The following is a 72,089-nucleotide window of genomic DNA, read 5'->3' as shown; positions in this document are numbered from 1 at the left end:
ACACCTTATCCATCCCTTTCATCAGTTACAATTATAGACTATACAAAACATTTCTTCCCAATAACTCTGTCAAGTACATAGTACAACCATTATTGTTCTCATTTTGCAGATGAGGGAGCTGAGGCAAAGGGAGAGCCAATAACTTGCTCAGGGTCACACAATGTTTAAAATCACCATTTCTTTTAAGGTATTTTTTCAGTGTACTGTGCTATATTTCACTAAAATAACATTAGAGAACCTCTGGTGTTATTCAATCTCTCCCTGAAAAAATATTTTAAAATGTGATTCTAATCATCCTACACTGTTAGAGTGCTTATGGATTAGGTAGTCCTTTTCCCTTGTAAAAAAAACCCCAGAAAATGCACTCTGCATCCTGGAGCATGTCAAAGAGAGAACAGGAGAGAAAGAGGTGCATGGGAGCAAGGGAAGGTATCTGACTATGGTACCAATGCCTGAGAAGACATTTTAATTGGATCTCAGATGTATCTCTGTGTTGGTAACCAAAAATGGGCTCCTTAGCACTTAGTCAACAAGTGCCCTTGAATAGTTTGGCTTTTTTCCCCTGAACTGAATGCTGTTTGTATGTTGGATTGGAGTAAGCTTGTCGGCCCCTTCACCTTGCTTCCCTTGCTTGAGCATATCGAAAGAACCTGTGCTTTCCCCGGCATACCTTACACCCCCACAGAAGCCGGATGGTTAAAAACAGCTTCCATTGGAGCCAGAGGCTGCTACAGCTACAGTCACAGCCAAAGCTGAAGCAGGAGCTGCTGGTAGCAGAGCTGACCTACGGGAGGAAGCTGAACAAGGACTTGAGGCCAGTGGGTAATCTTTTTACCATAGAGGGGAAGCATGTATATGATTTTGCTGTACACCATCATGCTTCTCTGTGGCCTCCTGGTTACTCTTGTGAGGCGGACTTATTGGGCCTGGAAGCTTTTGATCAATATATCAAAATGGGGATGCTGGTTCATGGGTTGGTTACTGTGGAGCCTAAATATATGCTTTGATTCTTCTGCCTCCTACTTTGAGAGTTTCTTATATCTGGCGGTTCCGAACCTTTCAGACATATATATGATCCTCTTTGAAATTATAAACTCTGCCCTCCTAATACAATCTCAGAAGAATCATTGAACACAGCAAACTAAACCAGCTCAGAAGCCAGGCACACAAGGCAGACAGATAGAATTTTTATTAAACCATTACTGTTTCTAGAAGCTTGCTATCAGCTGGTGGATACAATACGGGCAAATGAAACAGATTCTGCCCTCCAAGAGCTTATATTCCAGTGAGGGAAAGCAATACAAAAGGGGAAGTTTGAAAGGAGTTGTGGGATGTGCTCTGGGGCATGCTGGAGAATTAGTTATGAGAACAAACTTGAAAATATGAAAAAAAGTTTTAGAAAAAAAATTAGGTCACTTGGCAAAGGACAAAGCTAGAAAAAGTGCCATTCCATTCCAAGTCTTAGTGAGATTATATTATATGGAGTTCAGACAAGGGCATAAAGATATTCATTTGATTGGCCCCTTGTATGCAGTAGGTGGTATCCAGAGAAAGGCAGTTTGATATATCAGCAGATAAGTATAAACATTCAAATTTAAGGAGTGGCCACAAAGCACAAGGTTTGAGTGTACCCAAAAGAAGATATCGGTGGGATCTAAGCATTCCCTGCAGCCACCCAGCTTCCCAGGAACATCAGTGAGGACAGTCTAACCTCTATAGTAAGCTTTTGGTTAGATAATTTCTAGCCATGTAAAGCTAGGCTCAAACAATATCAGTAAAAGATAAATAATCAAATATTTTCCTCATAATTCCCTTCTTTTGGAGCTTTCTAAAGCCCAACATTCTCAGAAGCAGAGAACTGGTTTAAAGTCTCAAAGGAAGTTCATTAAAATAACTCAACTCATTGATGACATCCTCCTCACTTACCTATATTGTCTAGAGCTTGATAGAATACAAATGACCTGGGTGGGATCTAAGAATTCCCTGAAACCCTCTAGCTTCCCCTCAGTGCCTCTGAGACCTAACCTCTACTACAGTAAGCTTTTGGGTGGAAAGCATAAAGCTAAATTTAAAAATATTAATATAGGATGAATAACAAAATATTTTTTTTCTCACAGGAATGGTCCAAGAAGTTTTATGTAAGGTATGAAGTTCTGGCTTAGCAAGATAATACAAAAATTGACCTATCTAACCCAAGGAACTCAAGGGCCAGGGCCAAGTATCAGTAGAAAGGAAGTACAGGTAAAGTTCCTAGTGTCTTCAAGTGGAAAAGTCATACGTACCCACAGAAAACTATAATGTACAGTATTATATTTACATAAATATATATATATATAAATTTTATATAATATATAATAATTTACAAATTATATAAATATAATATATCATTTAAATACAACTAGGTGTTGCAGTGGATAGAGTACAGGACCTGGAGTCAGGAAAATTTGAATTCAAATTCTGGCTGCATGACCCTAGACAAGTCCTTCACTTCCTTTAGTCTCAGTTTCCTCATGTGTAAAATAAAGATAGTAATAGTACCAACTCCCAGGGTTTTTGTGAGGATCAAATGATGTAATATTTGTAAATCACTCTGGAGAATCTAAAGTACTTCTATAAATGTTAGTTATTTTACATGAGTATGTATATATGTGTATATATGCACACATATCATTAGTTATCATATATATTATATATGTGCCTATTTATATATTAATTATTTATATATGTATAAACATAAATATATGGGTATGTATACATATATTTATATGTGTGAATGTGTACATATTATATATACATATACATACATACATACATACATAGAGGTTTAGAGTGATCCAGGATGGAGTAGTCCAGGAATCATGTAGCCTTCTGGCCAGCTTACATCAACAGGCTATAAAACAAAGTGCTCTATGAAATCCAGAATGGGGGGAGGATTATCCCAAAAGAGGATCTATAACTTCTTGCAAATCTTTTTTCAATTTTAGCAAGTCTTCATTTTCTAAATTCCCAGATAATGCTGCCTCAACTTGTTGAAGCTGAGCCTTGTAGCTAGCCAGCTGCTTTGCTAGATCTTCAGACATCTTTTATAGGGCCGGGGCAATCTTTGAAAAGTTCAGAGATGGATAGTCTATTTGTTCCATTAGTAGCTACTCAATGGCAGGAGTTCTAAACATGTTGGGCAGACCCACTATGAAGAATTTGTAGGAGGAAATCGACAAGAGGTGGATAGAGTGAGGGAACACGGATCAATTAAAATCTACATAGTCGTAAAGAGTAATCATATTTGTGATATCAGAGGTGAATGAAAAATGAAAATGACAAAGTTTGTTGGAACAGATGACTTCTGCAAATTTGAGATTCTTAAATTCTGTGACTCTGTAATTTCCATAGAATTTGTCATCCTGAACTCCTCACTGTTGCTCATCACCCAATTTCGAACATGTCGTCAAGTACTGTCAATTTGAATTAATGTTGACAGTGGCACATGGCTTCAAGAAGTGAAGCTAAGCAGTTTAAACCCATGTTTCCCTTTGTTTGGAATTTAACTAGAGAACTATCTGGATAATGTCAGCATCTCCCCAGTCTTTCCCTTCAGGGATTTAAAAAGAATCTAGAAACATGATTCTTATTTCTCAAATATGAAAGCCAGAAGACCACGATCTCTCTTCTCCCAATTTCTCTCTTGCTTGCCTATTCATGCAGGCAGGGAATATTAATTTATCAATTGCCACCAATGATTCTTAAGCTCTCATCCTGCTGTTTTCCACATCAGCTGTTTTTGCTGTGTGGTATATTTTCTTCTATTTTTCAGTCTTTAGACATTGCTTTAATATTTCTTTTTTTTCTCATGGAGTTATTAGTTTCTATTTAGTCCATTATAATTTTCAGGAAGTTTTTTTCCCACTTCGACAAATTTTCCAATGTTCCAAGGTGTTAATTTTCTTTCTAGTTCTTCCTTGTATAACTCATTTCTTTTCCATTTTTCCTCACTCTCATCTGATTTTGAAAATTATTTTAAGCTCTTTGTAAAACTCTTACTTCATCTCTTCCAAGAATTCTAGTTGATTTGGTGTCCAAGGTGTATTTTACTTTGAAGTTTTGCTTATAGATGTTTTGTATTTATTCTCATCCTTTAGGATTGTGTCTTGAACATTTCTGTTACCATAATAGCTCTTTTTGGCGGGATTCTTTATTTGTTTACTCATTACTCCAGTCTGCTACATGCCCTTGGAATTTATGTTGAAGCTGACTTTGTGTACTTCTGGAGGGAAGGTTGGATTGTATCCTTTTGGGTTCTCCTACTGCTTTCTTGAATTATTGGGTATTGGTTTATTCCATGATTTCAGCAGGCTTGGAAACTATAAGCTTTTAGTGCTCCAAAAGTATACTCAACCTGAGCAATATCTGATCAGTGCCCTTCTAGTAAGTTCCTGACTTGAGTATGGGTCTGCTCAACATACTTGTGGGCTTGTTGCTGGTTGAAGTTCCAGTAGACTGTTACTGGAGTTAGCCACTATTAGCCAGCTGGAAAGCTCTGCAGATTCAGAATGACATTATTGCAGGCTCCCCTTTGATCTGGGATTTTTGCTTTGGTTATTGCACAGGAGGTTTCACATTGGATTGGAGATTGTAATGGAGTCCCTTCTCTTCTCCCAGGCTAAAGCCACAGCTATTATTTGCTTCTAAATTTGTTCTTTGCTCAGTACATAGCCTCAGGTCTATGAGCCCTCCTCACTCTGAAACTACAATTCTAGGCATAAGTCCACTTTGGTTCTGTGACCTGCAACCAGATAGAAAATGCAGAGCTACTTTTTGTGGTGGCAAAGAATTAGAAATTGAGGGGATGCCCATCAATTGGGTAATGGGTGAACAAGTTGTGGTACATGAATGTAATGGAATACTATTGTGCTGTAAGAAATGATGAGCAGGCAGATTTCAAAAAACCTGGAAAGATTTACATTGACTGATGCTGAGTGATGTGAGCAGACCCAGGAGAACATTGTACGTACACAGGAACAGCAACATTGTAAGGTGGATTTTAGTGTAAGGTGGATTTTTGTTATTATTTGTTATAGTTTAGTTCTCAAGATCCATAGCCATAACAACCACTTGTTCCCAGGTGTTAGATATGAGTTCTCATGATCATGGTTAAAAAATATCTCCAACACACTTATGCAGCATTATATAATGAAAAATAATGTAAACATTTGTGCTTAAATTGTAACATCCATTGTGACTGTGCAATAAGATACAGGGATGAGGTGATGTAAAGTTGTGAGGCTATTGCTAGCAATATGTCTTCTTTGTCTGTTGCCCCATAAAGCAGGTAGGCACTGGTCAAGGAGTGGGGAACCCTTAGGGTTGAATGCACAAGCTGGAATACTGTGTGTGCCTTGATTGGCCCCCATCAAGGCTTGGGGGGAATATGTGTTTGCTTCGGCCAGCCCCCATTGAGGCTTGAGGGGATTTAGTGGAGTGCACAAGCACACTTTACCTTATTGAGATGTAGGGGTAGTTGCCCCCCACTTCTCACCATCCCCTGCGAGAAGAGCGATTAGGGAATGCTGTAGGAGTTGGTGCTCCCATTATCAGTGACCCTTGTGAGAAGACCAGACTAGAATAAAGTAAGATTATTAGCCGCTTTGAAGCTGTCTTCCTATCTGACCAGATCAAGAGTGAACCTATCCTAACAGCCCTTCTGTGTGCTAGTATTGTCTGTCTTACAAACATTGTGTAATGATCAATTTTGATAGACTTAGCTCTTCTCAGAAATACAATGATTTACGACAATTCCAAAACTCATGACGGAAAATGCTATCCACATCCAGAGAAAGAACTATGGAGTCTGGATGCAGATCAAAGCATATATATTATTTCCACTTCTGTTGTTTTTCCTTTCTCATGTTTTTCCCCTTTTTTTCTGATTCTTCCTTCATAACATGACTAATGTGAAAATATGTTTACTATGATTGTACATGTGTAAACTATATCAGATTACTTGCTATCTTGGGAGGGGGGAAGGGAGGGAAGAGAAAAAATTGGAACACAAAATCTCATAAAAGTGAAAGTTGAAAGCTATGTTTATATGTAACTGGAAGAAATAAAATACTATTAAGTGGGGAAAGAAGAATGCAGAGTTATTAGTTGGCAAGTGTTACTGAGTCTTGTACAAGGTCAGGGCCCCCTTATATGAGTCTGGCAGCTTTTCTTGCTCTGGTGCACAGCTGAGCTGCATTTGGAACTCATTACCAGTATTCCCAATCCACAATATTCCTCTGGATTCCTGAGAAGATACTCCTTTTTTAATGCCTTTTCCCAGAGCTCTTTACCAGTAAATCTCAGAAAATACCATGTGACACAGATCTTATGTTGTCCCAAACTTAGAGAAAGAAAGTGGAATCAAGTGAAAATACAAAATTATGCAAATTCAACAACAGCCTGCAAAGCTTATAAAGGTTTGCTATTTGCCTACTACTTATAAAGTTCCTATCTTGTGCTAGAAAAGGCCTTCTCCAACACAAAGGAAATAAAGGGGAAAAAAGGAAAATAAAGTAAAGTTTTCTATATCATTAGGATCTCTCATCCCTATAGACCTTCACAGACCATGGCACTCTCCACAGGAACTAAGGACCTAGGACCAACTGGAAGCTAAATCCTTTACCCTTCAGGTACAAAATTTGACTTAACTTGATGCTTGTGTAACTAGATTGAACAATTGTCATGGGTCACTCACCTTTTTTCTTGCTCCCTCTTCTGAGGTCCTAATCAAGGTCGTAAGTCTCACTAACTGTGAGAAGGATGTTACCCTCAATGATAATAGGAAAGTTAAGAAAAGGGGAAGATTTGGGGGAAAAGACAATGAGTTAAGTTCTGTATGTATGTTGAGTTTAAGATGTCAAAATCATAGTTGGAGATTTGAGAGTGGAGGCCAGGAGAGAAGTTAGGGCTGGATAAATACATCTAAGAATCAGTTGCAAATTAGATGTTAATTGAATCCATGGGAGCTGATGAGAACTCCAAGTGAAACAATATCAAGGGAAGAAGGCCTGAGACAGGAAAGAAAACTGTCACAAAGATATGTCAAGAAGAGAATATCAAGAAGAGATGATTGACATAATCAAAGCCTGCAGAGAGGTCAGGAAGGTGAGGACTGAGAAAAGACCATTAGATCAGGCAATGAAGAAATCATTAGTACCTTTGAAAAGACTGATGAAATCTGAAGCCAAATTATAGAGTTTTTAGGAGTGAAAGGAGATGCAGTGAAGGCATTGGTTGAAGATGGCTTTTTCAAAAATTTTAGTCATGAGAGGAGAGATATATGATGATAATAGGTATGGGCAGATCAAGTGTGTAAATTTTTTAAGGATGAGAGAAACATGGGTATGTTTGGAAGCAGCAGGGAAACACCCAGTAAACAGGAAGAAATTGAAGATTACTGAGAGAGTAGGAATGATGGAGCGATCTGTTAGAGAAGACAAGATGGAATAGGATCAAGGGCATATAAAGTGATTTGCCTTGGCAAGGAGAAAGGCTGCCTTTTCATATAAGACAGGGGAAAGGAGGAGATAATGGCATAAGGCACCCTAGTGATGTGAGATGAGGAGAAGGGGAGAAGAGGGCGCTTTCAGTGAATGGCTTCATTTTTGTGAATGAAATATAAGGCAGAGAGGATAGGTGGAAAAGGTGCCATAGAATGCTTGAGGAGGGATAAAGAAGTTTGAAAAAAGTCATTATGGTGAATGGAACAGTGAGGAGATTAAGAGGGTGTAAAAGGAATGTCTTACTGCAATGAAGGCCCAAGTAAGACTGCATAATAAACTTCTAGTGGACCCAGTCAGCATGGTTTTGTAATGTTCTCCATCTCTATTTAGCAGCATATGGATAGGAGAAAAAGTGATGGATAATACGAGAATTCTAGGGCTTGGACTTAGCAAGACATGATCAGGATAAAGATAAGGGGAAATGGGACTCTAGGGTAGAGGCAAAGTTGAACTGGTTCACCAAGGGGAAGGACAGGGAAAGGAGAAGAGTAGTCAGTGCAGTGTGATGGCCTAGGAAAGAACTGAGAAGTGAAAAGATTAGATGGCAAGGTGAGGATGATGAATAGTCTTAAGGGTAATGGCAGGAGGTCAGTTAAAAGGCTTTTTAGTAGTCTAGGCAGATGCTAAATAGGAGATCTACTAGAATTGTGGCAATGAGAAAAGAGAGGATTATTCAGATATAAAAATATTTTAGAAGTAGACTTTAAAGGGATTTTAAAGATGAGGAGGAATTTTCAAAACAGATTATGAGCATGGGTAACTGATTGCCCACCAGAAGAAATGAAGAAGTTTTGTTGAACCAACTTTCTTTCTTTCTTTTTAAAATTTTTAACATTTTTCTTTTGAGTTTTAAATTCTCTCCATCCCTAGACACCCTCCCTCACCCATTAAGAAGGCAAACAATATGATACCCATTATACATGTGAAGTCATTTAAAATATATTTCTATAGGTATCAACAATCCATCTAGCAGCTACTGTGAGGGTGTAAAGCCAACAATAACCAGCTCACAGAAAGCTGCAAACCCAGGTCCTTTTGATCTGCTTTACTAAGAAAAGCAGCGTTAAGGGATTAACAATCTTACTTTAATCCAGCATACAAATATCATTTACTTAGTTCAGGGGAAAAAACCAGCACTCTGAATTACAGACCAAATACAATTCGTAATTATCAACATCTGGGTGTATAGCCAGGGAGCTCATTATAACGGCTGGCCCAGAGTCACGTGCCACTCCTGCTGTGGCTCAGAGCTCCGAGAGAGAACGCTGACCTCTGTGCTTATATATCCTGTTCAGGGCCACAACCTCACCCAGGCTGGGGGTGGAGAAGTTCCCCACCCCCAATATCACATCAGATACAAATCAATGGCTCCCAATTGTCTCAGTGCCGAGAAATACAAAAACATCCCACTTTATCTGCCCCATTGAAAAATAGGCCAGAATCATTAAAGGTCAACAGCAAAAAGTACCACCTTAATTACTATTACACTATATTAGCCATGTTGCTTTTTTTTAAAGCAAGAAAAATAAAGTAAAAATATGCTTCATCAGTTTTCTCTCTGAAGGTTTATAGAATTTTTCATTGTGAGTCCTTTGGAATTGTCATGGATCATTGTATTGATCAGACTAGCTAAGTCTTTCACAGTTGATTATCATTACAATATTATTGTTACTGTGTACAATGTTCTCCTAGTTTTATTCACGTCACATACATCTTTCTAGGTTTTTCTGAAATCGCTTTTGTCATTTCTTATAACCCGAGAGTATTCAATTGCAATCATGTCAGAACTTAAGGCATTTAAACAAAATTTCTCTAGCTGCCTTCATCTTTGACCCTCTGATGTTCAATTTTTTTCAGTGACAGTTTCTATTTAAGTGGTGGTCTTCCCAAAGGCTAACCTAACTACATTAATCCAATTCCCTTTTATCTTTTCCAACATTCTGATCCCACTATTATCGCCATTTTTTTTCTTAAGTCAATGGCACTTTATTAAAGAGTCCATGATTCCCTTTAATGAAATGGACCTCAGATCTTCCTCATGATATGAGAGCCCTTCTTCCAGGACCTTGTTTTTATCAGGTTTGATACCCAAATGTGCAAAAGAGCCATAGTAAAATACAGAATCTCATTGGTTGATAGACCTTGTTCTTGAGGGCCAAAAATGGCATATTAGCAAGGAGTCTTGGGTCAGGTGGAGCATAGGGCATCTCCACTAACTAAGTGGTCTTAAGATGGTCATAAGATGGTCACCAGCTCATGTTGGAGAAGTCTGGCTTTTTATCTAATCTTCAATCTTTTTCTATCTACTAGCTCCCTCTATACTTTCTATAGACACATATATGTTTCCAAATCTTAAAAATAAGAAAATGAAACCCTCACTACATACCTCTATTCCCCACTGGTTATTGACCTATATCTCTTCTCCCTTTTCATTGAAACTTATTTTGATGTATATTAGGTGCCTCTATTTCCTTTTATCTGACTCCCAAAGCCCCTACAAACTGTATCCAACCTTATTGTTCAACTAAAACTACCTGCTCTCTCCAAAGTAACCAATGATATCCTTTTCTTATTTTTTTAAATTAACAAGCATTTATTATCTTTCCCTCTCACCTCCTTACCGTGAAAAAAGAAGAAAAAGGCCTTGTAACAAATATATGTGTGTGTGTGTGTGAGTGTGTGTGTATATACATATATATACATATATACATATACATATATACATATATATATACACATATATACATATATATACACAGTCAAGGGAACAATGATCTCTTGGTTTAATTTTGATTGTCTTTCCACTCCAAATCCTTCTTGACATCTATACAGCTGTTGATAGTATAGATTTTATTGCCCAGATATTTATTCTTCTTTGGGTTTTGTTACAATATACTCTCTTGGTTCTCTCATCTTAAACTGGATGTCCAGTAGGTATTCTCATACTCAACATGTTCAAAATAGAACCATCATCTTTGCCCCCAAACCCTACCCCTTTCCAAACTTTCCAATTGCTGTTCATGGTTCCATCACCCTCTCAGTCATCCAGATTAGTGATCTTGATGTCATCTTTGACTCATCAATTTCACTTACACTACATATCCAATCAATTGCCAAAACCTTGTAATGACATGGACAAAGCAGTAGACCTGGAATCAGGAAAACTTGAGTTCAAATCTGACTTCAGACACTTACTAGCTTTGTGACCCTGGGTAAGTCACTGAACCTCCATCTACTTAAGTTTCCTAATCTATAAAAAGGGGACAATAATAGCACCTACCTATCAGAGTTGCTGTGACTGTAAAATGAGATAATATGTATAAGCTATTTGCAAGCCATAAAGAACTATATCAATACTTTCATCTGCATCCTTTTTTTCCATTCATACAGCCACTTCACCATTTCAGGACTTCATCACTGTCTTTGTATTACTGTTGTTCTGAATTTAAGGAACAAAAAAATAAAATGAGTATTTATATATACATATATATATATAGTATGCATAGTAGATAAGAGGATTATATAAGAGCCTAGTGCTTGCAGCTTTGTTTTCCTCTTGAGTGCACAATAGATTCAACATATAACTTAAAAAGCTGTCCTGCTTGCTTCTAGGCTTCCTTCTCTTTATGTACATATAATAGCTGTGAAGGTCTAGGGGAGAATACAGGTTTTGAAGAGGGATTTCTAATAAATAATGAGTTTCTCCAGATGTTTCCATCTGTAATGATATTGTGCTAGTTGAATCAAGCCCAAGAACATTTCAGAGGTCCATACAAGACATTGTTCATCACATGATAATGATAATAAGGATAATGATGATGATGATCTTAATGATGATGATAGTAATGACTGGTGTTTGTACCTCACTTTAAGGTTTACAAATTGCTGTACATATATTGTCTCAAAGGAGTTTGGCTAAGCTTTTACAAAGGAAAAACCAAGACTATGAGAAATGTCTATTATTCAGATTATATTCAGTAGAAGAGACCAATAGGGCTTATCCATTAGTAAGCACGTATATAAATAAATGTATGTATATTCATATAGTTCTGTATGTAAATATACATGTCTGTAAATATGTGCACATATATATTATAGCCCATAAAATGGGGCCATAAAAAGGAGTGTTCCACTGCAATGAAAGAACAAGTAAGATTAAATAATAAATTTCTAGTAGACTCAGCACAGTTTTGTGACCCTATCTTTCCAATAACAGTTATACTCAACCTTCTCTCCTTTGCCGATACTATTTGCTTAAACTCCTTGTACTGGGGCGGGGGGGGGGGGGACATGTTCTAAACTTACATTTTTTTTTCTCATGAAGCAAGTATTGTTTTAAATCTGGCTGTGTAAAAGAAAGTTCCTAAATACACACATAAAACCTAGCCATAGGTATAAATGAGCCCAAATTCAAACACTGAGACAAAAATGAACCTGATTTTGTAAGACATCTGATCTCTGCCCTCCTATGAAGGAAAGATTGACTAATCAATTTATGATGGAAAGAAGAGAGATGCAAGAGAGCTATTTAGATGACAGAGAACTAACTTTTGGGATACTCTAGCATATTTTGACATGACAATAGAGAATGCTATTTTATCAGTTTATTGGGATCAGGAGTCCTTCAAAATAGCAATACTTGATTAAACAATGAGCTAGAGATGTATATAGTGAAGAGCAATAAAATCTCAAAAAGAGAGACAGATTAATTGGAGGCATGACAGAGGAAAAGAAAATCTGCCACAGTTATATTGCCCCAGTGGAAAAAGATTTAGAAATGATGCAAGCTCTAGGGTCCCTGGGGTCAGAGTTGTCTCTTCAGGACTCTCATGAGAAAGAATAAATATCCCTGAAACTTCCACTCTCCTCACAGTCAGGTACTCAGAACTTTGCTCCTGAGGACACCCCTTTAAAGCTGGTGAGCCATTTAGGATTGGGGAAATGGAGATCAGTCAAGGACAAGATTTGAGAAGTGTTAATGGACTCCTCAAGGGCAAGTACAGGACAGAACTGATTAGGTTGAAATGAATATAAAGGGTGTGTGTGTGTGTGTGTGTGTGTGTGTGTGTGAGAGAGAGAGAGAGAGAGAGAGAGAGAGAGAGAGAGAGAGAGAGAGAGAGAGAGAGAGAGAGAGAGAGAGAGAGAGAGAGAGAACACCCTGCACTCGTAGAATGAGTGTCAGAGTCACGGGGATCTGAACTCACCACAAAGAAAGAGAATAGAGTCCAGCAAGGGAATGTAGTGAAAATTTCAGGGTAGGGGAAAAATGGAAAATCCCTGCATTAGGGACCAGGAATGACGCATAGGATATCATTGCAAAGATAGTAGAGTCTGTGAATGGGGACCAGGAGTATAGAGGTGTGGTCCCACCACCCAGAAAGAAAATAGACTGCTAAAACAGAGAGCCCAGGCACAGGGATAAATTATCATTGCAGAAATAGGGATAGGTGAAGATTGACAGGGGGAGCAAATATGAGGTCTCACTGAAGAAAATGAAGGTGAGTTTTCCAAAGGCAAGGTAAGGAACTAGTGTCTGACAGCCCTCTAATAATTACAGAATCCCTTCTTGCCATTATCACTAGTAAATCTCAACTTTCTCTTCCATAAACAGACTTGGAGGTCTAGAGAATGGAGTCACGTAATCAGTCTTTTCAGAATCAGCATCTTCCCCTGGCCATATTTGGAAATAGGAATAGTCGGGTGGACAAGGCCTCAGAATCCTGTTAGTATAGGGCATAAAAAAGGGTTTGATTGCTAGAGAGCTCTGGCCCAAGTCAGATGATTATGGAAGAGGATGGAGCCAGAGAATAAATGATCAGTTTTGTAAGATCCTGTGGATTCCTTTTCACGGTGAGATGACTAAGCCAGTAAGTGACTGGTACAGGGCTTGGTCAGTCCTGACATTTTCCTGAATAAAAAAAAAACCTGTCCTCAGTACAAGGGCAGAATGGGAAGAAGAGTAGAAATGTACTTAGAAAGGTTAATGGACAGGCTGCCAATGTCTCTGTGTGTGTCTGTCTCTGTTTGTCCCTCTGTCTCTTCCTTTCCCTGCCTTTCCCTATCTCCCCCTTTCCCTTCTCATTCTTTGTCTTTGTCTCTCTGACTCTATATGTCTCTCAGTCTCTCTCTGACTGTTTCTCTGCCTCTCTATCTCTCTCTTTTACCCTCTGTATCTCTGCCTTTCTGTTTGTCTCTCTTTTGGACTCTCTCTTATTCTGAGAGATGGAGTACCTGGGGACTTTGAGATAAAAGAAAGGAGAATCTTTACTACTTGAATATAAGGTAGCAGTGACTCTAGGGAAATGGATCCTTGGCAAACAAACAGTTGAGAAGAAACTGAGTCCCACTCTGATTTTGTGAAAGTCATCACTGTTCATTAACAAAAAGCAATTGCTCAGAAAGCTTGTTGGTCAAATGGCCACATGGAGTGTCTCCCTCTGAGTTAAGAGCTCTGGATCACAATTTACAGCTTTCTGCAACTAGTCCTTACAGGGCAAAAGGGAGAAATGCAGCACTCACAGCTAGTCAATTTGAAAATAATGGTTACAATATCACAAGTGCAAACTCTTAACAGATTATGCAGTTTTTAAAGCACAATTTTACAACACATTTTTCAATCATTTATTTATTTAATATTTTTAGTTTTCAGCATTAATTTTCACAAGAGTCTGAATTACAAATTTTCTCCCCATTTCTACCCTCCCCCCCCACTCCAAGATGGCATCTATTCTGATTGCCCCATTCCCCAGTCAACGCTCCCTTCTGTCACCCCACACCTCCATCCCCTTTTCCCTTACATCCTTGTAGGGCAAGATAGATTTTTATGCCCCATTGCCTGTATGTCTTACTTCCTAGTTGCATGCAAAAATTTTTTTTGAACGTCTGCTTTTAAAACTTTGAGTTCCAAATTCTCTCCCCTCTTCCCTTCCCACCCACCCTCCCTAAGAAGGCAAGCAATTCAACATAGGCCACATGTGTATCATTATGCAAAACCCTTCCACAATACTCATGTTGTGAAAGACTAACTATATCTTGCTCCTTCCTATCCTATCTCCCTTTATTCAATTTTCTCCCTTGACCCTGGCCCTTTTCAAAAGTGTTTGCTTTTGATTACCTCCTCCCCCTATCTTCCCTCCCTTCTATCATCCCCCCTTTTTTATCTCCTTTCTCCTTCTGTCCTGTGCGGTAAGATACCCAGTTGAGTGTGCATGTAATTCCCTCCTCAAGTTAAATCCGATGACAGCAAGATTCACTCATTCGCCCTCACCTGCCCCCTCTTCCCTCCCAACAGAACTGCTATTTCTTGCCACTTTTATGCGAGATAATTTACCCTATTCTATCTCTCGCTTTCTCCCTCTCTCAATATATTACTCTCTCATCCCTTAATTTGATTTTTGTTTTAGATATCATCCCTTCAACTCACCCCATGCCCTCTGTATATGTGTATGTATATATATATATATATATATATATATATATATATATGTACATGTATATGTATATTCCATTCAGCTCCCCTAATACTGAAGTCTAATGAATTATATACATCATCTTTCCATGTAGGAATGTAAACAAAACAGTTCAACTTTAGTAAGTCCCTTATGGTTTCTCTTTCTTGATGACCTTTTCATGCTTCTCTTGATTCTTGTGTTTGAAAGTCAAATTTTCTATTCAGCTCTGGTCTTTTCACTGAGAAAGCTTGAAAGTCTTCTATTTTATTGAAAATTCATATTTTTCCTAGGGGCATTATACTGAGTTTTGCTGGGTAGGTGATTCTTGGTTTTAATCCTAGCTCCATTGACCTCCGGAATACCATATTCCAAGACCTTCAATCCCTTAATGTAGAAGCTGCTAGATCTTGTGTTTTTCTGATTCTTTTTTTTGCAATACTCAAATTGTTTCTTTCTGGCTGTTTGCAATATTTTCTCCTTGATCTGGGAGCTCTGGGATTTGGTGACAATATTCCTAGGAGTTTTCTTTTCGTGATCTTTTTCAGGAGGCAATCGGTAGATTATTTCAATTCCTATTTTACCCTCTGGCTCTAGAATATCAGGGCAGTTCCCCTTGATAATTTTTTGAAAGATAAGATCTAGGCTCTTTTTTTGATCATGGCTTTCAGGTAGTCCAATAATTTTTAAATTATCTCTCCTGGATCTATTTTCCAGGTCAGTGGTTTTTCCAATGAGATATTTCACATTGTCTTCCACTTCTTCATTCCTTTGGTTCTGTTTTATAATATCTTGATTTCTCATAAAGTCACTAGCTTCCACCTCCTGCAGTCTAATTTTTAAAGTAGTATTTTCTTCAATGGTCTTTTGGACCTCCTCTTCCATTTGGCTAATTCTGCCTTTCAAGGCATTCTTCTCCTCATCGGCTCTTTGGAACTCTTTTGCCATTTGTGTTAGTCTATTTTTAAGGTGTTATTTTCTTCAGTATTTTGTTGGGTCTCCTTTAGCAAGTCATTGACTTGTTTTTCATGGTTTTCTCACATCACTCTCATTTTTCTTCCCAATTTTTCCTCTACTTCTCTAACTTGCTTTTACAAATCCTTTTTGAGTTCTTCTATGGCCTGAGACCAGTTCATGTTTTTTTGGAGACTTTTGATGTAGGCTCTTTGACTTTGTTGACTTCTTCTGGCTGTATGTCTTCTTTGTCACCAAAGAAAGATTCCAGGTCTAAGTCTGAATCTGAGTCCCTTTTCACTGCCTGGCCATGTTCCCATACAACTACTTGACCCTTGAGTTTTGTGTAGGGATATGACTGCTTGTAGAGTAAAGAGTACTTTGTTCCAAGCTTGAGGGGTTGCACTGTTGTTTTCAGAGCTATTTCTACACAGCAAGCTCTGCCACACCAGCACTCCTCCTACCCCAAGAACTGCCAACCCAGACTGGATTCAGATCTTAAGCAGGCTCTGCAGTCTGGCTCTGATCCACCACTTAATTCCTCCCATCAGGTGGGCCTGGGGCAGGAAACAACTGCATCTGTAGTTCTGTCCTCAGAGCTGCACCACCTCTGCTGCCCCCAGGGCAGTGGCCAAACTGCAAACTCCTTTCACTCTGTCCCTGCAGCCTTTCCCACTAACCTTCTCTGTTGTCTTTGGTGTTTATGGGTTGAGAAGTCTGGTAACTGCCACAGCTCACTGATTCAGGGCACTAGGGCCTCTTCCACCCGGCTCCTGGTCTGGTTGGTCGGGGCACAGCCCATGCTGGCCTCTGCTCAGTTCCTCCCCAGCTCCGTGGGATAGACCTTACCCAGTGACCATCCAGACTGTCCTGGGCAGGAGCCCTGCTTGCCTCTGCTATTCCGTGGATTCTGCAACTCTAGAAGTTGTTCAGAGCTATTTTTATAGGTTTTTGGAGGGACCTGGTTGGGAGTTCACAGCAAGTCCCTGCTTTCCTGCCACCATCTTGGCCCCGCCCCCTTTACAACACATTTTAAGATTAGTAGTCAATTTAAATGAAAGAGTAACAGTATAGTTTTTTTTTAAGTGCTGCATAAGCACTTGGCCAATAAGTCACCCTCAAAGAGCCTGAAATTATCATTATTTCTTACACCCTCAAATTTCAATTTTAATAAGATAAAGTAAATGGGGATCCTGGAACCTCCATGCTTCTATTCAAGTCTATAAACATTTATTAAGAACTTATTATTTGAAAACTACTCTGATAAATACCAGGTATATAAAAACAGAAGGGAAACATTCTGTATACTCAATCTCAGCACTTAGCACAGGGTCTGGCACATAGTAAGTACTTAATGAATATTTGTTGACTAGATGCACTAACAGAGTTTATATAAATTTGATGCCCCTAGTGGGGGTATCAAACATATACCTAAGTAAGTAACCAGCACAAGGTAAACTGAAGAAGGGGGAAGCAATAAGCAGAAGAATCAAGGAAGATTTCACAAAGGAGGTGGTGCCTGAGCATGACATGATGGAAGATAAAGGATTGAGAAAGGGAAAGATGAGTAGGGAGAATATTCCGGGCATGAGGGAAACTTGGGTGAATGATGGGTTAGAGATTGAGTGTTGAGTTCAGGGAACAACTAGAAGCACGGTTTGGTTGGAAAACTACAGGAGTCATATGAATAAAGCTGGAAAAGTAGGCAGCTGCATTGCCAAGAGCCCTAAATGTCAGAATGATGAATTTCTATTTTATGCTTTAGGCTCCCTCCTCTGTGGGGCCCATAAAGTCAACCTAAGCCACCATTTGTACATATCCTGAATATAAACCCAGCACTCTGCTGCCCGTACTATCCCTTCACCAAAATCTTCTCCGTTCCCTGTCTAGTTATAGATTCTTCTTCTAATCATGTGTGCAAAATATAAGATCCTCCATCCAATATTTTGATAAAACATTTATTTTCAATATGCTTATTCATTTGCAGTTTATCTTGGTAAGGTGGTTATCTAATCATAACTTCCACCAGTATGTTTCCCAATTTTCCCAGAATTCTTGTAGAAAAGGAAGCCTTCACCATCATAATTTGTGTTCTTGGGTTTATCAAATGCTGGACAAATATGTGTGTGTGTGTGTGTGTATTTATGTTTATTCTAGGCCTTGCTTATTTGATACATTTCATTAATATACTTTTTCACTTTTTTTTAAAGTAGTGCTAAATAATTTTGATGTTTCATGCTTTATAATATAATTTGAGACCTCATAATTCTGGACCCATATTATTCTTTTTATCCCCATTGTTTTCCTTGAATTATTGACTTCATTCCTTTAAACAAATTTTGTCTTTATTTTAAAAAAACTTATAACCTCTTGGTAGATTGAGGATAAAATCTGTAGTTTTAGTTAAGAAATATAATGTTTATCATATTGGCTAAAGTGAATCATGTATATTGAACATATCATCAATTATTATGTCATGCTTTATTCTTGTAACGAATGTTTTTAATTATATAAAAATTATCTACATCTTCATAGTATAAATTCCAGATTTTATTCTATCATGCAATTGTTTAGAATGAGATTTCTCTATCTGGCTTTTATTAATAATCCACAAAATTGATGTGATTTTGTGGTTTTATTATGTGTATCCTTCTACACAAACTGAACTGATTAATCGTATAAGAATCATTTCTCTTCTGATTTTATATTTTAACCCTCCTAATATCGTCCAATGGGGATTATATTCTTATCTCTTTGCCAATGTTTATTATCACTAGCATTTCTATCACTACGTTAATTAAAAGGGAAGAAAGGAACATCCTTTATTCACCCCTAGAACTTTTTGGGAAAGCTTCCAAACTTTTTCATTACAAAATATTCTGGTTCTTGGTAAGAGACTTATGGTTTTGACCATATTTACAAAGGAACTTTCCATGCTTATAACTTTGTAGGACTTTTAGCCAACCAGCAAGCATTTATTAATCAATTACCACATGTCAAGCACTATGTTAGGTACAGAGATACATATATCAAAATAAGACAGTCACTGGCATTAAGGTGCTTATATTCTATTGAAACAATACAGCTATAATTCACAGGTAAATCAATATAAGATTCATAAAACATAAATTGACAGTGATTTGTGGAGACCCAGTCATAACAATGTCATTACAATTGGGAGCATCAGTATAGGCTATCAGCATAGTAAAGGAGGTATCACTGGCCCTGAGCCTTGAAGGGAGCTAGCCATGAAACAGAGAGGTAAGGAGAGAGATCATTCCAGGGATAAAGCATAGCCTAGACAAAGGCACTGAGGCAGGAGACGGGATATCACGTACAAAGAACAATAAATAAGCCAATTTGATTGGAATATTGGGTTGTGAAGGGGAATAATAAATAATCAGCCTGGAAAGAAAATCTGGAACCAGTTTATGAAGAGGAGTTTGTATTTTGTAGCTAAACATACTTTGGGCATTTTCATTTTCAACCAATTTTACCCCAGGCTAAGTTGTTCACCCCTCTAAGCTCCAATCCTCAAGGGAAATATATTGTAGTGGGAAGAACACTGGACATGCAGGTAGAAGAATTCATTTGGAAGCCTCAGATTCATGAATTCTTAACTGTGTGATGGTAAGTAAATCACAAAATTTCACTTACCTCCAGTTTTCTCACATATGCTGCATTTTTAGGTTTTTTCTGTATCTATTGATATAATTTCATGGTTTTATCATCATTTATGTGATGATATTATTTATTATCATTATATCATTGTTTATACAGTTAATTATGCTATGTATTTTCCTAATGTATCATTCTTATACACCTTCTAGAACAATAACTTGATAGTAAATAAGTGTTGGATATACTGTACCAGTCTTTTTTTCTAATATTATATTTTTTTAAAAAATTATATCAGCATTCATTTCTGGAGAGGCAGTATAGAATAGAGGGGTCAACCTTGGAGTCAGGATAGCTCAGTCTGAATTCAAACAATGGATTTAAAACCCAGCTGACTCAATCAGACAATTAGAAGTTACCACTGTGGTTGGATAAGTAGAGACAGTTCTCCACAACAATGAAATTATTATACTTCTTGATTTGATCTGTTGCTGGATGACCTATTAGGATCATATTTATCTCATAAAAGGCGTTTGGTAGAGTGCCTTTTTTATTTATTTTATTAGTACAACTTGTAAATATAACCAGTTCTCTCATGCTCACCTCCAAATAGTTGATTTAGGGCTAATTTAATTTCTCTTTCTGAGATTAGGTGGTTCAAGGGATCTTTTTTCTTATCTTATTAATCTGGGCAAAATTTATCCAGCTCCTTTAAATTCTCAGTTTTGATGGAACATAATTAGGTATAATAATTTCTTATAATTATCTTCATTTCCTCTCTATTTTGCTTAAATTCACAAATCTTTAAAAATTTATTTTCTTCTCTTTTTATAACTAAATTAGTTAATTAGGTTTTGAAGCAGCTCTTTTATTCATCAATTCAATAGTCTTTTTATTTGCTCTTTTAATTTGCTTATGGTGTCACCCTTCATGTCTAAATCATGTACCCATTTTGACCTTATCTTGGTATGTGGTATGAGATGTTTGTCTATATCTAGTTTTTGTCCTGTTGTTTTCCAGTTTTCCTAGCTTCTTTTGTCAACTAGTGAGTTCTTATCCTAAAAGCTGGGGTCTTCAGGCTTATCAAACACTATGTTAGTATGGTCATTGACTATTGTGTCTTATGTACTTAATCTATTCCACTGATCCACCACTCTATTTCTTAGACAGTGCCAGATAGTTTTGATGATTACTACTTTATAATACAGTTTGAGATATTATTCTGAAGAGCAATTTGGAACTATGCCCAAAGGACTATAAAAATATTCATACCCTTTGACCCAGCAATATCACTTCTATGGCTGAATCCCAAAGAGATCATAAAAATGTGAAAAGGATCCACATGTACAAAAATATTTATAGCAGCTCTTTTTGTGGTGGCCAAGATTTGCAAATTGAGGGGATACCCATCAATTGGGGAATGGCTGAACAAGTTGTGGTATATGAATGTAAGGGAATACAATTGTGCTATAATAAATGATAAACAGGTGAACTACAGAAAGACCTGGAAAGACTTACATGAACTGATGCTGAGTGAAGTGAGCAAAACCAGGAGAATATTGTACACAGTAACAGATATAGTGTGTGGGGACTGATTTTGATAGACTTATATATCACCAATTTGATACCCACAGCAGCTGCTATGAATATGCAGGCATATTTCCAGGTCTGAATCACAAAACATAACAGACTCTCTTCCTCAAAGACGAAACCAAGATATTTATTCAGATACCAGAAAGCCAAATCCACCATGGTAACAAAAAAGCTAATACACATTACCAATACAGGGAGCACTGCCATCCCCAAGCCATCCCTCTGTCAGGCCTTCCCACAAACAAGCTCCCTTAGGCAAAATTCTCCTCTCTGACTCAGGCTAGCTGCTCTGCCTCAGCTCTGCCTGCTTTCTCTTGAAGAAATTTATCTTTTCCCCATTCCCCTAAGTCACCTAACTGTGAAAATCTTATCCAGCACCACTGTAAGAGGGTGGCCTATATCCCCAACTAGTAGAGTCAGAATGATGTGCTTATAAGCAGGAGGAGCAGTCTTCTCTATCATATTTCTATGAGAAACTGTTAAGACAATATTGTGATATGCATCTGCAACTCCAATCATAACTGCTGTTTTCTTTGCCTCTTCCTTTGACTTTCTCATACAATCTCTAAGCAAATGCCAGGGTCTATCTCCACTAGGCCACATAGAGTCAGTGGGATACTGCTTACTGCATCCCGAGCTAAAGCTAACAGATTAGTCCCATTGTTACCTCCTTGAATATGGTAATCCCTAAAAGCTAGTTGTACAAAGGGATTCTAATACCTATGAATTTCAAACAATCTATGTTATCTACCCATATTCCTCCAGCCCCTTCATCATTGATTCTCACCATCCAAGATACTAATGATTCTCCCATTTTTTGGGTGAATCAACTTAAAATATCTATGACCTCCAGCTGAGCAAAATCCTCAACTACTTCCTTAAACACTGTGTGGCCCCCCTGGTTCTCCTAATTATTTCTTAGTGTTGGATAAACATCCACATTCCTAGAAGCCTCCTCATCTAACTGTTTCATTTTCCTCCCACATGTCTTCCACCCAGGTGTCTGGGTCCCAATCAGGCCCCGTAGATGCAAGAGTTGTATGGCCCTTCCTCTTGTTAACTTTCTCTTCTTTTTTTCTGAGCTAAACTTATAATTGCCTTGTCTTCTACCACTTGATGCTTTCTAGCTTGCTCTTCTAAAGGAAAGTTCGAATGCTGTAGCACAAAAAGTTTCTGATGAAAATCAGCTAACTCCTTTTTCATCTGAACCTTTTCCTCCAGCAATTTGTCTCTGTTTTTATATATAATACCATAACTTGTTAATAAGACACAGCCTCTGTCATATCTTTCCCTGGTTCTACTGGTATTCTTTCTAAATCTCTGTAGCCTCAGTTCCCAGTTTTCACAAAGTCCTGTGCTTTTAGCCCGTTCTCTCACCAGGGAGGAATAAGGAAAATCCTCCTGTCGCAGGACACCCATTTTCTTCCCTAAAGCCTTCCTGTGTCCAAGAAGAGGTTTTTTTTTATTTTGTGATCCTGTTTGGGATGCCAAACATAACATCCATGTGATACCCACAGAAGCTGCTATGAATATGCAGGCATATTTCCAGGTTTGAATCATAAAATACGACAGGATCTCTTCCTCAAAGACCAAGATATTTATTCAGATACCAGAAAGCCAAATCCACCACAGTAACAAAGAACTTAGTACACATTACCAATGCAGGGAGTGCCACCGTTCCCAAGCATTCCCTCCATCAAGTCTCCCCACAAAACAAGCTCCTTAGGCAAAATTCCCCTCCCAGACTCTCACTAGCTGCTCTGCCTCTCTCTGTCCCAGCTCTCCCTCTCTCTCTCTCTCTCTCACTTCTTGCTCCACCCTTCCGGCTCCACCCATTTGGCAAGCTCCTCCCATCACTCAGGCTTCCATGTGACTCAAGCTCAAAGCAGGTCACATAGACCTATTAATGGGCATGACAGATCTTCCCTTCCCAGAAATATTACAACTTAGTCCTTCTCAGCAATGTAAGGACCTAAAACTTTTCCATAGGACTCATGATGAAAAATGCCATCCACATCCAGAGAAAGAACTTATGGAGTCAGAATGCAGAGCAAAGCAGACTCTTTTCTGTTGTTTTTTTTTTTTTTGGTTTGTTTTCTTGCTCATGGTTTCTTCCATTCATTATATTTCTTCTATTCAACATGACTACTGTGAAAATGAGTTTAATAGGAATGTATGAGTAGAACTTATATCAGATTGCATGCCATCTTGGGGAGGGAGGGGAGAGGAAGAGGGAGAAAATTTTAAACTTACAGAACTGAAAGTTGAAACCTGAAAATAAATAAATTAAATAATAATAATAAAGAAATTCAAAGAAAATATGTAGCTTGAGATCTGGTATTGCCAGGCCACTTTGCTTTGTATTTTTTTCTCATTAACTCCCTTGGTGTTCTTAACCTTCTTTCTTTCCAGATGAATTTTTTTTCTAGTTCTGTCAAATAATTGTTTGGTAGTTTGATTGGTATGCCACTGAATAAGTTAATTAGTTTAGGTAGAATTGTCATTTTATTATATTGACTCAGACTACCGATAAGCAATTTATATTTTTCCAATTGTTTGGATCTGACTTTATCTGTGTGAAATGTTTTGTATTTGTGTTCCTATATTTCCTGGGTTTGTCTTGGCAGGTAGACTCCCAAGTATTTTGTATTGTTTACAGTTATTTTCAATGGGATTTCTCAATCTCATTGCTGGGCTTTGCTGGTCATATAAAGAAATGCTGGTGATTTCTGTGGGTTTATCTTATATCCTGAAACTTTGCTAAAGTTGTTAATTATTTCGAGTAGTTTTTTTTTAATTGATTCTCCAGGGTTCTCTAAGTATACCATCATATCATCTACAAGTTTTGTTTCTTCATTACCCATTCTAATTACTTTGATCTTTTTCTTCTCTTATTGCTATGGCTAACATTTCTAGTACTATACTGCACAACAATGGTAATAATGGGCATCCTTGCTTTCCCCCGATCTTACTGGGAAGGCTTCTTCTAGCTTATCCCCATTACAGATAATGCTTGCTAATTTTTTGTTCATTTTATTTGTTTTGTTTTGCTTTGTTTTAATTTATTAATTTATTTTTAGTTAAAAACATTCAGTTTCACAAGTTTTTCAGTTTTAAATTTTCTCCCCCTCCCTCTCCTAGCTCTTCCCCAAGATGGAGTGTAATCTGATATTGGCTCTACATATACATTCATGTCAAACATATTATCATGGTCATATGTAAAGAAGAATTATAACCAATGGAATGAATCACTGTAACAACAATTTTGCTAGCAGCTACTATGGCTGCGTAAAGTACACAGAAGGCCATTAACACAGGTTCTTTGAACTACTTTACAAAAGAAAGTAACTTTAAGCGGTTAACAATCTCGCTTTAATCAAACATACATATATAAATTCACTTAGCTCAGGAGGAAAAGTCAGCAACCTGAACTTCAGAGCAAATACAAACAAATTACAAACATAAATTGTAAGCAGACCAAATACAAACCAACATCTGGGTTAGCAAAGCTGGGGGGCAGTTACAACAGCTTGCCCAGAGTCACATGCCACTCTTCCACTGAGTGAGAGCCCCAAGGGAAAATGCCAACCTCTGAGTTTATATACTCAGTTCAGGGTCAAAGGGCACCACAACATGCAACTCAAACCCACATGACCTAAAAGCTTCTGGTGTCACAAACATGTGACTCAAACACATGTAAACTAGGTTTTCCCTTGAGGCAAGCAAGTCATCAAAGACTCCCAATCTAATCAAAGAAACAAAGGCCAGACTCATCAAGGGCATTTGATTAAATGAGTGCTAAAAGAGAAAACAGTAAAAGAAAGTTTCACCCTAATTACTGATACAATCACAAGAAAGAAGAAACAAAACAAAACAAATAGGAGAGAGAGAGCAAAGAGTCAATCTGCATTCAGACTCCATAATTCTTCTCTGGATGTGGATAGCATTTTCCATCATGAGCATTTTGGAGTTGTCTTTGAATCTTGCATTGCTAAGAAGAGCTAAGTCTATCCAAGTTACTCCTCACACAATGTTGCTTAACTGTGTACAATGTTCTCTTGGTTCTGCTCCCCTCACTCTGTCTGCTCATCATTTCTTCTATCACAATAATATTCCATTACATTCATATACCACAACTTGTTTAGCCATTCCCTAATTGATGAGCATCCCCTCAATTTCCAATTCTTTGCCAACACAAAGAGCTGCTATCAATATTTTTGTACATGTGGGTCCTTTTCCCATTTGTATGATGTCTTTGGGATACTGCCCTAGAAGTGGTATTGCTGGGTCAAAGGGTATTATTGCTGATGGTTTTAAATATATACTGCCTATCATTCTAAGGAACACTCCCTTTATTCCTATGCTCTCTTATGTTTTTTAATAGGAATGGGTGCTGTATTTCATCAAAAGCTTTTTCAGGATCTCTTGACATAATCATATAATTTCTGTTGGTTTTGTTATTGATATGGTCAATTATATTGATAGTTTTCCTAATATTGAATCAATCCTGCATTCCTATTAAAAAAAAAAACACCCATAGTGTATAATCCTTGTGATATATTGTTGTAATAGCCTTATTAGTATTTTGTTCAAAATTTTTGCATTAGTATTCACTAGGCAAATTGATCTAAAATTTTCTTTCTTTGCTTTAGCCCTTCCTGGTTTAGATATTAGCATCATATATGTGTCATAAAAGGAGTTTGGCAGGTCTCCTTGGCCTATCTTCCAAATAGTTTATACAGCATTGGAATTAAGTATTCTTTAAATGTCTGGTAGAATTCACCTGGCCCCATCTGGCCCTGGGGATTTTTTACTAGGGAGTTCATTAATGACTTGTTCAATGTATTTTCCTAAGATGGGGTTATTTAGGCATTCTGTTCCCTGATCTAGATAATTTATATTTCCATAAATATTCACTGATTTTCCTCAGATTGTCATATTGGCATATAATTGGGCAAAATATTTCTTAATGATTGCTTTGATTTCTTCACTGGTGGTGATTTCACCCTTTTCATTTTTGATACTGGATATTTGGTTTTCTTCTTCCTTTTTTTTTAAATCAAATATGTTTAGTATTCATATTGCTTCATTGTACCTTTCAGCAAGATGAAGGTTCCTACTTTATATCTTTTAACGAGGTCTAATTTTGCTTTTACTTTGTCTGAGATCAGGATTGCTACCTCTTCTTCTTTTTACTTCTGCTGAAGCATAATAGATTCTCCTCTAGTGCCTTACCTTTACTCTGTATGTGACTCTCTGCTTCAAGTGTGTTTCTTGTAAACAACATATTGTATGATTCTGGTGTTTGATCCACTCTGCTATCTGCTTCCATTCTGTGGGGGAGTTAATCCACTCACATTCAGTTATAATTATTACCTGAGTATTTCCCTCCATCCTATTCTTCCTATTTGTCTTCTCTCCTTCAACCTTTTCCCTACTCATTAGTGTTCTGCTTTGGTCTACTACCTCCCCTGATCTGTCCTCCCTTCTGTCAGTCCCCCTACCCTTTACTTAATTTCCACTCCTCCCGCTTCCCTGTAGGGTAAGACAGATTTATGTTTTCAACTGATTGTGCATATTATTCCCTCCTTCAGCCAATACTGACGAGAGTAAGGTTCAAGCCATTCCCATCACCCACCCTCGCATTCAGGTGCATTTTCCAGACTTGTTTGTAGTATTTGTGGGTATATGTTCAGGGGGCCAGGCAGTAGGGAACTTGCTGTACTTCTTGCTACTCCGCAATCTTGGCTCTAGCCTCAGTTCCTTTTTTTTTTCTTACCTCAGTTGCTTTTGAGGAATCCTGGATCCTCCCTGACTCATGGAGGATCTTACGGCCTTCTCCTCCTTGTGGAAATATGGCCCTATGAAAAAGTATTGGTTCTTGGCTTATTCATGTGTTCTTTTTTCTTCTAGGTGAAAAGAGTAGAATGTTTAACTTTGAAAGTTTCAAAGGAGAAAGCATGGATGAAAGGGAAGGAGGGAGGGATGGAAACAAGTATTTATCAAGTACCTGTTATGTGCCAGATGGGCAGCTAGGTGGTGCAATGGATAGAGTAGTAAGCCTAAAGTCAGGAAGACTTCTCTTTGTGAGTTTAAATCTGACCTTAGACACTAACTAGCTGTGTGACCCTGGCCACATCAATTAACTCTGTTTGCCTGAGTTTCCTCATCTGTAAAATGAGCTAGAGAAGAAATGGCAAACCAAACTTAGTATCTTTGCCAAGAAAACTCCAAATGGGGTCATGAAGAGTTGGACATGACTGAAGCAACTGAACAACAGAAGCTAATTTATGTTAAGTTGTTAAATGGAAGTACCTTGCTTGTCATAGGCCCTTAACAAGGGAGAGAACACAAGTGATGTTGGAAGGTGACGGAAGGTGAGAAAGAGAAAAAATCCAATCTCTCAGGATGTCCTAGCACCAAGATAAATGAACTGCCTCTGGAGAAGGGAGCCCAAGCCTAAAATATATGTAACCTGTCATTGTGATTCAATTTGTTCATGGAACTTTTGGTGTAAATGTGTCTTTTACTAATGCAGAGCAAAAATTCATCTGAATAATCTTAGAAAGTTGCTTAGGATCCTGAAAGGTTAAGTCATTTCTCAAGGTCACACACCAAATATGAATGAGATATAGGACTCAAATCCAAGTAGTCTATTCTCTGTGTCATGGTGCCTCTCATATCAAGTTGATAAATTTATTTAAAAAAAAAAAGATTATTGAGTGTTATGTGCCAGTCACTGTGATAAGTGCTTGGGAACCAAAGACAAGCAAAAGCAGTAGTGGTCAGAGAGATGGGACACAAAGCAGGAGACAGCAGTGTCACAAAAAAAAATCTTGAAAGAAGATATCAAGGAGAGTGAAAGGAAAGTAAATGGAGACACCAATTCTAGAACCTTTCTGAAGGAATTTACCACAAAAGAATGAAGAGATATGGGATGAGAACTAGCAGGGATAGGCAATTTTTTGAGGATGGAAAAGATAGCATCTTTGTAGGCAGTAAGGAAGAAGTGAAAAGGAAGGAAGTAGAGGCACTGACAGAGGGCTTTCTCAAAGAATTTAAACACGAAAGAGGGCAGAGTTACAGGATGATAGCTAGAGGGGAACAAAGGAATAAAGTGCATTTTTTTTGAGGATTGGAATGGGCATATTTATAGGCATTACATAAGGGGCCAATTGGCAGGGAGAGATTAGAGAATAGTGAAATAGTGGAGAAAAATAGAGGAGATTATCTGCTGGGGAAGATAAGATGGAATGGGGTCACTTTTGCATGTAGTTTGCCTTGGAAAAAGGAAGGGCCATCTCTTCTTGTAAGATAGTTGGTAAGGAGGACATAGTAGTGGAAGACGGCATATGGAAGATGTGAGAGGGGGAGGAAAGAAGATGGAGTTCTCAGTGAATGCCCTCATTACATAACTACACGTAAATGTATGTGTATTTATATACCCTACAAACAGAAATACTGATTTTCGTGTATAGTTATAAAGATAACAGAATCACAAACGTTTACCTTTGGAAAAGATGTCTGGTCCATCGATTCTCCAAGGATTCTCAACTTCTTGTGTGTCATGGACCATTTTGGAAGACTGTTGAAGCCCATGGAGCCCTTCTCAGAATAAAGACGTTTTTAAATATTTGAAGGAAATGACAAATTTCATTCAGCTGTTGCAATAAACGAAACAAGCACTCATTCACCGTTCACTTGAAAGACTTCAGTGAAGGGAAACCCTCTACCTCCTGAGGTTAGTCCGGCCAAGCACTTTCCTCCTCCACCAGTGGTCACAAGAGTGGTCTGAGTGCACTGCTCCACCTAAAAAGGCAGCATGCTCCTTGCCTTTCCTCCCTCGATTCCTTTCCCGAGATACATTGCATCCAAAGAGAAGTGGCCTTGTGAAGCCTCGGTTAAGTTCCCGGATGTTCCCGTATCCCGTCCTTTAAACTTGGCGCCCCTCTCTCAAGCCCAGCTCCCTCTTTTTCCTCCCCTCTCAGCTGTTCCTGCGTGCCTCTTTCCGTGTTTGGTCAGGAGGAGGTTTTCCGGAAGTTTCTGGAAGTTTGTCACCTAAGGAGAGGAGCACCTCCTGTCCTTTTGGTGGGGTTGGGTGCAGCTTACTGCTTTTTCACGAGTGCTCCTCTCTCTGAGTCCTTGCTTGCGTCTTGCTGCGCCTGCGCCATCCCTTGCTCCGGACTGTCAGCCTTTGCGAATGAGGCTTCTGCTGAAGCGCGCAGGGGGCGGGGCGCGTCCGAGGCTTGGGCGGGGCTGTGAAAGACTGGAGGACCAGCCCCTCAGCTGTCCCTGCGCAGGTGCTGAAGATTCCCCGAGGGCTCTGAGACTCAAGAGTTGGGGGAGCTGGCGAGGACTGTGAGCCTGGACCTGCCGGGCGCAGGGAACAGAAGATGAAGTGCTGTTTGGAAATGAAATTAACTGGACCGAGAAGGGACTAGTCGGGCTGTCTGGATAGCATCTAGAAGGGCTGCCCGCCTATCTTTGCACTCTGTTGCTTTTCTGGTTATGTGCTGTGCAAAGTACCACAGTCTCCAAAGAATTCAAACTGGGAGGCAAAAAGAGCAATGGAGGGACGCGTGGTGGATATAAATACGCCTCAACACATTGCTTCCAAAGCGTTGTGCACAAGAATTAGTCTTAAAACTGTTATCTGGATTTACGACTAGAATACGATGTGGGCTGAATGAGGGGTAAGAGGTGGAAAGCTTCCGGGCAGCATTTGTACCATTTATGATTTGAGACTTAGACAAATGTAGGCAACCAGTGGCCTGTAGGAGAGAGCAGAGGGACAGTGTTTAGAAATAACAAGAACTTTTAGTCTAATAAGCCATTTTTTATGCTCTGCTTGCTGTGTCAATCTACCCCAAATAATGTTGCTCAACAATGAAGAATGTTTCTGTAATCTGGATAATTACTAATGAATATCTGTAATGTGATTGTTGATTTTAGTGTTGTCCATCTAATTGTAGTATGATGTTGATTTGTGGTTTGGGGCTTTTAGGAGTAAAGTGAATGGTTTTCTTAGGGCTTACTATCTAGGTACTACTGGGTGTAGTTCAAAGTGAGGTAGGTAGATGATGAATAGGAGTTTGAAATGGATAACTCAAACCTCTGAATACTATTAGAACCAGGGAGTGGAAAGAGCATTGACTTTAATCAGAGATGGTGGGTTCCAGTTCCAACTTTGACATTTACAACTTGTGTGGCCTTGGGCAAGTTAACCTCCCTGAGGTTTCCTTATTCTACAGGATTTGGACTAGATACTCTATATGGTTGCTTCCAGTTCTAGATTTTTGATCCTATAAACTTTTTTCTTTTTATATTCTGCCAAGTCCTCATAGCTCATGGCCCATGAGAAGTAGGTCCCTGCTTAATCAAGAATGTATTTAATTCAAGAATCAGTGACGTTTAAGGATGTGGCTGTGGAATTTAGCTGGGAGGAATGGAGAATGCTGTGCCCTCTGCAGAGACCTGTACAGAAATGTGATGCTGGAGACCTATGAAAATGTTGTCTCCCTAAGTAAGTACTATTACACCTGTGACTGGAAACAATACGTTGGTGTGTTCTTGCATTTTCACTTGCTACACTCTGGAAGGTAGTGTGTGGGTGGGTGGAAACATTTAACAGACTTCAGGCTGGTTTTGAAGGAATGTATACAACTTCATACCATTTGAAGGAGACTTGAAAATCCCTTATGGAAAATAAGATATTTCTGTTTTCTGTTCACAAATGAAAGATCTGTGTCTATGCCACAGATTCATTTTCTTGCCCATTTTCTAACTAAATTTGATGTCTTTACCTAGCACAGGTCAATGAAAGGCTAGTTAATTTTTTTTTTTTAAAAATCCCAAGGATGATTACAAGTTTCAGTTCTATGTCATTGCCATGCTTAAGAAGTTCTAATGGTTCCCTTATCTCTCTAAGTTCAAATAAAGCTTGTCCTGAATGTCTTGATGCATTTTAAGCTATTAAAGCTTGAAGGCTAGGTGGGAAGCAAAAAAATGCATACATTGTTGTTGTTCAGTCTTTTCAGTTATGTCTGATTCCTCATGACCCAATTTGGGGTTTTCTTGGCAAATATATTGGAGTAGTTTGCCATTTCTTCTCCAGCTCATTTTACAGATGAGGAAACTGAGAAAAATAGGGTTAAGTGACTAAAGCTTTAGTGGCTTGAAAAAGCACTGAGATATTCATTTTTGTCATTCAGCAGACTTTACAACCAAGCTCTACCCTATCTATCTAAACTTAGGACATAGGACTCCTCTTCATGCACTCTTATGGTTTAGCCAAATTAGCCTAGTTACTGTTCCTTTCACAGGACATTCCACTTCCTGTCTCCATGCTTTTTCACAGCTCAGCTTAAGTACCACTTCCTATGTAAAGTCTTTCTTGATACCCCCAACTACTAGTGCTTCCTCCACCCAAATTAAATTTTGTATACATTTTGTGTGTACATGTGTATTTACATACATGCATACTGAATATATTTGTATGTATATATGTATGTATGCATGTATGTATGTATACACTAGGAAGCAGAATGGATAGAGTGCCATGCTTAGAGACAGGAAGACTTGTCTTCTTGAGTTCACTCTTAACTATCTCTGTGACCCTGGGTCACTTAACCCTGTTTTCCTCAGGGAAATGAGCTGGAAAAGAAAATGGCAAACTACTCTAAAACCCCAAATGGAGTCACAGAGTCACACATAACTGAAAAGACTGAACAATAACAATGTATACACTTGTTTCCCACCTATCCTTCAAGACAGTGAAGAATCTTTACCCTTTAGCATTGAATAAATCAAATTAACTTTTTTGTCTAAATGACATCTGTGACCTTTTTTCTCCCTTTGAACATAATTTATTATAGAGTATGCTTCAGCAGTCCTTTGTACTGCTCTCTGTAATTTATTAGCTGCACTCATTTCCATGAAGACAATTGAATTCTAAGATGACTTTTATTTCCCAATGCTTTTTTCCTGTCTATCCCAATGAGCAGAGCTTCCTGTTTCCAAACTGTATGCGATCTCCCTATTGGAGAGAGAAGCCCCATGGATGCCTAAGGAAGGGGTTCCAAGAGGGACTTGTGGATGTGAATAAAAAGCAGGCAGATGAGAGTCATTGAAAGCAGTAACTCATCTGAAACTTATTCATCAGATTCTTTTGTTCTTAATTTAAGGGAAGACCATTGATTCTTACATTTTTTTTCATAACCCTGTTTTCCAATTCTGTCACTGATGTCTGCATCAGTAATATGGTTTTTCAGTTGAGCTGTTTTCTGAGCTAGTTTCTTCCCACCCGTTTTTTTCAATGTTCTGTGCTCCTGAAGATAATTCTGGTTTTCATTTAGGGTATTGTCTTTAATACTCTGTGATAATAGTTTGTTCAGTCTTGGGCAACTTGGTTCTTGGATTATTGCCTTAACTTTAATTTTAAGCCTTCCTAAACAGTGTTTGTTCTACCTAGTACAGATTGAGCATCTTTGTTCTTTATGAAAGACAGCATTTTTCCCCCTAGCACACAGAACAATTGTTATTGATACTTTTAAATTTTTTTTCAGATACCCTGACTCAGGAGATTAGATGTGAAACCAGTCTTATGAAGTCTTATGTCTTATGAAGGTCATTTACATGGAAGTGTCATCCCAGAAAAAAACTTCAAAAGGATATTTTCTGCCAATCCAAATTGGGAAAAGCTGTGGAATATAATCTTAATTTAGAGAGACAACAGGAAGTACAATCAAAACAAGTAGTAGTCCCTCCCAGAAGAGCTTCAAAGAAAAGGAATTTGCCTCAATGTTGTTCATTTCAGAGAAGTCTTAGCCGGGAGTCTATATTTGTTTCATCATGCAGGAAGCCCTTCAGATATAATTCCTACAACATTAAACTTCCTATAATTCACTCTGTAGAAAAACTATATGAGTACAATGAATGTGGAAAAGCCTTTGACAGAAGACCAGAGGACACCAGAGAATTCTTACTGGGGAGAAACCCTATGAATGTAATAAATGTAGGAAAACCTTAGACACAAGGGAAGCTTGACAAAACATGAGCGAATTCATACTGGAGAAAAACCCTTTGCATGCAATGAGTGTGGAAAATCCTTTGGTGAGAAGGGAAGTTTTGTTAGACATCAGAGAACGCATACTGGAGAGAAACCTTTTGAATGTAATCAATGTGGGAAATCCTACAGTGAAAGAGGAAACCTTATTAGCCATCAGAGAACTCATACAGGAGTGAATCCCTTTCAATGTAATGAATGTGGAAAAGCCTTTAGTGAGAAGGGAACCCTTGTTATACATCAGAGAACTCATGCTGGAATAAAACCCTTTGAACGTAATCAGCATGGGAAAGGTTTCAGGCAGCGGGGACATCTCATTTGCCATCAGATAACTCATACTGGAGTGAAACCTCTTGAATGTAATGAATGTGGGAAAGCCTTTTGTGAGCGGAGAAGCCTGAAGAAACATCAGATAATTCATAGAAGAGAACTTTTTTTAATATAATAAATGTGGGAAAGTCTTTGGTGAGAGGGAAGTCTTTATTAAAAATCAGAGAATTCACGTTGGAAATAAACCTTTTGATTTTAGTAAGGTAATGTGAAAATTCAGACACAGTGGAAACTTTCCTTAAAATAATTTATGTTTAGAAGAGAGAATATCTGTGTATTCAGTGTGGCTAAGCCATCAATTCTTCATCCTTTACTTGTCATCATATAATCCCTAAGGGAGAGAAACAAGACAAAAGTAGTGAGCAGGTACATGTTCTAGCCCAGTGGGTGGGAGCACGTCTCTCTTAGAATACAAGCTGCTTTCAGGCCATAATTGTTTCATTTAAAAATGGTTTTGTATCCTTTGTAGCTAACATAATGCTGAGTACATAGATAACTCTTAAATATTGAATTTGTTAAGCTGTCAGATGGCTTAGTACCTGTCAGAATTTACTCTTGTGATAAACCTTTTAAATTCATTTTGCAAAGTGCTTCAGAATCATTAGTGAAATAACATGGAAGAAAAAGATTCTGTATTGTATTTGCTATGGGAATGATAAAACCTAGCATTTATATCAATTTAAGGTTTACAAAGTACTTTACATGTTATCTCCTCTGACCCTCATAATAACCTGGTAAGGTAGGGGCTATTGTTATAAGGAACTATAGAAATGTTAAGACTTTGCCCAGGTCCACATAGCTAATAAGTCTTTGAGGCAGGATTTAAATTCATATTTTCTTGATTCCAGGCCCAGGCTCTATCTACTCTACAACCTAGTATTAAACCCACATTCTGGACCCTGGGTTCTTGAAGGGTCTCTGACTTTTTTTTTTAGAACTTTGTTGTCCCTATTTCAATATAATTGGTTTCCTTTGTAATCCTGTGAATTTTGTTTTATGGATTTTAAAACATCATTTTGAGAAATCTATAGGTTTTACTCAATGGTCCAGGGCATAAATAGATTAAGAATTCCTGTCATGGCCTGCTAGAATTTGGGAAATGCTTCATAAAAACTCATCTTTTTTAACACTGATATTAGAAATCTAGACTGCAGAATGTCACTAGCTTTGATATTTGGTGCTTTGCAAGAAAAAAAGATATATATACATATTTACTATCTTTGCTGTAACACACCAGAAGGTGCTAGTTGGCATAAGTTATGGTGGTTTAGCAAAACTATATATGGATTTTGGGGAGAAGTCACACACTTACTTTTTATTCTAAATTTAGTACCTCAAAAAAAATTAGTATGTCAAAGAGTAATTTCCTTTATTTACATTTACTAAATGAAGCATATATACATTTATTTTCAAAAGATGGTAACAAAAAGTTTCTGTTTTCTTCCTTGCCAACTTCTGAATTTGTTTTATTTTGTGTAGCTTTCTGAATTATGACAATGTTTCATATGTTGCTGTAGTGTGGATGTTGTGATCAGTTTCTTCACTCTGCATCACTTCGTGCAAATAATCTTCCCTCCCTGCTTTCTTGGGGGGGGGGGCAGTGCAGTTAGGTGGTACAGTGGATAGAGTACTGGGAATGGAATCAGAAAGACCTGAGTTGAAATCCAGCTGTACATACTTACTTGCTTTGTGACCCTGGGCAAGTCACTTTACCTCTGTTTGCCTCAGTTTCCTCATCTGTAAAGTGGAGATAACACCCACCTCCCAGGTTGTTGTGAGGATCAAAAGAGAATATTTGTAAAGCTCAAAAGAGAATATTTGTAAAGTCCTTATCACAGTAACTGACACAAAGTAATCTCTCTATAAATGTTAGTTATTATTATTGTTGTTCTTATTTTTAGTGTCATTTCTTCTGCCTCATCCCCATTACATCACTTTCTTAAACCTCACTAACCCCTTTTCTATAGTGTAAAATGGGTTGTTTTCACCTTTTTGCTATTATGAATAATGCTTCTAGTAGTATTTTATATAAATAGGTACCAATATTTCCCCCTCAGTTCATTTGTACCTTGAGAATTGAATGGGTAAGTAAATGTAAGTGCCAGGGAAGAGAAACTGACTTCTTCCTGACTTGAGAGATTATGTTCCTCATTTAAAGAAGTCCCTGATAGCTTGTTGCACCCAGTCTACCATAGTGCTAGTCTTCCATCTTGTGCTTTATTCTTACACTCCCTCCAACTCAGTGGCCATCTTGTTTGTCAGTGTTTTCAGTTCTCACTGCTAATATATAGACACTACTGCTTTGTAAAGTTCTCTCCTCATCCCATATTTCCTTTTATTGAATTCTGCTAAAGCATTTTTCATACTATTTGGGGTTGGCCTGAGCTTCTGGCAAGATTTGGATTTTGCATCATATCACTCTTGAGAAAACTACATACAATATAATCTAGTAGGAAGGAGAGGCAGATTAGTTGTGTCCATATTTCTGTTATAGACATTTTCAAGGATACCTGCAAAGGAGAAGTCCAAATGGACAGCTATATTTAAGTTCTTATCTCTCTTTCTCTAGAGCAAATTGCTAAAGAGTTGCTAGCCTGGATTTCTGTTGTTTTTATTCTTCTTAGGCATGTGTCATAAAATTTAATGCTGGCAAGCTTTAGAGAGCATCTTGTCCAAGGCATTTATAAATGAGAAAATTAGGGGTCAGAGAGGAAAAGTGATTTGCCCAGTAGGATTTGTCACTAGGATATTAAAGATATATATGTGATATAGGAATATAGGAAATATACCCAGGATAAAGGAAAAACAGACCTATGATCAGATAGTTTGCATTACATTAGGGATGAAATTGGTGTTTATTTTGCAAATGTCAAAGTTGACTTACAGTTTTTCCATCGTGATAACTTAGTTTAAATTTTGAAAGACCATACTTTCATGGAATTTAAATCTCTGGAGAACTAAGTTTGAAGATTACCCAAATGGGAATGGAAAAGCATGTGGCAAATTTGACCAGATTGTGACGCATTTTAAATTATTAACTGCCCAGGATAAAGGACACAATGACTGTATAACCAGAAAAATGTTAGTTACTCTGTTACACAATGATTGCAAGGGATAACAGCTAACAACTTGTGTGTTCTATGGATATCCATGTAGTATCAAGAAATATCTATATCAAGAGATCTGAAGAAAGTTCCCAGTACAATGGCTAGACCCAAGGCAGAGTTAAAGTTATACATGTTACGCAAGATTATAGCTGAGGAATGGACACTGACATGATAATCTTCAATTCTTCATTTAGATTTAAAGAGTCTACTGTATAAGTACTAGGTCGGGCAAGAGTGGTGATAATGCATGACATATGAAAGATTTTGAGGATTTAAGTGGATTACAGGCTCAGTAAATTAGCAGTGGGGTTTGTCAGGTAATGTAAAGCTGAACTGAAAGAGTGTCCAGAATGTGAGAAGTGATAGTCCTGCTACAATCTGTTCTAATGTGATAATATCTGGAATATTTTGCTCAGGTTTGGGTACTGCATTTTGTGACTATCATTACCAATTTGGAAATCATCCAGAAGTGGTTAACCAGGCTAGTGAGAAGACTGGAGACAATTCAGTACACGGATCATTTGAAGGAATTTAGAATGTTTAGTCTGGAGAAGACCAGATTTGGGAGACATGATATCTGTCAGTCAAGTGAGTCAATAATCATTTAAGAACTTAGTACAGTGCCAGACAGGGCAACTAGGTGGCCAAGTGGATAGAATACTGGGAGTTCAAATCTGGCCTCAGACAGGGACCCTGGGCAAGTCACTTAACTCTGTGTGCCTGAATCTCCACATCTGTAAAATGAGCTGGAGAAAGAAATGGCAAACCACTCGAGTCTCTTTGCTAAGAAAACTCCAAGAAAGGGTAAAAAAAGCAACAACTACAGCAAACAGGTCCAGATACCCTGCTAGACTCTCCAAATACAAAGCGAAACAGAAAGTCAGTCCCTTCCCTCAAGGAGCTTACAGTCTAATGGGGGAAGGCAACACGAAAAAAAGGGGCTGCATAGTGGCTGGTGCAGCCTGGAGGAGGATGAAGATGTCTTTGGCCTGGGCTTCCTCCTTAAACTGAAGGTTCTGGGAGGTACCAACCAATCTGTAGTTGAAGCCTCAGGGGGCAGAGGAGGAATGTGGGATATAGCCCAGGGGTAGAGTGAGCCTTCAAGGGTAAAGAGGTCTCCATTGCGTGGCAGAGAAAGACCTATGGGGATGAGTCAGTGATGTAGCCTGGGGAGGGGATTCTTCATATATTGAAGGGCTGAAGAATAGACTTGTTCCACATGAGCCCAGAGGGCAGGCAATGGGAAGACCTTATGACCTTAGATCTTGTCCAACTTTGTTCTGATATTGTGGATTATCATTTTATTGGAATCCTCACTTCATCTCCTAAAACTACTTCATTCTTTGCCTAACAGCTCCCCTTAAAAACTGCCACTTATAGATGGCAAGGAGCCTTTTCTCTGATCAGTAGCCTAATTCCTTTTGATGGGAAATGGGATACAGCCCTTATGTGGACAACCTTTTAGGGAATAGAGAAGACAATTATTTTCATTAGACATGAGGTTTTTGGTTTTTTTTTGTTTTTTTTTACCAAATTTGATTACTGCTTTTGGTCTGCTTTCTGAACTTTACCTTCTGTTTTTAACTTCTATGTACTTTTTTAAAGGGAAAAGTCTAGAAAAAAACTTTAGGTAAATATTTCTTAATATTTTCTGCTGATACACATACACACATATATCCACTGTGTTTTGATAAGGTATACTAAAAAGTCATCCTACTTGTAATCCTTATTGGAAATTCCTTCATTCATCCCTAGTTTTCTTCCCCTTCATGGTTTCACTCTTCAAAGGAGGAGGAGCCATCAAAGGGAAATGGTAGACTTAATGTTATTCTCATGAATCACTTAAATCAATCAATAAACATTGTCTTTTATGTACTAGGCACTGTGCTAAATGCAAAAGACTGTCTCTGCCCTCAAAGTCTACAGTCTAATAAGTGAGACGACATGCAAATATACACAAAACAAGCTACACGTACGGGGCAAATGGGAAGTAATGAGCAAAACGAAGACACTAACCTTAAGAGGAGTTGGGGAAGGCTTCCTGTTCAAAGATTTTAGGTGGGACTAAAAGGAAGGGTGATGAACTGATTGGTGGGGTTGCTAGGATGCAATGGAAACCCCGGGGTAGGGGGAGTGTCCATCTCCTAATTTGAAAGAGAGGAAGATTGGGATTAGTCTGACAAACTCTAGATTGAGACAAAGCATATTTCAAAGGATTCAGAGAAAGAATATATAGAAGACATCAGGCCAAGAGGATAAGAACTGTGCAGGAATGAAACTCTGAAGATACAAATTTCAACAAAAAGGAAAAATAGCAGGTGTCTGAAGAGACTGATGTAGAGGTATATGGGGTGCTCACCAACCAACTTAAAAAAGGAAAACAATACACAAGAGAGGGGAGCAAGGATAAGTTATAGATAAGGAATATAACAGCATAGCTTAAACCTACAGAAATAGTCTTATGCATTATAAAGCTCAGAATAAGCTAAAGCTAATGAGATAATCTAAGAATAGCATAGATGCTATATTGAGTGATAAAGGAGGATCAAAGAAATAGTACCTCCTTGGAATGAATGGCATCATAATAAATGACAAGAGAAAAAGAAGAAAGATGCTCAGTGTTTTTGCTTTTCTTCTATCAAGAATTACCTTTATACTGGAAATAACAAAAATGGATAAATACAATTTACTTTCAAAGGTAAGTTAAGATGCCCAAAGGGCTAAAAACTGTGCATTACCATTACTAGACCTGTATCTCAAAAAGATAAAACAAAAAAGGGGAAAAGATCCATATGTACAAAAATACGTATTGCAGCACTTTTATGGCGGCAAAGAATTGGAAATTGAGGGGATGCTCATCAATTGGGGAATGGTTAAACAAGTTGTGGTACGTGATTCTGATAAGAGTACTATTGTGCTATAAGAAATGATGAGCAGGATGCTTTCAGATTAACCTGGGAAGACTTATATGAACTGATGCAAAGTGAACAAAACAAGGAAAACATTGTACACAGTAACAGCAATACTGTTAGATGATCAACTATGTTTCCACTGCATCCTAGCAACCCCACCAATCAGTTCATCACCCTTTCTTTTAGTCCCATCTAAAAATCACTATGAATGATTTAGACATTCTCAGCAATACAATGATCCAAGGCAATTCCAAAAGACTCACGATACAAAATGCTATCCACCTCTAGAGAAAGAAATGATGAGTCTGAATGCAGATTATTTTCTATTTCTTTTTTTTTTGGGGGGGGGAGGTGGTGGTGGTGGTTTGTATTTTCTTTTGCATCATGGATAATATGGAAATGTTTTACATGACTGCATATGTATAATCTATATCAAATTGCTTACCTTCTCAGTGAGGGAGAGAGGGAGAGAATTTGGAACTCAAAATTTAAAAAAAAAACCCAAATGTTAAAAATTGTTTTTACACGTAATTGGAAAAAAATATAAAAATTTAAAAAAATAAAGATAAATTAAGATAGTAAAGGAGTACCTAGTACACAGTATCACAGATGTGGAATTTGAAGAGGGACCCCAAGGTCATCTTTTCCAACCCCCACATTCAGCAGATTTAGAAATTGAAGCCCAAGAAGTAGAAATGAGTTGCTCAAAGTCACATAAGTATCAACAGGATTTGATCCTAGAAGTGGATTCTGGGAATGGAAGGAGACGGAGAGGGAGGGTGTGTGTGTGTATACCCCAAGTAAAAGCTAATTTTGATGGATCATAGGCTACATGGAGAAAAGTAAGTTTAAGAATACTGTAAAGCAGATGTTATCAAACTTATTTGGCCTACTGCCCCCTTTTCAAAAGAAAAAAAAAACTACTCATTGCCCCCCTGGAAATTTACTTTAACCCTTTAACTTTTTTAAAAAATCTGCATCATTTCAAATATTATATATATATAAATATATATATATATACACACACACACACATATGTATATATACACATATACATATATGTGCATGTGTATACATTATATATATGTATACACATATATATAATGTATATATGTAAAATGTATAGTGGTGTTAGTGTGATTAAAGAGCTTCCCTGCCCATTCAATAGGCCTCAGGTGGAGCCAGTTAAGGGAAACTTGATTAGGAGAGGCCTGATTGTAGGCAGGCCAACATCTTTTACTTATTAGGTTCAAAGCCCCAGGCCCACATCCTTTCACTAATTAGTCAGGAGAGCTGCAAAGCCCTCAGGCCCTAAAAAAGAACATATATACCCAGAGGATAGCCATTGAGGAGTGAGAATTAAGGAGTCAGAAGAGAAGCCAGAATTCAGCCCAAGGAGAAGAACTCTGAAATGGACAGAGCTGCAGACAGTGGAAAAGCAGGAGTTGCGGAGACTAGAGAACTAAGGGGAGAGAGAACTCAGACAAGCAGACCGTCAGGGTGCCCGCCAGGGAGAAGGTTACAGGATGATTTGGGTCCCTGCTATGATATTGAGCTTTAAGTTTTTTACTGTTATGATGAAGCAGACTTACTGGTTTTGGGATATAATTGCTATATCAAGTTGGAGTCATTGGGTTTGGGATTTGATCCTCTGGTGTTTGAATAAATATTTTACTTCTTCTGTCTTCTATATGGAGAGTCTCTTGTGTCCTATGATACAGAACTATACAGGCATGATCACAAACATCACATATGTTGTGTTTGTTGCCTTAATTTTACATATATATGTACATATATACACACCCATATGTACATATTCACATTTATATACATATATGCATATATGACACATCTTAAATTTAATAATTTTTTGTAAATTTGACTTTTTACTGCACTGAAATTTTGATGATGCGATATTGCATCATGTAACTGTATAGTATCATACTGTAAACAAGTCATTACACATACATATTCCTCCTCGTGCATGCTGAACTTACCAACAATGCACCACACGCTGGCCTGCCAATACTTGCTTGTTAAAACCTGTCAGTGGACTTGACCACTGATGGGCTATGATTTTCATTTTGTGTGTTTATTTGGAAAATAATGTAATCACTGACTTCAACTCTTACACAACAGATAAACCGTACCAAGGGTTTTTGAAAATTTTCTTCTCTTCTTTCCTTATGCTTCCACCACCCCCTATTTTTTATTCAGTGCCCCCCAATTTCAACCTAAGCTATTACCTTCCCCCCATCCTTCCAGCACCTGGGGGCAGTATCCCCCCCTTTGGGTACCTATGCAGGATAGGCAGGGACTAGGTTGTGAAAGATTTCGAAAGCCAAACAGTATTTTATAAAATTATATTTGATCCTTTAGGTAATGAGAACCACCCATGGAGATTATTAAATGTGTGTGAGGGGCAGTGGTGATATGGTCAGATCTGTGCTTTGGAAAAATCCTTTGGGCAACTGAGTGGTTGATAGACTGAAGTGGGGGAGATGTGAGGCAAAGAGACAAACAAGCTGCCAACTACAACATTCCAGACATGTGGTGATAAAAGCCAATGCTGGGTGGGTGACATATAAATCTTTTGAAGGTAAAGATAACTAGATAACAAGACAACAAAAGACTGAATATGTAGTGTAAACAGCACGGAGTTGAGGATGACAGGTTTCAAGTCTGGGTGACTGGGAGAACGGTGTCTTCAATAGTTATAAGAGGGGAGAATTTAGGGATAAAAATCTGTTCTGAACATGTTGAGTTTGACATGTCCAAATAACATCCAGTTCAAAAAATCCAAGAAACAACTGGTTATTGGAGATTGGAGTGCAGGATAAAGTTAACCCTTACTACGACAAATTAAACGAGCAGTCATTCACCCTGCACTTGAAAGACCACTGAAAGGAAACCTGCCACTTATTGAGGCAGCCCATTCCAAACGGGTACAGATCTAACTGTTGGGGAATTTTCCCTCAGATCAAACTGAAACCTGCTCCCCTAAAAGTTCCACGCATTGCTTCTAGTTCTGCTCTTTCCCATGACAATGTATTAACTTTATGGACACGGCTATTATGTCCCCCTAAGTCAGCTCTTCTCCAGGCTAAATGTCTCTAGTTTCTTTACTTCATTCTTGTATTGCATTCTCTCCAATCCTTTCACCTTCCTGGTTGCTCTCCTCTGGATGCCCTCCTACTTGATAGTGTCCACCCCAAAGGGAACATCCAGACTTGAACGAGACATTCCAGCTGCTTGGCTGGGTGCCCTCGGCCTGTAAGGGTGGTGCTCCGCGCCGTCTTCCCGGGGATACATTGTATCCAGGGAGGTGTCGCCTTTGCTGCCTCAGAGAAGGCCCCGGATGTTCCCTGTGCTGTCCCTGTGCCCCCATTCCTCACCTCTGCTCTACCTCTCCTCCTCCGCCTTTCATCAAGCGTTGCTGGGTTTCCGGAAGTTAGGCGCTGAGAGGATGATGACATTTCCGGTCCCTTTAGGAGCGGTGGGGTAGTTTGGGATTTCAGACTCCGCCTTTTCTGCTTGCTTCGGTGCGGAGCTGCCCCTCCCTACTTTGTTGCACCTGCGCCATCTCCCCAGCGTGGCTCGAGAAGACCTGGTCTAGCACGCGGGGTGGGGCGGTACAAGGAGGGCCGGGCCGGGGGCGGGGCGCAGAGAGGTGGGCTGGCGGTTTGACCCTAAAGCCCTGAGGAGACGTCATCTAATATGGACGAGATCTGTGAGGTCCAGACTGAACCGTTGTTAGAGATGGAAGCGGGAAAGGTGAGGCACCGGGCGGCTCGGGGTTTGGGGATGTGGGGGACAGGGCGGCTCGGGGGTGGCGGCCTAGGGTCCTTCACTCTTCCTCCCGCCACGCACACCCCCCGCCTCCTCTCCCCCACTCTACCCTCCACCCGAGGAGAGTTTTCCAGAAGTGCTGCGGGGTAGGGGGATGCGAGGGGCGGGGCGGGAGGATGCTGTTGTTGCTTGTACTAGTGTCGCTGACTGATGGGAGCTAAGCCTCTGAATGTGGGACCACAGAGTACACTTGAGGACTGAGCTCCTCCTACTTATACGATAGTTTAAATATTTTACTCCCCAAAACTTCGATTCGCAAATTCAGTTCGTTAAACCTATTCGATGTCTGCTATGTGCGAAGAGAAGCTAGGTGGCTCAGTGGATAGAGTGCCAGCCCTGAAATCAGGGAAACATCTTCCTGGGTTCAAATCCGGCCTCAGACACATACTGGTTGTGTGACCCTGGGAAAGTCGCTTAACCCTGTCTGCCTCAGTTTCCTCATCTGTGAAATGAGCTCGAGAAGAAGGAAATGGCAAATCTTTGCCAAGAAAACCCCAAATGGGGTCACAAAGAGTGGACACGACTGAACAGCAACATGTTCAAGCTAACTGGGAATACAAAGAATGAAACTTCTGTTCTCAAGGTGTTTGCATTGTATCTGGGGATACACCTGTGCCCGGATAAAAGAAAAGAGTATATAAGACAGAGGAGCAGAGAAGGCAGGGAACACACACAGAGGAGAAGAAAGGAAAAGAAGGTGTGAAGAAGGAAAATTCTCTTTGCTGGAAACAGATTTTCATTCTTTAGTGACCTGAAAGGGCAATACTCACTTGAATTATTGAGTTAATTTGTGACCCCACAGTTTAGGAAGGCCATTGATAAAACAGGAATGTCCAGAGGCCATTCAGGATGGTAAAGATGTCAGGATTCAAGTCATTATTTGAACTAGATGAAGGTCACTTCCAATGCTGATTTTGTAATGATGAACTGTATCAATTCAGAAAATACAGTGAGTCATAGAGGGAGAAAGAGATTTGCAGAAAGCTTGATATGAGATCCTATGAAGCCAGATCACACAGACAATATTTATGGATGAAACTGGAGAGAGGACACAGAACAAGAAAGGGAATATTTATCAAGATTTCAGTCAGATTTTCTTTTGTCTGTCAATGCCATTGTAGCCATAATATTTGCCCACTTAACGTTATATCTTTCCTGAGGAAATAGAAATGATAATAAAGCAAAGACAAAAAAACCAGCTAGAACAGATCAAGTTTCTTTTTAGTAAATTTTCGTTTTCATTGTGACCTTAAATATTAAAAACAGAAATTTGAATATAAAAAGAAATCCCTTTTTGAGACAAACCGCTAGAAGAAACAAAAGCAGTCTGTCAAAAGTTAAGTTTAGAGCAACACCTTATTCCATATTCCACAATAAACTCCAAATGGAGCCATAACCTAAGTATAAAAGTTGCTATAATTTTAAAAAATTAGAGAAAGGATGATGATACCTTTCAAAGATTTGGGTAGGAGGAGAATTCTTACCTGAACAAGAGATAGAGATGATCAGTAAAGATAAAATGGACATTTTGAAATGGACAAACCTTCTTTTCAACAAAATAAATGCATTTAGAATTAGAAGGGAAAGAATTTTGGAAAGAAATTTCACCAGACTATCATCATTATTGTTAATAATAACAATCAGTAACTTTATGGTGTTTTAAGGTTTGTAAAACACTTTATAAATATCTCATTTTATCCTAATTACAACCTTGGAAGAAAAATGCTGTTATTATTCCCATTGCTTTTCAGATGAGGAAACTAAGTCAGACAAGTTAAATAACTCGGCCGGATTCACACAGCTAGTGAGTGCTTGAGGCTGGATTTGAACTCAGATTTTCCTGACTCCCAGGCCACACTATCTACCTAAGTGCGTGCTCGAGGCTCTACAATTTTGAAAATATTGAAAGATTGTTTTGGGAGCATTTTATAGCTGTTTGGGAAAAGCTATTACTACTTTTGGAAAAAGTCCTTTGAAGACATCTTAGTACTGAACCATGAGACCAGTTCTCTATACCTATAAAATCTTAAACAGAAAAATGAATACATGTATACATGTTTTCTTGAAGAAAGTGTGAGAGGGAAACATGGAGTCTTTGCAAAGAGTATTGTATAATGTACCACACCTTCAGTCAGTTGTTTGGAAAGTCCAGAGAATAGAAGATCCCACTGAATTAATTTGTTGAATGTGTGAAAAACCATATGATTTGGTAGAGGCAAATATGACATTGAGGCAGATATATGGCTTAGTGTTTACTATGAATGGTTCAAATCCTACTCATACTCTTACTAGCTGTATTACCCTGTTAAGTTACTTAATCTCTTTCAGCTCATATTTCTTTATCTGTAAAAGAGATATAATAATAGCATCTACTTAATGGAGTTGTTGTGAGGATCAAATGATATAACAAAAATGCTAGCTGTTATTATTCAGGCATTTAAAGCTCTCCATCAGTGTGTTTTCCATGTCTATGTAAAGAACAAATAAAATTCCCTGATGGGTACAACAGATGCATTTTTTTTCCTCTGATTATGTCAATTATGTAAAGCAGAGTTTGAAACAGGGAGATAATGTTGGCCACCATAATGGAGGCTGTCTTCCACAGGGTTCACACTATTCTCTTTAGCAGGTTTTCTAAATATTCCTGTTTAAGGATATTATTGTATTGGTTCCATGTTGTCTAGCCATGGAAATATATGTGTGTACTATGTATGTTAATCTTAGAAAGACCGTATAGATGGGAAATGAACTATTCTCAGAATTGAATAGCACCAGGCTGGATAGATTTGGGAAGTGGTACAGTGCTGCTAGTGACCCCAAGATTTTGCGTGAAGCAAAAGCCAATCTTTTAAAGCAGTTGTTTTTTTTCAGTTGTCCTTTATTGCTGTGAATCATGGAGTACCATCATCTTTGAAAAATTGAAATGATGAGTCAACCAAATAATAATGTGGGGGGTGGGCATATGATGCGTATAGAGAAGCAGTAGCATATTACCTATGAAGACTTTTGCACAAGAACAAACATAAAAAAGGTAACTAAAAAGGGTATGACCATAAAATAAAGTTACTGGTCATATAAGGAGGGAGAGGAATAACCAACGGGATTCAGCCTAGACTGCATTTGTAACCTCGTTTGATAAGAAATCTAGAGGAAGGCCCCTAGCGTTTTTTTTTTCAAAACTTCTCTGGGAATTTTTATGGAAGGATATAGACAGATGGAGAAGGCCTGAATGAGTCACACGTTTCACTATTGCAGAGAAACTCAATGTAGTGCTATGCACGCATAAGTAGGTACTAAACATTTATTGTAATTTGGGGGAAGACTTTTATTCCAGATTTCTCCAATTCCAAAAAAGAACCAGTGACCTTAGAGGGACAGAGGGGATACTGTGTCTGATGCTTACTACTTGTGTGACCTTAGCCAAACCACCTAATTTCCCTGAGCCTCAGTTTCCTCATCTATAAAATCAGCAAGGTAACTCCATTTGGCCCCTGAAGTATCTTTAAGTTATAGCTCTGATCTTGTGATGATTTATTGTTTGGAAGTTGGGAGAATTCTTAGTGTGATAAACCATTTATGGTTTACTATCTCCTGTTTAAGTCTACTCAGACAACGTTTATCAGTAATAGAAAACCATTGCTGTAACATAGTTATTTAGAAATTAATACATGTAATGTGCTTGCTAATGTTAGTATATCTAATTGTAAGATGTATGCTGATTATATTGTGTAATTTGGAGTGTTATCACTCAAGTACATCAATTAAGTGGGGTTTGGGGGTGAACTTGAGCAGTCATGCTACTATCCACATGCTAGTACACAGTGAGGAACATAGTATGTTCCTCTGTAAATATTTGACATGAAATACTCAAAATTCTGAGTTCGAGTTCTGTGAGAATCTTTCCATGTATTATCCTGCCAAACTCTCTGACTTGTGAGAAGAGTAGTCCTTGAATAAGCAGGAATGTGCTTGATTCAGGAATCCATGACATTCAAAGATGTGGCAGTGGAATTCACTTGGGAGGAGTGGAGACAGCTGGACCCTGCACAGAGGGACTTGTACAGGAATGTGATGATGGAGAACTATGAGAACCTCATCTCTCTGGGTAAGCATAGTACTCTGTGATTTGCCATTTGTCTATTGTGGGGTACATTTTCACTTTTTCGCTTTACCACTCTACAGTTGTTGTACGTTGGAAGTGCTTCCTTAAGGTTTGGCTTATTTCGCAGTAATATTTAAGACTTCCTAACATAAGAGGGATTTGAATATTGTTAATGGCAAATAGGCAGAATATTTATTGTCTTTTCTCTGATGAAGTTCTTTGTTTAGTAGAAATAGAAATTCCACAGCTTTCTTGAGCTATTCCTGAGATTCCATTTTCTTTACTTCCTGTACCTTCAAGTCAAAGATTCTTGTCCAAGTTCCAGGGAAATTATGAAACTACTTCCTAATGAAAGCCTTTTCTCTTCTCCCCAATGTATTTCTCCTGACACTTTGCCTGAATTTCACCTTGACAAGGAATATGTGCTTCATATCCTGGAAGCTCTGTGTGGACAAGAAGGGACTATATCTTAGCTCAGGACTGTCCAACCTTAGATTATCTTAGGGCTGCATTAAAATAAAATTATTATTCCAGGGCCACACCCAGAATAAAAAATACAATACACTTATAGAAAGTGGAGGAACACACATCATCAATATGACAGGTGAAGGCATGAAAGCAAACACAAAACAACAAAATGACAACACAACAGCATAAAGGTAGGTGCACACTGACTAGTCTGCATCATACAGACAGAACGCATCCCACACACAGATGGATTGAAAATTCTGTGTGATAGGCTCCATCTTTAATACTGTTTAAAAACACCAAAGAAAATTAACATCAGTGATATTATTTATTAGTAATGGAATTTAAAAATCCAATACGCATTCCATGCAAATTATTATTTTATATTTTCGCTCATGAAAATTAAAACCCATAGACCGGGCCGCATAAAATCGCACTGCAGGCTGCATGCTGCCCACGGGCCATATTTTGGATAGCCCTGCCTTAGCTAAACCTGCATCTTCCCCAGCATAATTTTCTACATACACTGAGCACTTAAATGCTAAATGAATTAGAGCAAAATTAGTAAAGGACCAGAGAAGATCAAAGGTCATAGTTCTGATCATGTCATTCCCTTGTTCTAGAAGCCACAGGGACTTCCTGTTTCCTCTGTATCAGGAGTTCAGCACTCATCTTACTGTGTTCTTCTCCTTCCCTAACTTTATTCCAGGGAGCTTCAATGTCTATATTGGTGCTCCCTCAAATTTGCTTAACTTTTAAATTTCTCAGTCTTTTTAAATCCTAGGACCTCCTTATTTTCTTTGCTTCATCCACATATAGGGGTGGCACTATTCTAAATTTTGCCATTACCCACAGATACACTAACTGAACTAAAACTTGACACTCCTCTAACTAACCGTAACATCTTTCCCTAAGCCTCACCCCTTCTAAATCTGTTTTCTTCCTCAGTGAATGTTCTTGAGTCCTTTTTTCATGCGATCATTTCTCTTACTGTATTTTCCTTCCTTCTCAGTTCTGACCTTGTGTTTAGCCAATTCAACTCTACACTGATTTCTGCCCTAGAATTTTCTCACCATTTACCATGTTTGAGCCCTAAATTAGCCATTTTATCCATCTCCTCTACTTATATTCTCAATGAGCATCTCTAGAAATCACTCACTTGTGCTGAGTACATTGTAAGTTCATATTGTCCAGCCCAACTTAGCTCAATACTATAAGACAATCCTTTGATTCCTTCCCAATTGATTCCCTATCCCAATCCCCACAGAACTGACTGTTTTGAGGGCTTTGATAACACCACCCAGTCTCTTCTGAAGTGGCCCTTCTTGTCAAAGCCAAGCCCCTCTATAATTAGCCCTGATCTGAACTGTCCAGAAAAATGCAACATCAGTCACTCCCTTTCTAATCTTCTAATTCCCACTCTCTACCGATTCCTTCCCATCAGCCTTCAAACATGCCTGTCTCCTTCATCCTTCAAAAACCTTCACTAGACCATGACACCCACTCAGACTTTCATCTTATCTCTCTTTCTTAGCCAAACTCCTGGAAAAAGCTGTTCATTGCTTCCACTTCTCTCATGGGTTAACCCTTTATAGTCTGACTTGTGATCTTATCATTCAGTTCAATCTAATCTTCAAAATTACCAATGAGCAGTTGCCAAATGTGATGGTCTTTTTTTTTTTTAATTTCTCATTTTCTTGACCTATCAGCCATATCTGACACTGTTGACCACTCTTTCCTCCTGGATACTTTCTTCTCTTGGTTTTTTGTGACACTACTATCCTAATTCTTCTCCTCTTTGTCTGATTACTGCTTTTTAGAGTTCTTTGCTAGCACATCATTCATAGCACACACACTGACTTGGTATTCTCTAAGCCTCTGTCTTGTACTCTCTTCTCTCTCTCTCTACACTTTCTGTCTTTATAACCTCATCTCCCATGGTTGTAATTATCACCTTTTTGTACGTGACTCATAGATCCATATATACACAGGCCTAGTCTCGCTTGAGCTTCCAGTCTTGTATCACCAGGTGCCTGTTGGACATTTCAAGTTGGATGTCTTGGAGACACCTTAAACTGAACATGTTGAAAAATGAACTCATTATCTTCCCTCTCCCCACCAACTCACCCCCCTTTCAAACTTCCCTATTTCTGTTAAAGGCTTCATCACTCTCCAGTTTCCCAGGTTTGTAACCTCAGCATCATTCTTGACTCTTTAATCTCCCTCACTCCGCTTATCCAATCAGCTGTCAAATCTGTCTGTTTTCTACCTCCATGTCTCTTGAATATGACCTCTTCTTTCCTTTCTACTGACCGCTGCAACCTTAGTTTAGGTCATCATTACTTCCAGCTTAGGTTATTAGTTGTCTCCTGAATTCATCTTCCCGCGTCCTGTCTCTTATCACTCTGGTTCTGTATCCACATTGCTGGCAAAGTAATTGGCCTAAACATATATCCGATCATATTACTCCCTTACTTAGTCAGCTCCAGTAGCTCCCTGTCACCTCTACGATAAAAAAAGCAACAAAAAAAAGAACTCCTGTGTTTAGCTTTTAAAACCTTTCACAATCTAGCACCAACAAGTTTTTCTAGCATCATTGGGCATAATATTGTACATTATCTGATGGCTAATGAGGTTTCCTCTCTCAAAAAAGACTTTCCCATGTTTATTACCATATTTCCCCATGTATAAGATGCTCCCATGTATAAGATGCACCTTAATTTGGGGACCCGAAATTTGAAAAAAAAATGTATTACATAAAGTTATTGAACTCAAGTTTTATTCATTTGCTCATCGCTTTTAGGCATCTTTTGGGCAAGTCTGGTGCATGTATGCATGCTTAGTCCATTCCCTTTCATGAACCTGAAGCACCAATTGTGACCTCCTTTGAAATCAGTAACTTCTTTTTCATCAGCAAATTCTTTTTGCCTCATGTTGAACCATCTTTCTGGACACAGAAATTCCAACTGCCCTTTGCTCTTCAATCCATATCTTCAATTCCCTCTCTAAATCAGGCCATTTTGCTGACTTGCCTCTCATGGCTTTCTTCTGCCATGGCATTTTCAATAGGGTTTCTTCTTCCAGTAGCCAGTCTCGGGTTGTTTTCTCAGTTGGAGGAGGACCAAACTTACGTTCAGCAGCACGATTTCCATTCACTTTTGCAAATTGGATCACTTTTAACTTGAATTCAGCACTGTACAAAATCTGTTCTGAGCCATGTCTGGGCAAAACATGGCAAAACGTAATCCAATATACTGGTAACAAATGTGAAACAATAAGTGCAAAGACAACAAGCATGAAAAAGTGGGCAAATAAAAAATATCTACAACCACTGTATAAGATGCTCCCAGTTTTTAGACCCCAAATTTTTCAAAAAGGAGTGCATCTTATACCTGGGGAAATATGGTATATCATAAAGGGTTTCTAACCAGTGTGAATTATCTTACATTTCTCACATTTTGTGTCTGAAGGTACCCCTTTCCCTCCTCTGCCCCAATCTCTGCCCTCCCTCTCACCCTCACAAATACTTTGTGATCTAGTCCAAGTGGCCATCTGTTTGCTCCTCACTCAACACTCTACTTCTGTTCTTCATGCCTCTTGTATGCCTGGAATGTTCTCCCTCTTTATCTCCACCTTATAGAATACTTCTCTTCATTCAGGATACAACTTAAGCTACCACCTTCTGCATGGATTTCCCTGATTCCTCTTACTGCTAGTGTCTTTCAAATTAGTTTGTATTTAATTATATTCTCTGCAAATTTATTATGCATACACTTAGACACTTTCTTCCCCATTAAAGTATAAGCTCCTTGATAGTCAAGATTGTTTCATTCTTTATATTTGTGTTTCCTGTGTCTAGTGTGGTGCCTGTATAGTACATTTTTTAAAATGCTTACTGACTTGTTTATATGCCCAAAAATATGACCCTAGTATGAATTGGGATCAAATTAGCTGATTTTCTTGATTATTCTGAATTATATTTGTGACTCATTCTCCCTTGAAATATAGTAGAGCAGAGGTGGCTAACATGTGATTCACAGCTTGAGGTGACATATTAAAATATAATTTGAAAGTATGTAACAAAATAAATTAAAATACAGTACGATATAGATAATGTTAACATGGGGTTTTCTAAGTCAATAAGTGGCCCATGATGCTTATGTATGGGTCAGTGGCCCCATTTCTATTCTATTTGAGTTTACATCGCTGCAATAGAGTATGCCTCAACTGTATTTCATACCATCTTCTAAATCCTTTCTTAACTGTGCTTTTTTTCATGAAGACAATTTAGTTCTTAGATGCATTTGTATCCCCAGGGATTTTTGTTTCCAAACTGGATGTGATTTCCCTGTTGGAAAGAGGAGAAACCTCGTGGATGTCAGAGGGAGAAGTCCCAAAAAGCACTTGTCCAGGTGAGTAAGGAAAAAGCAAGCAAATGAGAGTCATTGGAAGCTAGATGAAATGTATTTGTCAGATCCTTTCTTCCTTCATAATTTGGGGGAAGTCCAAAAATTCTTCAGTATTCTCTAATAGCTTAGTTTTCCAGGTCTATCATTTTAATTTGAATAGATCCAAAGTTATCTGCCAGTTAAGTAATTTTCTAGGTTTCTCTTCCTCTGATTTTTCTACTATTCTGTCCTCCAAAAGGAAATCCTATTTTTTCATTTTGTGTATTACTTTAATGACTATTTCATGACCTGAGATATCATTTGTTTTGTCTTGGGCAATTGCATTCTCTTTTTTCTATCTCTTGTCCTGTCTTTGACTTTAATTCTGATGAAATTGTTCTCTTACATACAAATTAAGTATCATTCTACTTTATGAAAGAGATAAAAGATAGAACTTGTTATAAAGCAGTTTATTTTGTCCTAGCACAAGATGTTAGTGACATTTTATGAAATTTCTTTCAGATTCTCTTAATCTGCACAGTTGGAGTGAAACCAAAAACTGGAGTTTGATACAGGGTATTTGCCTCATACCATCACCTAAGAAAGGACTACCAGATATTCCGCAGATTGCCAAGATGGGAGAATCTATAGTGTCTGATGTCATTTTACAGAAACAGCCAGGCAACCAGGAGAGACAGTCTAGAAATGTAACCATCACTCACAGAACAACTCTTAATAAAGTGAGTGTACCACAACAGAATTTATTTGGGAGTAGTTTTAGTCCAGGGTCAGTCTTTGTTCCAGTAAAGTCCTTCAGATACTACTCAGGAAACAAACTTCATAGACTATATTCTGGAAGAAAGTTACATGAACACAATGAATGTGGCAAAGTCTCCGAAAGAAAATCCAATCATACTCTATATGAGAGAATTTGTACTGGAGAGAAATCCCTTACATGCAATGAATGTGGCAAAATCTTGGGTTCCAGGGGAAGCCTTATTAGACACCAGAGAATTCATGCTGGAGTGAAATCCTTTGAATGTAATGAATGTGGGAAGGCCTTTAGTAGCAGTGGGAATCTTAATCGCCATGAGAGATCTCATGCTGGAGTGAAACCCTTTGAATGTAATAGATGTGGGAAAGCCTTTGCTGAAAGAGGAAAGTTGAATAAACATGAGAGGATTCATACTGGAGAAAAACCCTTTGAGTGTAATAAATGTGGAAAAGCCTTTAGCCATAGGGAAAGTTTAACTAAACATGAAAAAATTCATACTGGAGAGAGATCTTTTGAATGTGATATATGTGGGAAAGCATTCTTTGAGAGAGGAAACCTTATTAGACATCAGATAATTCATACTGGATTGAAGCCTTTTGAATGCGATGAATGTGGGAAAACCTTTCGAAATAAGGGAAGTCTCACTAATCATCTGAGAGTTCATACTGGAATGAAACCCTTTGAATGTGATGAATGTGGTAAAGCCTTTAGTCACCATGGAAGCTTGACAACACATAAGATAATTCATACTGGAGAAAAACCCTTTCAATGTAATGAATGTGGGAAAGCCTTTACCAATAGGGGAACCCTTATTAGACATCAGAGAACTCATACTGGAGTGAAGCCCTTTGAATGTAATAAGTGTGGGAAAAGCTACAGCCGAAAGATACTTCTTGATAATCACCAAAGCATTCATACTGGTGTGAAACCTTTTGAATGTAGCGAATGTGGGAAATCCTTCTTTGAGAGGGGAAACCTTTTTATACACTGGAGAAGTCATACTGGAGTAAAACCCTTTGAATGTAGTCAGTGTGGGAAAACCTTTGGTAATAAGGGAAACCTGACTGATCATCAAAGAATTCATACTGGAGTGAAACCCTTTGAATGTAGGGAATGTGGGAAAGCTTTCCGTCACAGGGGAAATTTGGCAACACATAAGAGAACTCATACTGGAGAGAAACCCTTCGTATGTAATCAATGTGGAAAAGCTTTTACTGGGAGTGGAGCCTTGATTATACATTGGAGAACTCATACTGGAGAGAAACCTTTTGAATGTAGAGAATGTGGAAGAGCCTTCAGTGAAAGGGGATCCCTTACTAGACACCAGAGAATTCATACTGGAATGAAACCCTTTGAATGTAATAGATGTGGGAAAAGCTTCAGCCGAAAGGATCTTCTTACTGATCACCAGAGTGTTCATACTGGAGTGAAACCTTTTGAATGTAATAAATGTGGAAAAGCCTTTGGTGAGAGAGGATCTTTAAAGAAACATGAGAAAATTCATAGCGGAGAGAAACCATTTGAATGTAATAAATGTGGAAGATCCTTCTTTCAGAGGGGAAGTCTCAATCGACATGAAAGAATTCATACAAGAAAAATACCTTTAATTGTAATGAATGGAGAAAAGCCTTTGACCTCAGTAAAAGTTTGATGAAACATAAGAAAATTCATGCGAGAGAGAAAAACCTGCATAATGAGTATGGAAAGACCTCTAGCAATTTATCATTCTTGATTTATCATCAGAGACTTCATAATGGAAGGAAATTATATAAAAGCAATAAACAAATGTTTTAGCCACTTCAGTCCCACCCACCATAGAGTATATGCTCCATGAATACAGGAATGCTTTTCTTTGTATCCTTATCACTCACCATGATACTAAGTGTATAGAATGCCCTTAATAAATGTTGAGTATAGTTAAGCTGTCAGAGGACTCCCTGCTACAAATCAAATAATTTACACTGATAAGTAAGGCTATATACATTTTATGTGAGAAACATCAGCAAATGAATGGGAAGAAAAAGATTCTGAATTATGTTGACCATAGGAACAATTTTGCTATAAATGTTATACATAAGATTAATTTCATGTGATAATGTGGGTAAAGCTTCACAAAAAAATAATATTTTGTTAAAATACCAGAGTGTCAATATTATAGGATACATTACTAGCTACTGTTTTCTTCTTTCATCAAATTCTTTATTGTGAAACACCTTAGGCACCATTAAGAAGAGTTGAATAAGTCTGCAGCAAGTATGCCTAATATGTTTTTTAAATTGATCATTTTATCAAAACCACAGAATTTTTAAATCACAGAGAAAATTGACATTTCATTTTCTTTTTCATTCTTAATAACTGATTAAAAGTGAACATTCTGTGGCAACTAAGTGGTACAGCTAGTAGAGCACCAGCCCTGGAGTCAGGAGGACCTGAGTTCAAATATGGCCTCAGACACTTGACACATTTACTAGCTGTGTGACCTTGGGCAACTCACTTAACCCCAATTGCCCTGCCTTCCCCCCCCAAAAAAGAACATTCTAACTCCACAAAAGATAAAAATAAGTACATTTGAAAAAACATAATCTCTTCTATTTACATTATTCTAAATAAAACTTGTGTACATTTACTTCCACAAGATGGCAGCAAAGAAAGTTTGCTCCTTTTTCAACTTTTTTATGTGAATTTTTTTTCTGGATGGTAAAATATTAATGTGTATATTCTAACTTTGTTTCATATAAATCTTCCAATTTAAAAAACATTACATATTCCTAGTTGTATAGCCGCATTTCATCACCTTGATAAATCAGTTTGTTTATTCTCCCATCATAGAACATGTAAAATGTTTTTAAGTTTTTTTTAGTTTTCTCCTCCCAAAGAACCTGAGAACAATAACCAGGAAGGAAAAGGTAGGTGGTAATTTGTATAAAAATCATGAGAACATGGGATAATTGATGCATAGGTATGATCAAGAAATGACCATTTGGGAATGGTATAGAAGGGATTCTCTTCTGGTGTGGGCTGGACTAGATAGCCTAGAAAGGCATTTTCCAACTCAGAAAACCTGTCATTCTGTAATCTATGAATTCTTTATCAGAATAGCCAAAGTCTTCTACGGAAGATTTCATTAACTCAGGTCCTAGGTGTTACTTGGGTAAAACCAGACCATCAGAGAAATAAAATGGTATTTCAGCAGCATTAGCCTTATCTCGCTGGGAACCTGTCAGTTACTAGCCCAGAAATCATTCCTTTCCAAGCATCTATGCTCCTCTTTTAGGAAAGGGCAGAGTATTCAGAAGATAAAGCTGTGAAAGGAGAAAGAATTTATAAATTTTCAAATATTTTATTAGACTTTCCTTTTTTATTGTTTAAATTCCCTGAGTGTTCCCCCTATCCCTGCTTAAGAGCCATCCCTTATAATTTTTAAAGGAAGAGAAAAAAATTAAGCAATCAGTAAATATAGAAGAAAAACTTGTAGGTAATAATCCACATCTGTTCATCTCAGCCCCTGCAAAGTGGGGAGATAGAGGAGATTTCCTTATATTATTTGGGTCAAGTTGGTATTTTATAATTTTGCAACATTCAGCTTCATTTATTTTGTGGTAGAAGGTCTTTCCATTTATATTGTGGACATGATTTATATTGCTTTCCTGCCTCTGCTGACTTCACTTTGTAGCAGTAGTTCATGTACATCTTTTAATGCTTCTTTCTGTTCATCATGTTCATAATTTTTGAAAGCTTAACAACCTTCTGTTACATCCATGTATCACAATCTGTAGCCATTCTCTAAATTGATGGATATCAGTTCTTTTCTACTTTGAAAAATGCTGCTAAATTTTGATGTATATGGATCATTTTTTAAAAAAACTCTTCAGGGTATATGCTTGCCAATGCAATCACTGGGTTATGGTATGAACATTTTACATAATTACACATTGGCTTCCAGAATGGTTGTACCAATTCATACCTCCATCAATATATTAGTGTATCTAAATTGGCACAACCCACCCAACATTGACTATTCCTGTCATATATTTGTAGATTTGCTGAACATGAGGTAAAAGGTTGTTTTGACTTGCATCTCTCTTATTGTTCATAATTTGGAGCATTCTTTCATATAGTTGTTAATACTCTGGAAATCTTTTAAGAACTTTTTGAGACCTGTCTCTAAGCCTTAAGATCTTCTGTCATATTCTCCATGAGGTCCCTCTTCTCCCTTCTTCTTCATCTCATATCACTCATATGCTTTCTGTCACTATCTCTTCCTTCACCCTTGTCTTACATGAAAAGGCAGCCTTACTCCCTCTACTTGTACAAATGATCCCATTACCCCCTTTGTCATCTTCCCTCTCTTACTTATTTTCAATCTTTCTCTGTCTATTAGTTTCTTCCCTACTGCCTACAAATATGCCTATATCTCCTCTGTCCTGAAGGAACCTTCACCTCATCCTTCCATGTCCACCAACTGTCATCCTACATCTCTTCTGTCCTTTGTGGCTAAAGTCCTTGAAAAAACGATCTACAATAGATGCTTACACTTTCTTCTTACTATCTTCTTAACCCCTTAAAATCTGGCTTCCTACCTCATTGCACCCAAACTGCTGTCTTCAAAGTTAATAGTGATCTCTTAATTGCTAAATCCAGTGGCCTTTTCTTAAGCCTTAGTCTCCTTGACCTTTCTGCAACCTTTGATGCTATTGATCATCATCTTCTTGATGATCTTTCTCTCAGTTTTCAGGATAACACACTGTTATACTGTTCTGATTCTGTCAGATTACCCCTTTTCAATGTCATTTGCTGGATCCTCATCTAGATCACTCCTTTACTGTAGGTTTCCCATAGGGTTCTGTCCTGGGAACTCTCCTCCTTCTCCCTCTGTACTACTTTGCTTGGTGATTTCATCAGCCCCCATGGATTTGATTACCACCTGCATGCCAATGATTCTCCATCTTCCTTTCCTGCCCTAACCTCTCTGCTGACCTCCAGTCTTGCCTCTCCAGCTGCCTTTCAAACATCTTGAACTATCTCTTCTCCCAAGCCCTCCCCCCTCTTGAATTCTCAATTATTGTAAAGGGTAGCACCATCTTCAGTCTCTCAGTTTTGCAACCTAGGTGTCATCTTCAACTCCTCACTATTTCTTATCCTCCATATCATCTGTTACCAAGACCTGCTGATCTCACCTTAGAAATATCTCTTACATCCCCTCTCTTCTCTCCTCTGATACTGCCACCTCTCTTGCACATACCCCCACTACCTCACACCTTGATTTCTGCCAGAGTGTGCTATTGGGTCAGCCTGCCTCTAGTCTCTCTCCCCTCTAATCCATTCTCCATTCAACCACCAAAGTGATTTCCTGAAAGATAGGTCCAACCATGTCACACACACACACACACACACACCATTGGTTCCCTCAAGCCTCCGGCATTCAAAGCCCATGATAATCTGGCCACCTCCTCCCTTCTAAGTTATCTATTACCTTATTCTCTGCCAGGGATCTCAGCCTCTTTGCTGTTCCATAAATAAGATACTCCCATCTCCCACTCTGGGCCTTTTCTCAGATTGTGACCTTTCCTGGAATACTCTCCCTCCTTATATCTGATTCCCCTGACTTCCTTTAAGTTCCCACCTCCTCTTAATTTTAGTGTTTTCTCTTTTATGACTATTATTACTTAACTTGTGTATAATATGTTTGTATTTGTTGGCATATTAGATTACCTATTAAATTGTGAGCTCCTTGAGGGCAAGGACTGTTTTTGCTTCTTTATATATTCCTAGAACTTAACATAGTGCCTGGCACATAGTCAGTGTTTAATAAATATTTACTGACTGACTGATACGTGTGTATGTATATATATATCGGGTGTGAAAAGTGCAAAGGATGGTAAAGCATTACCTCCAAGTAATGGTACAGCTCCCCATACCTGACCCTTTGCTTTTTGCAATTTGCATAGAGTAGTGGCCTCTTGGATAATTTAACTGATCAAGTAGCCAAGTGATTTGTGGATATAATTTGGTTATCATTTAAAGGTACTAACTACGTAAGAGTATCCTGCTTCTTTCCATTAACCTGTTCTTTTTTTAAGGTGGGGGGAGATATAGAGGGAGGGCCCCAAGGTCCCTATGACTAGGGATATAACCCTAAGCTGAAATTTGCTAAAAATTACTGAAATAGGAAACCCCCTTTATCTCTGCACTGAGACCCCACTTACCACTTGAAAGCTTCCTTTCCCATTCATTCCTGCTCTTAATATTGACTATGTTTTTTTTCTTAACATTCTTGTGATTTATTGAAATATTATAAGGTAACCAAAACTGCTACCACAGCAAGACAACAGAAAAATACTTTTAAAAAATTTGTTAATACTAAGCTACATGATTTTTTGAAGCTTGCCTCCCTTTTTCTCCCACATCTCTAACTGTTAAAAGCGGGGAAGGAAAAGTAATAAATTTGGCAAGTTTTAAAACTTGCTAAAGTTTTCTCAGTAAGTTCTCTGAGGGAACAAGCAGGAGTGGGAAATCACCAGAATTTGCTCCACTCCATCTCATTTTGACCATGGTTTACACTTACAGCACACTTATATGGTCCTGTCAGTCACAAATTGGGTGCAGCTTGTTCCTCTTTTCTCTTTTTCTTATAGGCGTGTATGGCTGATCTGTTGCCAGATATACATGCTTTTCACAAAATACAACACTCAATAAAACCACTAAATACTGCATACTAAAAAGCAAACTTTTTTTTTCTTTAATATGATTGACATCAATAAAAAATAACTAACTTCTATAATGGAGAAACAATAGAGACCTTTTCAATAAGGCCCCTGTATCCCTATTATTAATATAGTTCTGGAAATGTTAGCAGTACCAATAAGATAAAAATAATTTGAAAGAATAAACAGGCAAAATTGTGTTTACAAATGTTTACAAACCTGGAGGTTTAATGATAAAATAATTGAAATAATAACCAGTAAAGAAGCAGGATATAAAATAAACCCATGGAAATCTCTAGCCCTCATTTCATGACATATGTTACTCTTCTTCATATACCTTTGTTTCAGCCAAAGCAACCTGCTTGCTGTTTCTAGTATGCATGGTAGTTTCTAGTGTACATGTGAATAGAGAAAAAAGTGCAGATGCAAGAGATGTGGATGTAAAAATGGCAAAATTTGGCAACTGACTAAATAGGGTAAAAAAGAGTGGCAGTGAGGATTACACCAGTTATGAACCTGGGAGACTACAAAGAATAGTGATATCTTTGATGTAAATAGGAATGTTGGGAAATGGATAGATTTGGGGGAAAACCTGGGTTTGGTTTTCAGTATGAAGTTTTCAGCTTTCAGTATGAGATGCTTGTGTAACATCCGGTGTGAAATGTCCAAATGGCAATCGATGGTAGGGGAGTGGAGCTCAGAGACACTGGAGCTTTATGTATAGAACTGGGAATCATTAGTGTACAGATGACAATTAAACCATTGTCACATTGGTTATGTCACCAAAATAAAATATAACCAGCGAACTCTAAGCCTACTTTCAGGGAGAGGTTCTAGTCACTGTACCTGTGAAAATGGAGCAAAAATAGCCAGCCTAAAGTTGGTAGCAGAGAGCAGCACCTAGAATTTATTAGAAACCTTGGAACTATCCGAGACAATCAGAACAATGCTAAGCAAAGACTACCCTACCTAACATATTAGAGAAGTGGAATCCTTAGTGGAAAAATCAGACCACAGTCAAATGTATATAAAATTAGACTAATGTGGTGACATTATCAGAAGACGTAGATGGTACTGGATTGGATATATGACTTAATCCTTCCACATCCAAAGTCCTGTTTAATTTTTCTTCCCTATACGTATGTCCCTAATGTATGATTCTTATGAATTCTCAATTTCCTACTAATGGTGTGTTGGAGAGTGTGCCCCTATATTTTTAAGGGGGAATGTTTTGTTATGAATTTTATTATTTTACTTTCATTTTTTATCTTTGCTTTGAACCAGTTGTGACCTCTAACAAAAAAAAAAGTAAAAGCATCATTTGGGAGTTCATGAGGTATAGTTTTTGTTTTGTTTCATTTGTTTTTATTGAATTTCAACCCACAGTGAAACTTGTTCTAAAATAAATATTCTTGGGTCCCCACTTGTGAGAAGGGGGTGCCCCAGATTCTACAAGTAGATTCCTCACTGGGTAGAAGTTTGAACTAAGTGACCTCTGAAGTCCTTTACCACTTTCAAAGTCTGCCAATTTCCATAATTCTGATGGTCTTTTATGGCCATACCATAAATCCACAAGGGGATAAACTTTAAACCTTAACTGAGGTTTACATTCATATGGATGTGTGTTTTCAAAATATGTTAGACATCATAATCAAGTCTCATTCTCTAAGAAAGTTTCAAACACCTCTTTATTATTGAACATATATATTTCTTTCATTTGTTTTTAAGCTTAGATTTGCAAATTGCTCTTCAGAATACATTATTCCATTCCCTTCTACATTTTCTAATGGGTGCAAAATAGTTTTGTGTATTTGAATTTCCTTTCCTTTAAATTTGAAGGTCTTCTAGTTACTTGCAGAACTTGTTTTTAAATTGAATTCCCAAATTTAACCACTATATATCTTGGAATTTGTAGCTGTGAGGTTTTTTTTTTGTTTGTTTCTGGAGGCAATCTATGAATTCTTTCAATTTTTGTTTTCTTTTTGCTTTCTGTGTTAGGACCTGATCAGTTTTCTTGTATTTCTTGCATAATGATGTTTAGTGTTTTTTGACTTTTCTTCCAGTACACTTATCAACCTTAAGTTGTTTCTCTATATCTTGTCTTAGGGATCATTAAGTTTTGTTTGGATAGAGAACTTACTTTCTTTTTGTGTTTTTCTTTTTGTGTTTTCTTTTTTTTCTTCTCTCCTAGATTATGCTTAACTTCTGTGCATTTTGATTCCCAATCTATTAGTCTCTCTTTTGTTTCTTTGTGACTTGCCCTTGCAGATTCCAGTTTTCAATTCTACTAGTTATTTTTGCTGTATAACCCGTAAATTCTGCTCTCATAATTCTCAATTTTCTTTTAAACCATTCAGGAACGATGTGTTGTTCCAAGTTCCCCCAAATTTCACAGGGTCCTCTACCTCATCAAATGTTATATTAGATTGCTTTGTTTTAAATGTTTATTCTTAGATGCTTAACCTTGTTTGCTACATCTGGAGGCCATATTTCCTTCTTCTAAGATTGCTGTTGTTGATTTATCTGCTTATAGTCAAGGCTTTGAGGTTTTCTTCCTTTTTGAGTGCTTTGTTAATATCACTACCCCTGCCCCTTTATTTTCACCTATCAGTTACTTTCGAACTTCCTCCCTTTGATGGTGGTTTCCCTGAGGGATGTATTTCAAAGCATCTCAGCCTACTCCCACACTGGGCAATCAACAGTTCAGCATCCTAGGTCTTTGCCCTGACTAACATTTGAGTGGAAGGGTTAGTGGAGTGCCTTAACTCCCCCATCTCAATACTGTGCACCCCTCCCTTTTTTGCCTTTCGCTTTGTTCTCATGTTTCTAGCCTGGCAGTTCTGAGCACTGCCAGACTGGCATCACTGTAGCCAGGTTTATTTTTGTCATTTGGGGGTCCTTAAGGCTCTAGGAGGAAAGAGGGAAAGAGTGTGGAGTTGAACTCTTTTTCAAGTTTAGAGCTGTGGCCTGTCCCTTACGCTATGTTTCTCCACTCTTTGGCAAAAATCATTTTCAGCACAAAACGCTATCATGGCAGTAGTCATCAAGCAACCTTATGCAGCCTGGAACTCTTTTCTCCATGGCACGTGAAAGAGGGAGGGAAGTAGGGGTGCTGAGTTGGGTTCTGCTGCAAGTTTGTGGGTTGGGCCTTTAGATCTACTAATGCAGCTTCACTGCTAGTAGTACGGTGGGTAATGGGGAAAGGGATGTTTCTTGAGCTCAGGGTAGTCATTAGTTTATGTTTTTTTTAACCTTTTGGGTTTGGGGTGTCATGGACCATGGAGACTGCTGAAGCTGCTTTACCTTTGGCACATGCTTTCTATTTTGGAGAGGTTTAAGAAGTCATGGGAATCAGATCAGGGATTCTATTAGGCATCATTTGCAATGGAGCTAAATTCCTTCATTAACTCTTCTTTATTATGCATTTTAAATTAGCTCTCCTGTAGACATTTCAGACTCAACATGTAGAAACAGAACTCATTATTTCTTCCCTCCCCACCTTAAATTCAAGCTTCTAATAAACTTATTACTGTTGATGGGACAGACATCTTTCCATTTACCCAATTTCTTAACCTTAGTTTCATTCTTGGCTCCTCCCTCTCTGACTGCACATGTCCAATGAATTACTAGATCTCATTCTGTCCCTATAAATTCTGTCACATATGTCCCCTTCATTCTACTCACCCATCAGCCTAGTTAAGCCCTTATCACCTCTCATCTGTCTTATTGAAATAGTCTCCTAATAGTCCTTCTGCTTCACATCTCTCCCCATTCCAATTCATTCTTCATGTAGCAACCAAAATGATTTTCATAAAATATAGATCTGACCACACAACTACTGTATTTTACCTTTACAACCTCTAGGATCAAATATAAAATCCTCAGTTTGGCATTTAAAGGTCTTCACGACCTGAGTATCCTGCCTTTCCAACCTTCTTACATATTGCTCCCCTCCACATTAAAGTTCACCTATGGTGGCCTGTCTGCTGTTCCCCGACACATGACACCTTCCTGTGCACTGGCTGCCCCACACCCCATGCCTGAATTGCTGTCTCTTCTCACCTTTAAGATTCAGCTCATTACTTGCCTTCTATCCAAGTTTTTCATGGTTTCCCAACTGCTAGTGGATTCCTCTCCAGAGTTGCCTTGTATCTGCTTTATACAGAATGTCCCAAAAGTTTTAGTGCAGTCATAAGCTTTATATTGTATATACTTATTAAGCATAAATGCTATAAACTTATTGAAAAATTTGAGAGATTATTTAAAAAGTGAAAATATTGATGTTTCTAATTAAACTTCAACATAAACCACAGTCTTGTGATCTACATTGTTCTAGTCAATTTTTGAACTTTGTAAAAATTTTCATCAGCTGCTGCTCAGTGACTGGACATTAGCCTAATTTAGCTTATAAGGAGAAGTGGCAATGTCATTAGCCCCCAGTGGCTTTTTCACTGATGCCTTTTCAGTATTCTGTATTTCATTAATTAGGTGAGGATGTGTCTCTTTTAGGACCTCATACAAATGGTCTCTGTAGTTCCTGTCCCAAGATATGCTAAAACTAAACAGTCGTCTCATTTTATCGGGGTTAGTTTTCTCTGCCCGTATGTGCTCATACTCCTCATTACTGAGGAACTGGCTGTAAAGTTTGTCGAGGATCACGTCCACTGATGTTACCCGAGAAATTATCTGATCCCTGTGTTGGTCCACAAAGTGACGTCCTGGAGGGAGAGGAATAAGGGAGAGACTGATGGAGCTTCTGATGCTGTCAGAGAGGTAGAAATAATGTAGTAATAAATAGTTTCAGTTACTAGCATGGCCTCCTGCCTCTTATTTCCATTAACTTTAAAACCTAGGCTCCCTATCTCCTGTTCCTTCATTCATCCTACTCACCATCTGGAGCAACCACCATCTCTCCTTAAGGCTTATGCTCATTCAGGCCCTAGCACTTTTTATACTAAGTACAATCAACTGAGAATGTGAACATCTACACAGTCTGTGGAGACCACCAGGCCTTTTCACTGTGATGTGCCCAAATCTGAATTCTCCCCCAAACCCAGTTAACCTAGCTAGAGAGACATGGCCTGTCAGTACATTCCCTTTTTCATCAGTTTGGACCCAAGAACTTGGCATTACTGAACAACTTTGTGTTTTTTCTGGTTTCTTGGGATATATAGGGTATCACAAAAGTCTAACTGCAGTTTTAAGCTACAGAAGTTTAATTCTGCCCTTGGACTTTTTTTGATTGCCTGTCTGTGACTGTGCCTTTGGTAACACATTACACCCTCCCTGAATAAACCATCTTCCTCCCTAACCCCCCAATAATCAACTTGATGCCCAAGATCCACATCTGGGTGTCTATAAGAATGTTGTTTGTCCTTTCCCCTCAAAGAGGACCATGACATCAGGAAGGTGATGCCATGACTTGCAAGTGAATTAGATTTAAGTGAGGGAGGGCTGTACAAAGTCACCAGCCTTACTTTCTCCTCCAGAGCCGTCTGGGACCAGTGGCAAGATATAAATCAGGACAACTGGAGATGGCCTCAGACATAGGGGAGATCTTGGCTTTTTTAAGCTAAGGTCTTTCCCAGGTCTCAGTTTGACTAGAGCAATGCCCTTTTAGTGATTAAAGCTAGGTAAGAAACAAGCCTCTTTTACCTAGTCAAAAGTGGGACAAATTCATATGAAGAGGCATGAAAGACCTGTTACAGTAGAGGTGAAAATGGGAGGGTGGGTGATGGGTATCGCTTGAAACTTATTCCATTACTGACCTGTGGGAGCTGAAGAGACTGGGGCACGAGCAAGTCCAAGATCTCCTGGGAGAGAGAAAAAGCTAATGAGGTAGATATCAAATTTTTGACTGATATCTGTGCTCCCAGGGCCCCTAGTCTTGGCATGGTAAGGTTATATTCTTACTCTACAGTGGGCCTGGAGGAGTGGGGAAAGGAGAAAGGGCCCAAATGAAAGCAATTAGAGGTCACCATAGGGTGGCAAGGAAACCTTATGTCTCACCTTTACAATGAATAATACTAAAGTAAATAAATAAAGGCTGTGGTAGCTAGGACCCCAAGTTCCATGAATTGTGCTTTTTATCATGGGCCTCATAAAGCAGGAAAACTTCTAGAATGAAGGACTTTACCTCTTGGTTGGTACTCTCAATAGCACCCAAGGAAGCACCATGCTGCATGTACATTAGTCATATTAAAATTAATTTGATGCTCCCTGTGTGTTACTATAAGAGGTGAAGTAATTTTCCTGCTTGATACTTCTGCTGACCTTAAAAGCGTTAGAATGGGCTGAATAAGAAACAGAAGAACCATTCTTCACATAGTAAAAGCCATTCCCAAGTTAATGATCAGTAAGGATGGGACCTCCCCTTCTTTCTTTGTAGTCAGTCAGTAAACATTTGTTAAGCACCTACTATGTGCTAAACAGGGTGCTAAGCACCAGGGATATAAAAAAAAAGGCAAAAGATAGTCCCCGCCCTTCAGGTAGCTCATAATCTAATGGAGGAAACAATAAACCACTATGTATAAACAAGCTATATATAGGATAAATAAGAAACAACAGAAGGAAAGTACTAGAATTCAGAGGGATTAGGAAAGCCTTCCTGCAGAAAGTGGGATTTTAGTTGGGACTTGAAGGAGCCAAGGAAGGCAGGAGGTAGAAATGAGGGGGAAAGGAGCATTTCAGGCATGAATCACAGCCAGAGAAAATGCCCAGAGTTAATTGATGGAATACGTTGTTCAAGGAACCACCAGAATTCCAGTGTCACTAGATTAAGGAGTACATGATGGAGAATAAGGTGTAAAAAGACTGGAAAGATGTGATGAGGGACAGGGAAGAGCTGTGGCATTGGTTAGATTATGAAGGGCTTTGAATGCTAGTGGATTTTGTATTTGATCCTGGACACGATAAGGAGACAATCAAATTTATTGAATTAGGAAGGTGACAGCATCAGAATATGCTTTAGGAAAATCACTTTAGTGGCTGAATGGAGAATGGATTGGAGCGGGGAGAGGTGAGGCAGGCAGACCCACTAGCAGGCTTTTGCAATAGTCCAAATGTGAGGTGGTGAGGACCTGCACTACAGAGGTAGCAATATCAGAGGAGAGAAAGGGATCTATTTGAGGGAAGTAGCAAAGGTAAAACCAACAGGCCCTGGCAGCAGATTGGATGTGGGGGGAGGAATGTTGAGGATGAGATCTAGATTGTGAGGGATTCGGAGGATGGTATTGCCTCTACAGCAATAGGGAAGTTTGAAAGTGGGGAATGTTTAAAATGTCTATTAGACATGCAGTCTGAGGTTTCTGATAGGTGCTTAAGACTGGAATTCAACAGAGGGATCAGGATAGGAAAAAGAAATTCTAAAATCATCAACATAAAGATGATAAGTCTGTGGGGGCTGATGAAATTCCTAAGTAATAATGCACAGATACCTATGTTTGTGCAGATATCTACACACACACACGCACACACACGCACACACACACATTCTTACCTGAAAACCTAAGTGTCTGACTCATTCATCAAGTGTCTTACCTGATCTCACCAGTGTTTCCCACACCAGGGTCCCATTTAGGTGTCTCAGATCCAAACTGATTTTCTCCTTCAGGTTGCTGGAATAAATCTCAGAGAAAAACTGACACTCCCCAGCACTCTGGTAGCAGAGTTCTAGTTCCTGGAGGGAAGAAATACCAGTAATATATATACATTATAGGTACTCAGAAAAGAACCAAGTCAAACTAAGTATGGCAGGGCAAAGTCATGCCCCTAAGGGATTGCATTTAAAAAATTCAAACTGGATATTTACTTCCAAGTTGTTTTAAAGTAATTGAAATCCTCATTTCAAGTTACTTAACAAAAGTAAGATGTGCATCACTACAAAGCTTAGGAATCATGACAGGGATGCATACTGAGCCAGAGGATTTTGCTGAGATTTGCTGAATTTGGTTTGAATGAGAAAAAGTGCTTTTACTAAGAATGTGATCTATCAGTATCACTTACTGCAGGCATTATTTCCAAGTGTTTTGATCCAGATACTAAGAAACGAGAGCCAATGTAAAGTGGGGTTACTGGAGATGGCTTATGCAAGCGTAAAAAGTGGAACTTTGCTTCTTCTTCGTCTATAGCCTAAAGAAAGGGAAAGAAACATTTTCAACATGAGAAACCCCTATTTGTCCTAGGAGAGCTACACAGGAAGGCAGCCATTTATTGATATGTGTGTCAGTTGTCTTCCCCATAGAACTGATATCAAACTGGGGGGTTGTAAGGTGAAGATGGGCTTCTCAGCTTCTTTAAGCTCTAAGCACTTTCTGCTGATTCATACTTAGGACAATTGAAGCTTACCTTCTTTATTGTACAGTCACTGGGGATCAGATACAGGTGGAGTGTGATGTCTTCAGCCCCAAGATGGCAGTATATCAGAGTAGTGGAATAAATGGGAATGAATTTAAAGGTAGTATGCATAATTCTCAGCAGAATTCCCATGGAAGAGAAGCTAGGGTTTTCCAGGATGGCATGGGATGACTCCACTCTCGTTGGATTCTCTAGGACCATACCCTCCTCTTTAAAGTGGGCAATTTTGAACAAGGAGACATCAAAATTTCCTCCTGTCAGAGAGTTTCAATAAAAATTACTTCACATTTCCTCTTTCCTTTTATTTCTCCTAGTAGTCAAGGGCCACTTTCTTTGTGTGACCCCAGTGGAGCTAAGGAGCTAAGCTATGGATACAGATAGAGTCAGATCTCTCATTTAAAAAGAGGAAATTAACTAAAGCTGTAAGTTAAAAGCAAATTTCTTGGACAGTTTTTGAGATAAAATTAAGGAAAATGAGTAGAAAGATAAATTAAGACTGAAAGTCACAAGCTGGCTAAGAAAAGTATGTATTAATAAATACTTGATTAATGATTTACCATAATACTGCTAAGAACCCTACATATTTTATAAAATTACCCTTAAGTTAATTTGTTTGAATTTAATGTTTCCTTAGGTTTTGATTTTGTTTTCTGTGGAGTTGACTCTAGGCCCTTACAGGTTATGCCAGAAGAGTGCAAGCTATGTCAATTTCTATCATACTGATCAAGTGTGGCCTCAACAATAGACTGTTTCTGCTTTTTGACAATTAGTGTATTTATATATGGAGAGGCTAATTACCAATTAGCTGGCTAATTGGTATGAATTCTTTGGCCATGGTAACTTACCAAATAAAAATACAAAATGTCTTTTGTTTCTAGGCAATTTCCTTTACTTCTTCAATGTTGGTGGTAGATTAGTGGAAAAGCAGGTGGTGCTAAGAATCTGCAGTTCTACTAGGGTAGGCTGAGGTTAGCGAATCATTTGAGTTTCAGAGTCCTGAGATGCAATAGAGCTAAAGGTGATTGCATAGGATAACAGCACTAAGTCTGACACCAATATGGTGAGCCGCCAGGAATGGAAGGCAACGAAGCTACCTAAAGAGAGAAAAACTGGCCCGAACTGGAAAAAAAAAACCAAGTAGGTTCAAAGTTTTGTGCCAAGCAGCATTGGGATTGGACCTATGAGTAGCTGCTGTACTTCCAGCTTGGAAAAGGTAGGGAGATCCAATCTCAAAAACAAAATGAAACAAAAAAAATGATTCCTTGAATGATATAACAATAGATATAATATCATTATTCTGACTAATATTATTTAGTGAGGTGCAAACAGGGAATGAACATTTGCTACTATCATGGAGGCAATCCAGCATAGAATTCATGCCAAATAAGGATTTCCTATAGATTATGAGATCCTCTAGATACTCCTATTGGGAAATGATACTGTTTTGATTTCAACAATGCAGACTCCTAAATGAAATCCAAGTCTGCATAAAAGAGTTTCACCTAACTGTATACTCAAGAAAAATCAAGTAGAGAATACCTATTGCTGAGACAATTATAGTCTTCCCTTCTTCCTTCTTTCCTAAATTTGCTCACTTGGTGTTGGGGGTGGGGCAAGTAATGGGAGCGACAGATGAAAAAAACAAACTTGTTAATTGAAGAATAAAAATAAATTCTAAAAAGGAATTCACCCCCTACTTATGGTTTGTGAAAAATATGTGATCTTGTTTTTATCTAATTGTTTTATGCTATGTATATCCAACATGGTATATGGGGTAGGTTGTTCTAAATCTCATTTCTTCCAAATGGATTTTCAGTTTTCCCAGTATTTCTTGTCAAACAGGAATAGGAATTTCAAAAAATTTCAAAGTTTTTGACAGTTTTAGTGAGTTATTTCCTGCAGATGACATTCAGGTTATTTTTATTTGTCTCATTCTTTGGGGAAAACTATCATATTTAAGTTACTTATGATCAGACTGTGACTTTGGATTTGTAGAAAACTTGTGTGTTCCTTTAACATTATTTTTTACTTCTCTTCTACCATTTTCCTTTACTTCTGTATTTTTATGTTCTAAGTCTTATTCTTTCTCAGAGCTTCTACTTCATTTTTTCCTTTCTTGCTTATTCTTTTTAAATTTAGCATTGGTAACTAATATTTAACCCATATTCACTTCTAATTACTTATATTTTGAATTTTCTTCTTTTTTACCATATTGGAAGGTTTTGGTCTTGTTCCTTCATCACTGGGAAGTCCACAGCATTTTATCTTTCATCAGGTAATACTACAAATACTCCCAAATTTTCCTTTATATTCTATACTTCTTTTATATACTTTGATTTCTCTTCAATTCTACTCATTTGTTTTGTTTTTAAGGCCTTCTCTATTGGTTTACCTGCTTGTGTGCTAGGCTTGTAGTCAGCCTTTATCTCTTAATAATTTGGTGTTTTAGTGGTCTTTAATAAAAGAGAGGACCTTTTTATTATCTTTTTTGTCACTCATTTTTGCTTCTTTTCTTCCAGTTGTACAGACCCTTAAAACTATGTTGTTTGACGCCCTTAGCTTCATCACACTAGGAACATGTGGGAGTTATTATTATTATTATTATTTGTTATCATTACACAAATATATCAAGGAATTCTGCTTTAATCTTGATAGTTGATTTCCAAAAGGGAACTACCCTCCTTCATCACAGGAATTGTACTTCTTAATGTCCTAATGAAAAAGGCCTTTAACTTATCTATGAGAATAAGTAATAAAAGCTAATTTGCATTGAAAAAGAATAGGTGACAATAACATAGAGCATAATCACAATTTGCCACCTTAGAGGAATATCCACTATGATATTAATAGACTGAGCTATAACTCTAGTTGTATCATTTACTAAACTTGCTATGCAAGCCTATGGAACTATTGCCACCATGAGCTCCACCAACATCAAGGAAAGTAGGGGCCATATCCCTGTTATGACAATAGAGCTTTTACATATAACCTTCGTGTGGTGGGATGGAAGCCTTGGTAACATAGCCCTGCAACCCAGCATGCTTATCACTTACATACAAATAGCCTAGTGCCATACATTGCCAAAGTAATGAGTTAACTAGGTAACCACTTCTGGCTTCACCATAATCTCTAGCCATGTTGCTGATAAATGGTCTTAGAGATGAGGACGATCTTGAAAATACCATGTAACAGAAGCTAAGCAAAGAGATATCCAGAAAAATCGGGTAGGCCATAATGTCAAATGCTGAAAGTAATGATATTGATCTTGAAGTCCACTAATACTGAGCTTTCAGTCTACTAAGTCCAATGTCTTTTTCCCCCAAAGTCATGTGTCCACATTTTCTTCATCCTATACTTGAGCTGTTAATTTTTTTAACCTGAGTCAAGGACTTTATACTTATTCCTATTTATTATCATCTTCTTAGATTCAGTCTAGGGGAAGATGATAGAATAATGATGATGACAGTGATGACAACAATACCTGATCTGAACAGGTCAAGAAAATAAATCTCATAAAAGCATCTTGTCTATGCTCACCAAAATGTGTCAATTATCATCCATTTGGATACACATACTGTCTTTGAAACCAAAACAATGATCATTATCCTTACCATGACCACCACCTCATCTTCCATCATTACTATCATCATCATCATCGTCACTTCAATTACCACTGCTGTGTCCATCAGGATTAGCACTAAATAGTTAGGAAAAAAACTGTGGAGTGAGACAGTGAGGCTTTATATTCTGTAATCTGGATGGTCCTTCTCTCAGTTTTTGTTTTCTTAAAATATAGACATATTATCAACTAGATATAGTTTTAAACCACTAGTCATCCATTCATTTACCAGCCCATTAAGTCTGTAGCTGCACATGTTGTT

The 72,089-nt window shown here is 38.2% G+C and overlaps 2 protein-coding genes across 2 annotated transcripts in view; one reads left to right on the top strand and one right to left on the bottom strand.

Moving 5' to 3' along the window:
* The first annotated feature begins 43,260 nt into the window (after positions 1 to 43,260).
* On the top strand, positions 43,261 to 55,237 carry LOC118838851 (zinc finger protein 883-like). Its single transcript, XM_036746225.1, has 4 exons — positions 43,261 to 43,341; positions 47,395 to 47,521; positions 52,303 to 52,398; positions 52,897 to 55,237. Exons 1-4 carry the CDS (start codon positions 43,285 to 43,287, stop codon positions 54,798 to 54,800), a joined length of 2,184 nt encoding a protein of 727 aa, XP_036602120.1. The 5' UTR covers positions 43,261 to 43,284; the 3' UTR covers positions 54,801 to 55,237.
* Positions 55,238 to 64,248: 9,011 nt separating this feature from the next.
* Positions 64,249 to 72,089, bottom strand: part of NLRP1 (NLR family pyrin domain containing 1) — a 27,110-nt gene continuing 19,269 nt past the window's right edge. Inside the window, exons 9-13 of the mRNA XM_036746673.1 lie at positions 68,200 to 68,462; positions 67,858 to 67,983; positions 67,393 to 67,531; positions 65,622 to 65,666; positions 64,249 to 64,571 (exon numbers count right to left, since the gene is read on the bottom strand). Of these exons, the coding sequence (XP_036602568.1) occupies positions 64,249 to 64,571; positions 65,622 to 65,666; positions 67,393 to 67,531; positions 67,858 to 67,983; positions 68,200 to 68,462 (896 nt within the window). The remainder of the gene's footprint in view (positions 64,572 to 65,621; positions 65,667 to 67,392; positions 67,532 to 67,857; positions 67,984 to 68,199; positions 68,463 to 72,089) is intronic.

The sequence above is a fragment of the Trichosurus vulpecula genome, chromosome 2 (assembly GCF_011100635.1).
Source record: "Trichosurus vulpecula isolate mTriVul1 chromosome 2, mTriVul1.pri, whole genome shotgun sequence".
In the NCBI taxonomy this organism is placed as follows: domain Eukaryota; kingdom Metazoa; phylum Chordata; class Mammalia; order Diprotodontia; family Phalangeridae; genus Trichosurus; species Trichosurus vulpecula.
Note: the sequence above shows the minus strand (reverse complement) of the source record. Positions and strands in the feature narration are given on the sequence as shown.

What these genes read in the sequence shown, in the direction of transcription:
- LOC118838851 (XM_036746225.1), top strand. Translation starts at nt 43,285, where the DNA reads ATGGACGAGATCTGTGAGGTCCAGACTGAACCGTTGTTAGAGATGGAA. An exon ending in TGAGAACCTCATCTCTCTGG is followed by an intron (nt 47,522 to 52,302) that starts GTAAGCATAGTA and finishes TTGTATCCCCAG; the next exon opens with GGATTTTTGTTTCCAAACTG. An exon ending in CCCAAAAAGCACTTGTCCAG is followed by an intron (nt 52,399 to 52,896) that starts GTGAGTAAGGAA and finishes AATTTCTTTCAG; the next exon opens with ATTCTCTTAATCTGCACAGT.